At 51.6% G+C, this 69,862-nt stretch overlaps 3 protein-coding genes, 2 long non-coding RNA genes and 1 other non-coding gene across 6 annotated transcripts; 2 read left to right on the top strand and 4 right to left on the bottom strand.

Moving 5' to 3' along the window:
• Nucleotides 1-4,896: 4,896 nt before the first annotated feature.
• Nucleotides 4,897-5,702, bottom strand: LOC134562143 (uncharacterized). Its single transcript, XR_010083096.1, has 2 exons — nt 5,547-5,702; nt 4,897-5,506 (listed from the first exon to the last, which is right to left on the bottom strand). It is a non-coding gene; the product is annotated as an uncharacterized LOC134562143 (long non-coding RNA).
• Nucleotides 5,703-9,849: 4,147 nt separating this feature from the next.
• On the bottom strand, nt 9,850-9,933 carry LOC134562245 (small nucleolar RNA SNORD45). The gene has a single exon (XR_010083115.1). It is a non-coding gene; the product is annotated as a small nucleolar RNA SNORD45 (small nucleolar RNA).
• A 25,875-nt stretch (nt 9,934-35,808) lies between these two features.
• On the bottom strand, nt 35,809-38,241 carry LOC134562219 (serine/threonine-protein kinase pim-1-like). The gene is made up of 7 exons (XM_063419641.1): nt 38,229-38,241; nt 37,722-37,828; nt 37,542-37,592; nt 37,293-37,337; nt 36,971-37,187; nt 36,152-36,331; nt 35,809-35,915 (listed from the first exon to the last, which is right to left on the bottom strand). Exons 1-7 carry the CDS (start codon nt 38,239-38,241, stop codon nt 35,809-35,811), a joined length of 720 nt encoding a protein of 239 aa, XP_063275711.1.
• A 14,014-nt stretch (nt 38,242-52,255) lies between these two features.
• LOC134562131 (uncharacterized) lies at nt 52,256-54,299 on the top strand. Its single transcript, XR_010083084.1, has 2 exons — nt 52,256-52,558; nt 54,063-54,299. It is a non-coding gene; the product is annotated as an uncharacterized LOC134562131 (long non-coding RNA).
• Nucleotides 52,727-53,703, top strand: LOC134562086 (zinc finger protein 239-like). The gene has a single exon (XM_063419545.1). The coding sequence runs from the start codon at nt 52,812-52,814 to the stop codon at nt 53,580-53,582; it is 771 nt and encodes a 256-aa protein (XP_063275615.1). The 5' UTR covers nt 52,727-52,811; the 3' UTR covers nt 53,583-53,703.
• Nucleotides 54,300-54,435: 136 nt separating the features above from the next.
• Nucleotides 54,436-69,064, bottom strand: LOC134562218 (cytochrome P450 4F3-like). The gene is given in 13 exon segments (XM_063419639.1): nt 54,436-54,865; nt 54,965-55,047; nt 55,132-55,196; nt 55,278-55,331; nt 55,334-55,410; nt 55,481-55,610; nt 55,685-55,751; nt 56,154-56,421; nt 56,900-57,030; nt 57,341-57,468; nt 57,784-57,837; nt 58,224-58,368; nt 68,906-69,064. Coding segments are annotated over 13 exon segments (1,542 nt in total). The 3' UTR covers nt 54,436-54,684.
• Nucleotides 69,065-69,862: the final 798 nt, after the last annotated feature.

The following is a 69,862-nucleotide window of genomic DNA, read 5'->3' as shown; positions in this document are numbered from 1 at the left end:
GTGAGCCCTGCTCAGGGCCAGCGCTGGCAGCAGGGCAGGGCAGGGCCATCCCTGGGGCCAGGGGCGCTGCGGGAGCTGTGTGCCAGTGCCAGCATTGCCCAGCGCTCCCCAGTGCCTGCAGAGCCTGCAGATCCCAGTCTCCCAGCTGTTGCCATGGCCCAGGACCCCGCTGTGCTCCCAGCTCCCCGTTCTCCCTGATCCTGGGCTCCTGGGGCCCCGAGAAGAGGGCTCAGGGCAGCTCCCCGTTCAGGCCAGAGGCTGCAGTGGCAACAGGGACAATTCTGCTGTGACACACCAGGGTTGGGGCCGGGCTCAGCTCCGGGCTGTCCTGCAAGGAACGCTCTGGCAGGGCAGGGCCAGCGGGAGATGGGGGATGTGGCACTGGGGGCTGCTGGAGGATGGATGGTGTTGGAGCAGGGCTTGTCCCCACAGGGTCCCCAGCTGCCTTTGGATCCCCTTGGCCCCCCTTGGCCCCCCCGGGTGCCTGGGCCCTTGCAGGGGCAGCTGCCCCGTGCGGGAAGCTGCAGGGATGCGGGCAGGGGGACTGGATCCGTGCCGCAGCTGGGATGGACTCTGGGCAGGGCTGGGCTTGTGGCCAGGGCTGGGGGCTGTGCCAAGCCGGGCTTTGGCCTGGGGGCTGTCGGGGAGGGTGCAGGGAGGAGTCCCGGCAGGGATAAAGGTGCCGGTGCCCTGCTGCAGCCTCAGGCAGCGCTGCCCAGTGCCAGAGGAAGATGAAGGTGGCTGTGCTCGGCGTGGCCCTGCTCTTCTCCATGCTGCTGTGCCTCCCAGCACAGAGCCAGGTGCGGCTGCAGGGCCACGGGCTGGGCTCGGCGCTGGGGGCTCTTCCCAAGGCAGGGACAGCCCTGGGCCGGGGGGCTGAGGACACCTGTGTGCCCCCAGCCCCACCAGGGCCAATCCTCACCAACCTTTTGCTCTCCTTCCCCAGGCCCACATGGATGGCAGTGGTGAAACTGTGTGTGCTGGGGTAAGTCCTGGAGCTGGGGGCACCAGTGTGGGAACTGGGGGGCACTTTGGTCACCCCCAACCTTTCCCAGGACTGGGGACACCCCAGTGACCACTGACACCTCATGCTCTCTCCACAGGAAGCTGGTGGCATTGGGAATGATAAGGTGGGTACCCCGAGTTCTTCTGCTGTGCCCAGACCCTCCCCTCTCGTGGCCATCACCCTCCAGGCCATCCCAGTGCACCCCAGTGCATGCCAGTGCACCCCAGAGCTTCCCAAGGCTGCCCCTTCCCCCAGGCTCCCCATTGCATTCCCACCCAGCCCAGTGCACCCCAGTCACCCCCAAAGAGCATCATGGCCAATCCCTTTCCTCTCCTCTTGCCCTCCAGTCCTTTCCCTTTCTCATTGCCCATGGCAGTGGTGTCCCCCAATCCCCCTCCTTGACTGCCACTCCCAAAGCCCCTCCCAAACCCAGCAATTTTGCTCCTCTGCCCCGGATTTCCCCTGCCCCCACCCACTCCCCACTTCAGCCCCCATGGCCCCCCCACTGGAATTCCTGCCTCCCCACCCACATTCCCCAATTCCCATCCCTTCAACACCCCCAGCCCCATCCCTTGGGACCCCCAGCTCCCCCCAATTCACTGTCTTTGGGGTCCCCACATCCCACTCCTTCCCCTCTGCCCTGGAGGCCCCAAATTCCCCTCGCTCTCCTTGTCTCCATCCCCACCATGGTCCCTGCAGGAACAGGGATCAGGGGAAACTGTCTGGAGTGGGACTGGGGAGAGCAGAAGGGATTTTCCCCCTCAGACCAGGGCCAGCCACGGGGCTTGGGGACACCTGTGATCCCCTGAGCCCCACAAGGGCCATTCCAGACTAATCCTTGCTCTGCTTCCACAGGGAGGTGTAGTAGGAGGCTGGGGTGGATGCATTGAGGTAAGTCCTGGAATTGGGGCACCAGTGTGGGAACTGGAGCCATTGGGTCCCCCTGTGCCTTGCTGGTACTGGGGACACCCCAGTGACCAGGGACATCTGCCCATGTCTCTGAAAAAACCGATTGGCTTCCCATGAGTTAAGAGCTTTGAGATGGGTACCTGGAGTTCTGCTGGGCCCAGAGCTTCCCCTCTCCTGGTCATGACCCTCCAGTGCACCCCAGTACATCCCAGTATACCCCAGCATGCCCCAGTATCTCCCAACGTGCCCCAGTACCCTCCAGTGTGGCTCTAACCCTGCCTTTCTCCCCAGTCCCCTGTGGCTGAGCAGGTGAAGCTTCTGCAGGAGTGATGCCCGGCTGCCCCTCTGGATGCCCTGGTGAGAAATCCTCAGGGCTCTCCAGCCCCACCAAAGATCCTCGGGGGCCAGGGCACATCCCTGAGCCCTCTGGGCTGTGCAGACCTTGGCGATGGCAGAGGGACATGCAGGGGACTGTCCCTGATGCATGTGCTGGGCTGAGGTGGACAGAGCTGTCCCCGAGGCTTTCCTTGCACTGGGGGGCTCTGGGGACACCCAGTGTCCCTGTGGGAGCAGGGAGGGCTGCGGGAGCTTTTGGGATATTCCAGGCTGAGGGGCTCTGGGAGCCACATGGAGCTCAAGAGCCAAGTGCAGTGCCAGGTGTATGCAGGGCTCCAAATCCCTTCTCCTGCTGCAGGGCCCTGCAGAGAGGGCTGGGGACAAGGGCCCTCTCATGTCCCAGTGGACAGCAGGGTCCCAATTTGGGTTCTGCCTTTCAGGTCTGGAATTGGTGGTGACACTCGTGTCCTGTCCCCCTGCAGCAGCATGAAGAGATGATCATCCCTGGAGAAGGCCCTGATCCCCTGGGAGCCCTGGGAATGTCCCTGCAAGAATCAATAAATGGCTTCAGCAAAGCAGCTCTGGCTCTCCGTGTGGCCTTGTTCTCATGTCCCTGTGTGTGTTCCACGTTCCCTGTCCCTGTGTGTTCCTTGTCCCTCTCTCAGCCCTGCCAGGCTCCGCTTCCTCCCCCACCATGAGCAGAGCGACTCTGGGGGCTGCCAGGGCTCTCTGTCCCTTCCCCCCTGCCTGGTGCCCTGGGCAGGGCAGGTTGGGACAGCCTGGAATGTCCCCCCACAGCTGGCAGGGCCCAGGGGCACCCAGAGCAGCCTCTGGAGCGCGCAGGCTTTGGGGCACAGAGGGCAGCAGGTTGTGCCCAGGGCTCGGGGAGCCCCATGCCCAGGGAGCACAGCTTGGGCTGGCGGCAGCAGTGGAGCACGGCCAGGAGCCTGGAGCCCTGGCTCCTCTGCTGCCGCTGGGAGCCACAGCGCTTCCCTGCCCAGGGATCAGTCAGAAGGGCAGCACCACCCATGGATCCAGCAGTGTCCTGGTGTTCCTTCTTCCCCTGGAGCTTCTCAGTGGTGGGGGGTCCTGAGGTCATTCTGAACTTTTCCCTGTTTATCCCTATGAGCAAACCAAGGAATTAGTGCTCATGGGCTACCCAGCTCTCTCATGCCACTGCTTCAACAATTCCCTGGCCTTGGGTGATGATCAGTCCCAGCTCAGGCTGTCTCTTCTCTTCAGCCGGAGCTTTCTGGGGTTGGTGGCCGTGAGTTGGTGGTCGCCATCTGCCCCTCTGCAGTGGCCTTTGACCCACTCGGAGCTGATTCCAGCTCGGGGGCTGGGTTGGATTTCCCTATCCAGCACCAGGGATCCATTCTGCTCCCCCAGCTTTGTTTACCTCCCCCAGGGTCTGGGATAAGCCCCGGACAATTGTCCCACCTTGATCTTATCTTCGGGTGCTCCATTCTGCGCTTGTCTCATGGCAAAGTCCTCCTGTGGTGACAGTGTTTGGGACGGGCAACTGCTGCTCCTCAATCCCAACCCCAGTGGAGCCTCCCCAGCCCCCAGGAGTCCTCCCTGGGTGTCCCCAAGGTGTCCCCTAAGTGTTCCAGCCCGGTGATGCCCTGGTGACCCCCCAGCCCCTCTTCATGCAGGTCCCAGAGCACAACGAGCTCTTTGAGGCTCTGCACTGTGACATCTTTGGGGCCCCAGTGCCGACGGTGCTGTCAGTGCTGGTGCCCATGGAGATGTGAAATGCCCTGAACAAGTAGTGGGGGTGGCCTTCATCGTCACCATCATCTTCATCACCACAACCACCCACACCATCAACCCCACCCCACCATCATCATCGTCATCACCCACACCTCCATCATCATCACCCAATACCACCAACCTCCATCATCATCACCGCCACCAACAGCACCATCATCACTCATCTTCTTCATCACCTTCATCTTCATCACCCACACCATTGACATCATCACCATTACACTACTAACACTATCATCACCATCATCATCATCATCATCATCTTTATCACCACGTACCTCATCTTCCTCACTCCTGCCATCACCCCCACTCTGCTGAACTCCATCACCAATATCCTCATCATCCAACACCGCTGACACCGTCGCCATGGCACCAGTAACACCATCATCACCTTTATCATCTTCATCACCCACACCATCATCTTCATCCGTGACACCTCTGTCTTCATCACCCACACCTTCACTTTCATCCGCAGTACCATCATCGGCATCATCTTTGTCATCACCATCTTCATCACCCACACCATCATCTTCACCACCAACCCCAATCAACACCAAGAAACACCATCACCATTACACACCACCATGGACACCGTTACCACCACACCACCCACACCTTCATCCTCATCACCCACAGCTTCATCTTCATCACTACCAGCATCATCACCAGTCATCTTCAACACAACCAACACGGTCACTGTGACACTGATAGCATCATCATCATCATCATCATCCATGGGTTTGATATCTCCTTTTCCTCAATTGTTAGAGCCGGGATTAATTGCTTGAGGGACGCAGTTCATGTTTGGACTCAGATGTTTATTAATTCTTATCTTTAGTACAGTCTCACAAGTTGTGAGTTCTAGCTAACAAGTGAAAAGTGGCTCTGTCTCTAACTCTTTCCAAGGTCTTTTAAGCACAAATTCTCCAATTATGAAATGACACCTAGACTATTTTTACTTTTCACCCAATAACCAAACACCCGTAGTCCACAATGCGGATTTTCTTACCCAATTACAGTATACCACCCAAAACCATGAAGAAGATGAAAGAACTTAGCCTACGCCCTAAATCCTCCATCTTGCTCTCTCTATATTACTATATACTTTAACCTTATAATCCAAGTTTTCCACCCTGTGACATCACACACTTCTATTCAAACTGCACACCCATAATCCCAGTGCTATCACTCAATTTTGGAAGCCTTTTCCATGGCCTCAGGTCAAATGTAGTGCTTGCCTGAGGGTCAGGGCCTGTTAGCACAGAAAGCCTAAAATTCTCAGTTTCCAGGCTTCCAACAATCATCACCACCATCACTGTCCCCATCATCATCACTCTCATCCACACCTTGGTCTTCATCAGCAACACCACAGTGAACTCCATCACCTCCATTACCATCACCCAACACCATTGACACCATCACCATCTTCAGCAACAGCATCACCAATTCATCACTGAACACCATCATCATCATCACCACCATCATCTTCATCATCCAACTCCATCATCATCATCACCATCATCACCACCCAATGCCATCATCATCATCACACGACCATCACCACCACCATCATCACCATCACCACCATGCCCTCCATGATGTCCCCGTGTCCCTTTTATGCGTCCCCCCATGTCCTCCTCCATGGCAACCCATCCCCTCCCCCACCTTCCATCCCCTGTCCATGTCCTGCTGTGTGCCCCACCCCCATGGTGACCCCCAGATGTTCCTGATGGACCCCTCAGGCTCTTGAAGAACAATCCCTGGCCCAAATATCTCCCACCACCATGTCCCCGTGTCCTTGTGGTGTCCCTCATCCCCCTGTCCCCCCAGGGTGACCCCTTCATGCCCCCAGTGTCCCTCCCAGCCTGTTGGAGAACCGGATGCTGCCCTGGGTAAACATCTGCCTGATGGGCTCCATCCATCCTCTGTTCCCACCATGTCCCCCCCATGTCCCTCCCCATGATGACCTCCCAATCTCTCCCCCCATGGTGATCCCCCAATGTCCCCATGTCCCCCACAGCCTGCCAGAGAACCAGCTGCTGGCCTGGATGCCACCCTGGGTGAACATCTGCCTGATGGGAAGGACCCAAACCCCTGGATTGTGGGGTGCTAGGTGAGGATCCCCAAGATGGGATTGGCAGGAACCCCAGTTTGGCAGGAGATGGGTGCAGGGACCCTTGAACTGGTGGGTTCAGGGTCGTGGGTGTGACAACCCCAATTCTGGGGGTGTTGCATGGGGGGAACATGAGGTTTGGAGGAAATGGTGGGGGGGAGGGGGTATTGGTGCAAGGGGGCTCCATTGTGAGGAGAGGAATGGTTTGGGGTACCCCGAATTTCAAGGGTGGTGAAGAACCAATATTTGAGGGGAGTACAAATTTTGGGACAGACTCCTGGATTGGGGCATTCTGGGTGTGGACTGATGTGGGAGGACCCCTGGACTGGGGAGACAGTGAGGTCCCAGTTTGGGGGATAACTCCTGAATTGTTGGGGATCATAGGAGGGGGAACCCCAACATTGAGGTCAGTGGGCACCCTTGAATTGGGGGAATCTGGGGAGAGGACCCCAATTTGTGGGGATCAGTGCTGGGTGTGATGTGAAACCCTAATTTTAAGTCAATGACTGGGGGAACCTCCCCATTTTCCCCACCCCATCTTGGGCCTGAGGGATTGGGCATCGCTCTGGGGTTCCCCCGACCCCCCTCTCTTCCCCAGATGATTTTGGGGCTGCGCCAGGCCGGGGGCTTCACCCGCTGGTTGGGGTTGCAGTGCTCGAGTGCAGATGAGGCTCTGGCAGCTGCAGGGGCAGGGGCTGACATCATCCTGCTGGACAACCTGGCCCCCCAGGTGAGCCCCAAAATCCGAGGGGGGCCAACAATGGTGGGGCCCCAACTGTGGGCTGGACCCCAAAAACGAAGGCTGAATTGTGAAAACGGGAGATAGACCTGGAGAATAGAGGGAAAAGCTCCAGAAAGTGGGGGGTCACATAGATCCAGGATCTGCCCAGTCCCCCAGGTGTGACCCAAAAATCAAGAGTGTGGCAAAAATGGGGCTCTCAGGTGTGAGACTGCACCACTAAACTGGAGGGAATCTGCTGTAAATGTGGAGCAGCCTTAAAGGTAAGGCACAGAACCCAATCTTTGGGGGGTCGAAGTGTTGGAAAACCCCAATTTTGGGGGTATTTTTGGTGGGGGGACAGCAATTTTGGGCAACGGTGTGTGGGAAATGCCTGGATTGGAGCGATTGCGTGGGGGAACTGAAGCTTTGAGGAGTTTGGGTTGAAAGGATTCTGATTTGGGGCATTTATGGAGGATTTGCACCCTGGATTAGAGGGTGCAAGGTGGAAAGAACCCGATTTTGATTGTCAGTGGGTTGGAGAACTGAAATTTGGAGCTGTTCCTGGTGCTCAGGCCTTTTTGTAGGTCCTTTGGTGGTGAGGAGTCCCCATTGGGCAGATTTTCGGAGGTTTCTGGTTTAGGGGACTCCCAATTTTGCAGAGACAACTGTTACCAGGTGGTGCCAATGCCTAAAAGGACAAAACACCCCAAACACCCCAAAACTGCACCTGGGCTCCCTCCAACCCCCTCCCCACCTAAGGGAGAGCCCAAAACCCACCCTGGGGTCCCTCTGCACCCCTTTTCTCTCTGTATCCCCAAATAAACCCCTCCTCTACACATTCCCCCAGTTGGACTGGGTGTCACCCCCAAAATCCACCAGCCAGTGCAAAACCAGCCACTTCAGAACCAACTAAACGGGGGGTCATGGTCACTGACCCACTGACCCCCGACTCCAAACCAGCGTCAGTCCTGCTGCTCAGCACTGGGATCGGCCTTTTGCAGACACCCCCAGCTCTTCCCTGAGAAACTGCAATGAAAAATAGGAAATGCCTCGGGTTGGGGTGGAAAGTGGCAGCCAGGGAATGAACCCTCAGGTGCAACAAGAGTTCAAAGGTGCCAACCCTGGTCTGAGGCTCCCAAAGTCCAGTCTGAGAGGCCCAAACCCCAGCTAGGGGGGCCAAGATCTGAGCTGGAGCACTTCAAACCCTGGGATGGCATCAGTGTCCAGGACAGGCCAGGGCACATTTTGGGTTTGCCAGCCCATCCCTGGGAAAGGCAGAGCTGAAATTGCAGGGCCACGGGCTGAAAGCAAAGAGGAGCAGCTGGCAAGGGCCAGGGAGGAGGCGTGGCAGGAGCTGGGGCTGCAGGAGAAGGAGCCACGCAGCTCATGGGGCAGCAGGAGGAGGAGATGCCAAGGGTGCCCAAGGGCACTGGAGCAGCTGCACTGCAATTCCCAGCTGCAGCAGGCAGGCAGCACAGCTGGGGCTCCTCATCCCTTCCAAATCCCAATCCTGGCCCAAGAGGGGGACAAGGGGAGCCCAAAGGAGCAGCGCTGGCCCTGACCCCCATTCCCAATGGCTCTTGCACTGATCTCATGGCATGGCCATTGGCAGATCCCACGGAGCAGGATCCAGGAAAGAGCAGCTCCACCTGCTTCCCTCAGCCCCTGCACCTGATGCTCTGGTGCCAGGGCCCAGCTTCCCCATGGAATGGCCAAGCTGTTTCCCCCCTGGAAGGTTCCTACTGCTCTCCTGCACCATCAGCCCTTTGCCAAGAGCCCTCCCAGCTTTCTGGCACAGCCACACAAGCTCCTGCTCCCCATTTCTCACTGGGGGCTCCTTCCCCAAGCCCCCTCTGCTTTCCTGCTGTCCCCAGCACAAGCCAGGGCATCCCAGAGCCCCTGAGGGTGCAGGTGGATCCCAAAGCACCACAAGGTGCAGGTGGAGCACACATGAAGCACAAATCCCCAAAATTAGGGGGGGCTGACTGCAAGGGAAAGCTTCCCAGGGGTGCAGGGTAGATCCAAGAGCTGCCAGGATCAGAGGGATATGAGCCATGGCACAGCTTGTCCCTGGAGCAAGAGCAATGCCCTGTTCTGCCCTGGGGACTCATCTGGCAGCTCCCCAGCAGTGGGTGACACCCTGTGCTGTGCATTCCCAGCTCCCCAGCAGTGGGTGACACCCTGTGCTGTGCATTCCCAGCTCCCCAGCAGTGGGTGACACCCTGTGCTGTGCATTCCCAGCTCCCCAGCGGTGGGTGACACCCTGTGCTGTGCATTCCCAGCTCCCCAGCAGCGGGTGACACCCCGTGCTGTGCATTCCCAGCTCCCCAGCAGTGGGTGACACCCTGTGCTGTGCATTCCCAGCTCCCCAGCAGTGGGTGACACCCTGTGCTGTGCATTCCCAGCTCCCCAGGAAGCTGCAGATAAGGTTTATGGGGAAGCCACTTCTGTTGGGTCATGGGGTGCAGGAGGGATGCCCCGGCTTTCCAAATGCCTGAGAGGAGCCTGGCAGCAGCTGGATCCAAGGGCAGCCCCAGGCAGGATCAGGCGCTGTGTCTGGATCCCAGCTCTGGGCTGCTGGAATGTCCTGGGTTGAGGCGCAGACCTGCGAGAAGCACAAAACATTGCAGGCTCAGGGCCAGGCTGAGCAGAGGTGCAGTTCCCTCCTGCACACTCACTGCCACCTGCAGCTGCAGCAGCCCCGCTGCACACGGGGAACCTGCCCAGCTCTGCAGCACACGGGGCTCAGGGACAGCCCCGAGCCAACATTCCCACATGCACCTGGCCACCAACTCCCAAAGCAGGCAACTGGGGCCACCTGAGAGCCCCTCGTGGCCACAAACCCCACGCCTCGGCCACAGCTGCACCTGCCCCGCCTGGCAATGGGGCACAGCCCAACCGGGGCCCCCTCTCCTCCAGCCGCCTCAAACTCGGCCATGGGGACTCGATGCCAGCCTGGGAAAAGCTCCACTGCCGCAGGGATCGGCGGCTTGCCGGGCCTCAGAGTAATTCTAGAGCTAAAGCGGTGAGAGACATCAGCTGGGCTCAGATAATACATGCCAGCGCTCATCCCGGGCCCGGCAAGCGCCTCCTCCTCCTCCTCGTGCCCGTCCCCGTCCGGCGCGGCGCTCCCAGCCCCGAGCCGCTGTTCCCAGCGCGGTTCGCTCCCTCCGGCTGCAGCTGGGCCCCGGGGCGCAGCCCTTGGCACGGCGCTGGAGCCAGCGGGACAAAACCCCCCCGGGGCCGCCCCGGCACGGCCCTTCCCGCGGCCCCGGCTCGGCGGCACCGCCATCGGCCTGAGCGGCCTCCCTGGGCCGCCCGGCCCGGCCCGGCCGCTCCGCCCTGGGCCGCGCCGTTCCGGCCTGGCCGCGCTCGGGGCAGCGCCTGCGGCACCGCGCCCTTGGAGCGGCCCCTGCCACAGCCCCGGCACCGCCACCCTCGGGGGCTCTGCCCGGGGGCTCCGTGCCCGGGGGGCTCCGTGCCCGGGGGGCTCCGTGCCCGCGGCTCCCGCCGCTCCCCGCCCGGGGCCCCTGCCGGCAACGAGACGCCTCGCGACCCTCCCGGGATCCCCTCCCGTCCCCGGGATCCCCTCCCTTCCCCGGGATCCCGTCCCGTCCCCGGGATCCCCTCCCGTCCCCGGGATCCCCTCCCTTCCCCGGGATCCCGTCCCGTCCCCGGGATCCCCTCCCGTCCCCGGGATCCCCACCTGGCCCCGGGCCCGTCCCGCACCACGCGGCCGCTCCCGCCGCCGGTTCCGCTCCCAGGGCCATCCTCCCGCAGGAGGAGCTGCCGCCGGGATCCGCCCGCCTCCGCCTCCGCCTCCCTCCTCCCCAGCCCGTCCCATCGCTCCTCCCTCGCCCTCCATCCCTGCAGGGTGGCTCCTTCCACAGCCCCGCCATCGGCACCTGCGGGGGCCGTGCCCGCTGGGGCCGTGCCCGAGCGCTCCGGGAAATGTTTCCTTCTCAGCTTTTTCTCAGCCCTGCAGCTCTCTGGGCCCGGGGGAAGGATCCCCTTGGGGCAGCACCAAGGCTTTTTCACCTGCCTCCCTGTCATGGGTTAGCACTGGCCAGATGTTAATGCACCCATGAATATATGTTTTTTTCCCTAACAACTACTGTGGGATGTGATCAGGAACAGAGAAGAGCAGGCTTAAATCTTGAAAACAAAAAAAACCCCAAAACTTTATTACATTACATAAGAACAGAGACAGAAAACTCTTAAACATACACAGAGACAGAAATAAAAACTTCTCAGAACATTTCTTCTCCCAGTTTCCACCCCACACACATTATTCTCCATAGACCACACCTTTGGGTTTTAAGTCAAACAATCACCATTCAAAAAAACCAATCTTCAATTAAGCAAGGGAGAGAGGAGTCTCTCTCGCACCACAGACTGTTCCTCAGAAAACACGGGTCCACCCCTTATGTGTTTCCATGTCACCCGTGGCACTGCCTGGAGAAGTCTGCCAGGGTGACACTCTCTTTTTCCTATGTCCAGCGCTCTCACCGCTGTCCATAGGCTGAAACTGCATACAGGGCTCTTTTAAGGATACTTGCGTGCCGAGCTCTCCCCTTTTTCCCCAGGGGCCGAGGTTCCGAGAGCAGGTCTCCCCTGAGGGCAGAGGGCACCACCACACCCTCCCCCTCTCTTCTCTCCTCGCTCCACTCTTCAAGTGCCAGTCACTGTAGCAAAAGCAGGGGCAGCTGTATCCACCCAAAATGCAGTTTAAGTTCAAAAGAGACTTAAGTTCAGTCCATGGCTAACATTATGCAAGAAAAGTCCAGCTCAAAAGCCACTCCTCTTCAATCTCTGCCTATCTGGGTTTTTTTCATCTCCTTTTATCATCTCGGTCCCAGGCCGCTTCCCTCTCTCCTCCGAAACCACCAGTCATGAGAATCAATGTCTAAGAAAAGTTTCTTTCTGCCAAGCAAGGGTTAACAGTTTCTAGCTCTCGGCAGGGCTGCAGGCTCAGGCACTCCCAGGCTCCGCAACTCCCACGTGGCTGGGCATCTTCTCCCGGAGAGGGGGGGCGGGGAGTAAGCCCACACGGAAGGCACTTCCACAGTTTTCCACCCCTCCATCCTAGATAGGGCAGCTCAGTTCCAGAGTCCTGTCCACTCTCTTCTCCCCCCAGGGCCCCAGCTTACTTCAGTTCCGCGTGGTTTTCCTGAGCCCGGCCACATGGTGTCCCCTTCCCCCACTCAGCCCAGAGCTGAGCAGGGGAGAGGAGATGTTTCCACTGCTGAAACCAGAACCTTAAAGAGGCCGAACCCCCCTGGAGTCCTGCTTTTAACTCTTTGTGTCCTCAGAGGCGTGTCCAAACCTCCGGTGACCAATCCAGGTGCCAGCAGAAACCTGATCACTGATTGGCCTGCCCACATCCCCCTGGAAAAATTCACCTCCCCCCGCAACCACGACACTCCCTCACCTTGCCCTGGTCTCCCTGCTGTCCCCAAACCATTGGGAAAAGCTTTCCAACCCTCTCATTCCGATATTAAAGGCAGGCCTAGCTTTATTTTGGCACTGGGATCACACAGCCCCAGCTATTTCACACACCAGCTCCTCTCTGTGTCACTAATACAAATCCATCCCTTTTCCCAAACTCACACGGATTTGCTGAACGTTCCCACAACTTCATGTACATATTTAATGACTTCTGAGTACTCATTTACATCAGAGGAAGGGATCTCCCAAGGGTCTCTGGGGGTTGTTTGGGGAACATCCCATTCGTCAAATGATCCTGTTATGGTCATGAGCCTCCTAAACCCAGTTTGTCCCCTTTGAAGGCGTCCCAGCTCCGGGATGTGGCCAAGACACACCTTTGCCCCAGCACTGCTCAGAGCCCAGGCTGTATTTTCATGGCTCAGACACCACTTGCACAAGGAGATGGCTGAAGGCAGGAGTGAGCACTGGCTGGGAAAGTTCAGGGAATTCACAGCTCTAAACACTGTTTGTCAGATGTTCCCAGTGTTTGTTGAAGATTGCCCCAGCTCTGTGCTGGTTTTCTCCCTGGAGCCCCAGCGTCGGTGGCCAACATGCCTGGATGTGGGTCAGCTCCGTGCCTGGCGGTGCCTCCAGCACTGAGCGCCCTCAGGGGCAGCCTGAGGAGCTGGGAATGCCAGGCCAGGTGGGAGAGGCTGATGCTGCCCGGTGTGTGCACAGGAATGAGGCTGTGTCTCCTTTCAGGGCATTTGCAGGGCAAGGCCCAGCTCAGCCCACACTGCCATGCCCAAACCCAGCCCATTTCCTGCACACTTTTCCACAGGATCAGTTCATTCCCGTTCCCACTGCCCCATCCCTCTTCTTTCCTCCCAGCACATACGTAGCCTCCCTCACACACCGTCATTACCACGGACCCGTAACAAGGAATTCTGGCTCGAGGCATGGGAAATAAGGATTCACTTTAGTCTTTCTTGAGATCTGGCTGTTGGAAGGCTCCAAACCTACAGTGTTTCCTGTGGATCTTGGGAACTGGGGCCCTGGAGCCTAAGTGCCACAGCCAGCTGGGCCCTTCCACAGGAGGAAAAGTCAGGGGTTTTTTAAGTTCCCTGAGGCTGATTCAGTTGCCATCACCCAAGCCCCAGGAATAAACAAAGCGAGTGGATCAGTGCCATTAAAAACATGGAAACAGCCCAAATCCGACCATCAGGTTTGCTCATCCAGGTTTGCTGGGGAAGGGTTTTGTCTCCTTTGCTGCTGAAAGCCAAAGGGAGATTTGGAAGGAGCGCTAAGATCACTGTGGGGTTTAGGGATGTTTGGGATGATCAGTCAGTGGGATGAGCTCAGGGCATGGATGGGGTCCCAGAGCCTGTGCTGGGTCAGGCACAAGAACAGGAGTTGGATGGAAAAGGGGTTTTCCCATGTTCTTCTGATGGAGAAATGCAGCACAATCCCTTTCCCTGGAATAGCAGGCCTGGAGCTGGTGCATCCCTCAGGCCTTGTACCTGCCCAGGTGCTCACGGGCAATGATCACTCACTGGATCTGTGCTGTGCCCTCCTAGATCTGCAGGGAAAACCAGAGACAGGTGAGCCAGCAGCTGGGAAAGGTGTTTGACCAGAGTCTGCACACCTGTGACCCCTCCCTGCACCAAGCCAGGGGGCAGGAAGAGGCAAAACTTGGAAAAATTAGTGTGACAATGACCCATAAGAGGCAATAAGCACATCCAGGTGTGTGTTCAGTGCAGGAGGGATCCAGGGATCCCCCAGGCAGAGCCCAGGGTGACTCCAGGACAGCAGAATTTGGGGATTTTAGTATTTCAGCTCCCACTCCTGCCTGAAGCTGCTTTGGCAAATCACTCCCATACCTGCAAATCCACTTTCTCTGAAGTCATAAAATCAGGATAATATTCCCTGTGGTCAAAATTGTGAAAAATGTGAGATGATTAATTCATGTTCTTATGATAAACTAGAAATTATAAAGCTGTATAAATTTATATCAGGTAAAAGTCTATGCTTCAGGAGGTTTCTGCAGCAGATGGTGAAACTGACCACCCTGAAAATCAGGCGTCTCCATTCAGAAGGGAACAAAAGACTTTGCAGCCTTCTCAAGTATTGGGAGGGGACCTGTTGAGATGAGCCCGATCAGCAACTCACACCTCGGGAGCCACTTTCACAGACCATCAAGCAATATCACCCATATCTCGAACATTCATCAACTATAAGGATCCATAAAAACTGAATATTAACACATGGACTTGGGAGGGGAGCTCTTTTTCAATCCGACCGGAGACGAATTTGAGTTTGAATAGCTAACCAAGAAACAAAGGGAAGTATGGGGAAATATTGCCAGAGGCAGAATAAAGAGTATAAAAACCAAGCCTCGAACATGGCAAATTTGTGAACCCAGCTAGAGACACCGGCTGCCAGGTCCTGTGTCTCTGGGGTCACCCTTGGCTCTACTTTTCCCGAGAGAACTTCTGTCAAGTAAGTTTTGCTGTTTGTAGGGTTCGTATTGTTTTGTTTTATTGTTTGAAATTGTTATAATTTGATTCTAAATTTTGTAATTTGGATGTTAATGAACCAAACTATTGAATTTGGCAATAAATTTGTCCTGGCGTTTATAACAATTTTGGTGCCCAACGTGGGGCCAGTTTTGAATATTCTACGGATCCCTGCTTCTGACCGGGGGGCGCCCCGCCGTAAAAAGCAGCCTGGCAGAGCAGGTAAGTCCGGAAGAACGAACTGGCTTTACGAACCCAGAACCCACAACAGCGAAGTAATTAGGCATTAGGACAAGCTAGCTTGGGGGGGGGCTCGGGAACTCAGCAGGGGTTTTCCCCTGGAACCGCGGTATTGTTTCACTCGTAAAAATCTAAGTGCACGAAGAATCCACGCAGGAAAAGGACCGTAAGTATAGCGTGGTTGAGTGGGGGTGACCAAGTGCTTGAGAACGTGTATGTGCGTGTGTGTGTGAATGAGACGTGATTTATCACGAAGCGAGAGCGGACCTTAAGGTCGCGTTTCCGCTGCTCCCGCGAGGGACACGGCCGACCGACGGGGAAGCGATTGGAACGTGTGATATTTCGCTTCGTGTGTGAGTGTTACCCGACGGGGTGGGGGAGGTCACCAGGGGGTCCTGAAGGAAAGAGGACGTCCCTTTTTGAGTTCGGGAACGAGTAAGCCTTCTTGACCGCGACCAGGGGGGTCGCTTAATTTTTTCGGTGGCGGTTACAGAGCCCCGCCGTTAACCGAACATCCACGGAACGGTCATCCGCTGGATCATTAAGTTAACGGCATCGAGTTTGGAAACTCGGGATTTAATTTTTGGTATCCCATAACTTCTGTGCCACGGGGAGTATGGGATCAGATCTCAGTAGAGATCGGGAGGATTCCTCAAGGGAAACCTCAGCGAGGGCTGCTCTTGAAATTCCTCGGAAAAGTCCATTAGGAAAGTTGTTGCAAGGTTGGCAAGAATGCCCAATTAGGAGAGGAGCATCTAAAGATCGGATGATTTATTTGTGTATGAATGTTTGGGGAGGAAAGGAGATAGGACCTAATATTATATGGCCTGTGTTTGGTACTTTTGACGAATGGGCGTGGGAAGCTCTGTGGGAACATGTAGCGAAGAAGAAAAGGAGAGAATTTGAGGAATTGGCATATGTTCTGTTATGGTATGAGGTACGAGTAAAGCTGTGTTCTGAGGAAAGGGAAACACGGAATGAACTGGACTACGGGATAAACTTCTCTTACGGCTCGGTGGCCCCCGTCCTGCCAGCCCCTACCCCTACCCCTTCCTCCTCCCCGGCCTTCTCAGGGGCAGAGTTAGCACTGCCATCCGAGACCCATGCGGAGCCCCGAGCTCAGCGGCCACTCCAGAAACCTCCCTCCCGTTCAAGGAGATTCCCGAGAGGGAATCCTGCCCCCGTTTCTGGTCCTGACCCCGCACCTCGGCCACCGACGCTAAAATATGGAGAAAAAGAGAAGAAGGGTAAGGAAAACGAAGGGTGGAAGAATAAACCAGACAGGTATACACCAGTTAGAGCCCTGGCTAAAACCAGGACCCCCGAAGGAGATCTTGAAGAGCCCGGGAGGGATTCGGGGTGGGACAGTTGGTGTGAGAGCAAGAATGGCCCGGGAGGAAAAATGGGGGAAAAGAAGCATTCCCGTAAGAAATTTGACAGTAGAGCAAAACAGAAATTACCAAAGGTGAATTGGAATGCATTAGAAAATAACTAGTGGTGTTGGGAAGCGTGCAAATTAGAAATGCGAGAATTCACGTGAGTCTGCAAAAGGAGAAAAAGATAGAAAAGGGATTAAAAGGAATCTTGCCTACTCTTTTCCTTGGTGGTGGTAGATCTTTTACTTCAGGCTGAATACATTTTGGAGACTCCCTAGAGTTGTGTATTTTGCTTTAAGAGTTTTTTTTCTCCTGGACGAGATCGGCGGAGTTGTTTTTTTTTTCTTTTTTTCTTCTTTTCACTAACGTGGGAAAGGAACGAAACCCGCCCCTTCCCGCAAGCGGCAGGGCGAGTCAGTCCATGGTTGCCGGGAGACGAAGGAAAGCGGCAGTTTTAAAGTGATTAGACAAGGCTGCCCGGGGCAGAAAACCGCCCTGTAAGGCGAAATAAGAAGCAAAAATAGATAAAAGTATTGAGAGAAGAGACCAAGAATGGGAGCTATACTTATGCGTAGGAAATACCTACGTGTTTGTTCTTGAAAAGCTGAAAATATATCTTCCTTTTAGTTGTCTGTCTGCTGCATGTGAGGATTTGTGCAAATCAAAAGGTTGATAGTATGGTGGATGTAGCTTGTCTATGTTTAAAACAATTGCTACATTTTGAATTCGGATTGTTAGCTTGAGCAGGAATATGGCATTTGTGTTGGCAGACAGTGTACTGCAAGGGTTTTGTGTGTTTCAGTTTTTCTTTCAAAAGGTTGAAGCATGTGGCCGGTGAAGCCAAAATTAAAGTGGCTGTTGAGAGGCAGGAAACTAAATCTTTCTGTCGAGATAATGTTGGAATGGTAATTGGAGTCAGGATTCTAGTATTAAGTTGGGAAAGTGGTATAATTCTCTGTGTTGGTAGTTACAGGATGTATTTTATCTAGTTGGGAACCGGGATTCTTAATTTTAATTATTGACTCCTTAGAAGGAGATGGTTTGTGTTGTCCCTTTGATATTATGTCTTCTTACTTGCTCCTCAATTTGGAGGATGTGAACCTTGAGGTTGCCCTGGTGCCTGTGTTTTCAGGGGTGGAGAGTAAGTGATGTAAGAGAGGCAGCATTTTGTCACCGGTGTTAAGTTTGGTCGGTGTTTGCTTGTGTATTTAAGCTTAATAATACGCAAGAATGGATAGCAAATACAGGAGCTTTACTTTGGGAATTAGGCACAAGTTATCTCGAGTTTGCTTGTTAAGAAAGGCTAAGTTTGTGAAGTTTTTTTTTTGGACTGAAGTAAAAAGCAGTAGTGTTAATGTTCTGATAATTGTACTAGATAAAGCTGTCTGATTACCGGGGCCTGATGTTTACAGTGACTCCTTGCTTTGGAAAACTTTTCTGGGTTTTAAGTTCCGAATTTAAGTAATGTATGGTTTATTACAGAGTAAGTTCTGCTCTTTGTAATAGTTTCTTCTATTTGGTGTGCTTTGTTTTTTTTCTGTCTTGTTAAAATACTCCCCCAGGATTATGGGTGAGGTCTTAAGTTTTTCTCTTAATTTGTACAAATTTTGCTTAAAGTTATCCTTTATTAAGTTGTACTACTCACTGATAGTTTGAATTGGCTCTCTGATGAAGTGAAGAAGTCACTTCAGCTACTGCTGCAGGATTGTATCTTGCCACGCTGAAATAGGGGTCTGCAGCTGATCCTGTCTGTGAGAAATGGTTTGTAGACGGATCTGCACGAGTAGTTGATGGGAACTGCCCCGGTATATTAACCGGGAGCTCCAGCTTTTCGTGGATGTTAGCAATCACACGGCGTATGGAGTTCTTACACAGGAGTGGGCGGGAGCCAGGAAACCGGTGGGGTATGTTTTAAATGGCTTACTGAATCCCGGCTATTGAAATATGAGGCAATTCTGGTAAATTCCCCGGAGTTAGAACTCCGTACTGCTGCTGCTCGAAACCCCGCCCAGTTTCGGTCCTGGGGAGGATCTGAGGAGTGTAGTCACAATTGCTACGAGGCAGTGGAATTACAAACCAAAATAAGAAGTGTCGCCATCAAGCTAACAGCAGAGCTGAAAGGTCCGATAGTGCTTCTGGAATTGTGTTAATTTTGCTGATCATTAGGGGTGGCTGAAGCAAGGGTGAGAAGCAGTTGTGAAGGCAGATGCTTCTTGGAGGCTGAGTGAGAATGGCCATGGCAGGGTGCACATCGAAAATAGGGACAAGGTGGTCCCATTGTCTCACTCAAGTTGCGTCCTTCTTTTGGCTGTGTGTATCTGAGAATGTGCTGAGTAGGGGTCTGGAATATAAATTTGTAGTTCAGTTAATTAGCAGTAGTGCAGACTCATTACACTGAGACTGTAGAAACTGAGTGAGGATGTGTGTAACCTTAACAGCTGATTGTCCTAGAAACTGCTGTTGTCACCGAGCATTGTAGGATACTGGGTTTTATGAATGTTTGTCTGTATGCCAAATCACTCTGAATGTGCTGAGTTTGATTCTTGAAATAAGCCCAAATTGTTTGTGCTCATCTATGATTTTTTAACTGAATTAATACTATGGGATTTGGAGTAGTCTTAGTGTTTATTGTTTGCTCGCTATATATCCAGTGGACATTGTCAGAAGTATTGGTAGGATGTAAAAAGAATTGTTTGTATGTTTCAGTATAAACCTCGTTTAATAAGAAGTAAAATTCTCTTTCTGTTAATTTTAATTTTTCCTGTAACAGTACAAAAAAGGGAAAATTCTGGATTGTATGGTACATTGGGTGAATAGTGAGGTGAGAATCATAGTGATCCAGGGACAAAATTGTTTTTATGGTAAAGGTGTGAATGTACTATTAGATAACTTGTTCTAATATTCAGATTTTCTGGACATGACAGGGATTCTCTCTATACAATATTCTTGTAGTATTGGGCTGGTTTGGAATTTTGTATTAGGTAAATTCAATCTGAGGAAGTTGCAGGATTTCGATGTATATTCATGAGATACAACCAGGAGATAAAGTACTGATCAGAGCTTGGAAAGCGGTGTCATTAACCCCTCATTGGGAGGGACCCTTTCTTGTCCTTTTAACTACAGATACAGCCATCCGAACAGCTGAAAGAGGCTGGACACACGCTTCCAGGGTTAAGAAACTAACAGCCCCGAGGGAAAACCCCGAATGGAAGGTCATCTCCTGCCGCGGAGATCTGAGGGTCCGGCTGCACCGAGGATGCCAACACCCTGGAAACATTAAGCTGCAGCCTAGAGGAGCCTCAAAGGAAACTTAATAACCACCCGACAAGGAGGACTGAGAGAGGGAAGGGTAACCAGAAGGAAGGTGTTAGAACATCAGGAAGGGTGAATCCGGAGCTCCAGAAATTTAAGGAGAAAGAACTCCAACCCCAGGATATCAGAAGCAAATGGCAGAAGAAATATCCATGCGCTGCTCTGAACCTGGATGCCCCTGCAATCCATATATCCATTTCAAATACAATTATTGTCTTGAAATTTGGGTGGTGCACTGCAAGTGGGGGTGGGGGGGCCGCTGGGGTTATGCCCCAGGTGTTCTGAGGAAAAACAGACTCTGACTATGCGATTCTTAAACTGTGCCACACGTTTGGGATTGATAGAACCAAAGTATCCCGGGTGGTATTCAATATACGAGAAGGGGTTAAAGGGAAAATTGGATCTAAAGGCCCAAGTGTTAGCCACGGAGTGCCGTCGAACTAATGTAGTGCCGTGGGTGGCAGAGCAACTAAAGTAATCTCGGTGGGGAATTTTTAAAAAAGGAGGTGTGCCGTCCGAACCACCCCGAGGGTCCGAGCAGAGAGCCCCTGCTGTCGCGAAGAAACTTCCCCGTTGTTCGGTTGCAACCCGACAGACGCTGGGCCAGACAGAGGGAAGCTTCTGCGGATCACTCTAGGGAGTGTGAACCAGGCTGTGCGCTCGGTGAAGGGCTAGCCCTGTGACATAAGGCTCCTCCAAAAAGTTACCCCTGTTAAGACACAAGTAACTAGCTGGCACTCAAAGGCAGTCAGGGACATGGGAATTGGAAAGATAGAAGAAAAGCAGAAAAGGCAAACATGGTTCAGGAATCGCTGGTCAGGTGTTTCTCCAAGGAACGGGAAACTCGAGAGAGGAAAACAATTAAGTTAAATACAAAACATGAATTAAAATTATTGACAAAAGAAAAGAAATGGGGGAGTTGTGGGAAATATGGTTATTTAATTCATGTTTTATAAATAATTATAGATTGGGAACTGTGATATATATTGTATGAATTTCTGTAAAGCACCTCCCTGATCTTCCGGGTTCCAAAAATGGAAGGTGAGAACGACTTGCCCCTGCCTACGTGCAGCTCAACTCTTCGGGACTCGCAACAGGTCAAACGCTACGTGCCAGCAAAGACGTGCCAGCGAGGACTTACACCGGTCATCACACACCTCTACGACAGTTACTCAAAGCAAGGACTAACTCTGGACATTAGCATTTGAATGTGCCCGGGGACCCTTTCGGGATTTAATGTAAATAAAGTTAATGGTCGATGATTAGAGAAACAATGGGAGGAAAGTTGCCGAGGGGGAAACTAAGTGTATTTAAGTTGGGTCTTTAGGTGGGCAAGTTTGTGAACCCAGCTAGAGACAAGGCTGCCAGGTCCTGTGTCTCTGGGGTCACCCTTGGCTCTACTTTTCCCGGGAGAACTTCGGTCAAGTAAGTTTGCTGTTCGTGGGGTTCGTATTGTTTTGTTTTTATTGTTTGAAATTGTTATAATTTGATTCTAAATTTTGTGATTTGGATGTTAATAAACCAAACTATTGAATTTGGCAATAAATTTGTCCTGGCGTTTATAACAACAGGTATAAATCCATTGAATTTTTTGTTATAACTGACCACCAAAAAGGTAGGCCTTGAACGAGGACCAAAAAGAGATAAGCTAAAAGATAGTGTATTTAAATTAAAAGTAGAATCTAGATCTTGGCTAGATAACTTGTTTAGTGGCTGGGGTTTGACACCCTGGCTAAAAGATTTTCTTAGGATAGGAATGCATGTAATGATTTTAATAATAATTGTATTAGTTATGATACCTTGCTTGCTTCAATGTGTGCAGAGATTAGTTAATAAAGCCATCAAGGGGGTATTCTTGGTTAATACAGAAGGGGGAGATCTGGGAATACACAAGACAGAGAGTCAAACAGACTTGATTAGCATATCTGGTTTGATAACCAAGATGCCATGGCAGGAATAAACAGAACTGTGAAAATTACAGGAGATGGGATTACACCTGCTTACGGGAAGAGAGAAGATTCAATCAACTTCTGCAAGCAAAGAGTTGTTGTAAAATGCATGAGTTTTCTGTGTGATTTTTAACCTGATTATTGTAGTAGAAATGATTAACCTGTCTGAAATAGTATATAAGCTTTTGGAAAACCTGAGTAAAATCGAATTCTGATCACCGAATCAGTCTTCCCGTCTCTCATCAATCGCCAATAGGGAGATATTGTTCTTTATCTCTTGTAACTCTAGGGGTAGAAAGAGGGCAGATGCCTTCTGTTAATGGGACACCTGATAACACCAGATGAGGCAGTGCCTTCTTATCTCTTCTTCCTTTCCTCCTCTTCTGAGGGACATCACCTGTGAATGGGCCATTTAAGGCCTCTCACATGACTGATGACATCACCTCATCCCACTGTGAGATGCTCCACCCAGTGGGAGGAGCCAAAGCCTTTCCACCAGCATAAAACCTGCAGTCTAATCATTTATCTAAACTCTAATTTAGCTGGTTTTTTCCTGTATCCTCGGAGGAAGATGGGACCCATCTCGCCAGCACTGGACCCATTTTCCTACAGGATCATCTCTACTCCACAGAACAACATCTCTTACTCCAGAAGGATTTATTTGGTCTGTCTCCAACAGCCTGACAACAGGGTGTCAGGTTGTGTCTCTGACTCTGTCAGAGTTTTCTGGGACTTTTGTTTGTTTGATTGGTTTCTTTGTATTACTGCATTTGTATTTTTTAATGTTCCTAGTAAACAACTGTTATCCCTATTCCCATCTTTTTGCCTGAAAGCTCCAAATGGCAAAATTGTATTAATTTGGAGGGAGGGGGTTTTTACGTTCTCCATTCCAAGGGAAACTCCAGTTTTCCCTGGCAGATCCCTGTCTCTCCAAACTAAGACACCAGGACATTTCCTGGGGCCCTCTGCTGGGACAGAGCCCTGGGACAGTTCTGCTCTGAGGCGTCCCCGGGGCATTGCCAGGGCTGGCAACTCCCTCGATGCAGAAACTGGAGGCAGAGTGTTAGAAGAGCACATCATCTTATTAGCTTTTTGCAAATATTAAAATGAAAGCTGTATGTAGAATGTTGAAAAATTCTGCTGCATTAATATAGTTTCTCTTATTTCTGCTATTAATGAAACTTAGAAATAAAGTAGTGTTATAAGTTTGTGATAAATGTTTCTGGGGTGTTATAAGTAACAGCTCTTAAGTTTGTATGTTTGGGGAAATTGTTATAAGTTTGTGATAAATGCTTCTGGGGTGTTATAAGTAACAGTTCATAGGTTTGCATGTTTGGGGTACATGTTAGTAGTGTCTCTGCAAACGCTGGAACTGTGACAACAAGAACAGCTCCACAGATGCCATCATGCAGGCAGCATCAAAACCACGAGCCTGGATTGGTAGGGGCAACGGACCAATCACTCGATGCCCTGGCAGAATGATTGGTCCAGGATGACTCTCATTATAAACCAATCAAACCCTAGACAACTGGCCAGTCAGAGAGAGGATCCTGAGCGCCCCAATCAGAGGAGGACAGGAGCGGATAAAAGGGAGTGTTGGAGCTCTGCCAGCGTTCTCTGGCGGACACAACGTATACCAAGGAGCATCCGGTGTACTGAATTGTTATACTGTTGTTTGGATGTGTTCTCTGGCTTGTGGTGAGGAGCGTGGGCTTATCCTGGGCTCCCGTCTTTGGTAGTTAATAGAAGAAACGAGGAATATTTTTTTTATTTTTCCTTCTGAGTCCTGGCCTCATTTGTAACAATTTTGGGGACTCGTCCAGGATAAGCCACACCCAGAGGCGGTCCCAAGGAAGGACGGATTCAAGGAAGACGCGTCTGAGAAGAATCTTTTTTTCTTCCACCTTGGATTGCGGATTTTCTCGGGACCGTGAGAAGGAGCGCTGGTTTTCCCGAAGAACTACCAAGGACACAGCAACTCAGACTGAGAGGACCCTCCGAGAGGGAGCGGGGCTCGCGGTGCACAGGTCGGTACCGTGAGTGGGGACTGGCATAAGGGGGTGCGAGACTGTATGAGTGAGTGAGTGAAGCAGGGGCTGGTAATCCAGACCCCCGAAGTGGGTGCAGACCTCCAACAGAGGGGAGTGAGTGAGGAAGGAGTGTGTGCGGTACCTCTGGGGACCCTTAAAGGCGGGAGACAAGCGAGTACTCTCCTTTTCGCCGCCCTTACCTGTGCGGGCTCCCGTTTCCCTTGTGGTTCCAACGGGAGGGACGCAGCGTGTGAGGTTGCTGGACTGACCCCTGGGTGGGACAGGAGAACTCCGAGGGGTGGGCTTTGGAACTAGGGTGCCTTTGGGCTCCTACCTAATAGGAATCCAAGGGATATTCATAGGTAGGGGAGTGGCAGAGGTAGAGTTCCAGAAGTCCACCTGGAGGGTTATTCCTCAAAGCAGATCTACTACCGGTGAGGGTCTGTCTGTGGGGAGTTAGGACCCTTAAGACTGGGAAAATGCTCCTACCCGGTGACCAACAGGTTGGGGTGGCCGCCGGATAGGGGATTGCCCCCTTTTTGGCAGGGGAGGGGGAGAGGGCCCAGTTTAAGGGGAATTAGGACCCTGATTATTAGAGATCCAAGGGGGATTTATAGTCAGGGGAGAGAAGACTCACCTCACAAAGGGAGGGTGAGAGCGGGTTCCTCACGGTGTGGGGACCAAGTGACAGGGCCGCCGGCTGTGGGAGGACCTTCGCACTCACTAGGAGTGTGAGGGACGGTAGAACCTGTCAGAATAGGGAAATTAACCTTTTCTTTCCTCCAAGAGTCTGAGTTAATTGAGTTTTAATTTTGAGTCTAAGACTACTTAGGCACATTTTGTTGGCAATAGCTGCTTTAAGTAAGAAGTTTTTATGTGGATAGTATATTGTGTGTTGACTTTGTAAGATTTTATTTGAATTGCAATTGCGGGAAATCTAGTGAACGAGGTTCTGAAGTAAGGGGAGACCAAGAGTCCTCAGACTGCTCATTAGAAAAAGGAGAACTAGTTCAGTGATTGTGAAGAGTCCAGTGAAGTGAATTTCTGAGTGTGTCAGGGCAGTGTCGCCATTTTGTGAATCCTGGTTGTGAGGCAAAGTCGCCATTTTGAGTTTCTGAAGTGCGGCAAGGTGACGTCGCCATCTTGTGACTCTTGTGATTCTTGGTTGCCAGGGCAACGCCACCATTTTGTGGTTGCTCCAGTCAGTGTTAAGGCCCCCCTCCTCCTTTTAGTAAGCAGCCATCTTTGAAAAGTTCTGTAATAATTTCATTTATTTTATACCTTTTAAAATTAATTACTATTATTTTTATTAGCTACTATCTTTATTAGTACATTAATTGGCCACCTCTATAGACATTTTTAAAGAATAATTTTTAAAGTCAAATAATTTGAAAATTATATTATTATATCATTTATTTTAAACTAGTAATTATTATTTTTCCCACAAGCCTCCATATTTAGTTTTCCCACGAGTAGCCATATTTAGTTTTCCCATGGGTAGCCATATTTTTTTTTCCCCCACGAAAAACCATATTTGTTTTTCTCACAGTATATTTGCTTAAGCAAAGATTGCAATTAACATTATCACATTTGTACAGTAACTCTAACAGTATTTAAAGGTTTAGTTGAGATTACCACTTGAGTATTTAAGATGGGGAAATGTGTAAGTAAGAATTCAAAAAGAACAAAGGAAGAAAGAGAAGTAAGAGGTATTCCTCCAAATAGTCCTCTAGGAGAAATGCTAGAAAATTGGGAGGAAGATAGTAATCTAAAGGATTTGAACAAAATAACAATGATAAAATACAGCATGGAAATTTGGCCAAAAGAAAGTATCCATGAAGGACTTGTTTATTGGCCCTGGGATGAATCTAAAGAAAAGTGGCTATGTGCTGCTCTAAATAAACATGTAAGATTAAAGAAGTCTCAAAACGAAGAGGAAATACAATATGCAGCATGTTGGTTAGAGAATGAAATTTGGGACAAGAAGGTAAGAGTATATAAAGTCTCAAAGGAACCAGAAAATGACAAAGATAAGAGAACAGAAAAGAAATGGGATCCCTTAGATTGCCTTCCCCCCCTCCACCATTAACTCCACCTGTAGTTCCTTCCCCTAGCCCTTATACATCCCCTCAGATTCAATCTCCACCTCCCTTAGCCCAACCTCTACAACCCTCATTATCCCTAGCCCCTCCTCCAATCTCTCCCACAACACCCCCAGCTGTGCCTCCAGTCCTTTCCCCAGCATCTCCAGCCCCACCTTCAGCTCTTCTCCCAACTCCTTCTGTGGCATCCCCAGCTCTTGCCTCAGTTCCCCCAGTCACACTTTCAGCTATTTCCCCTGTATCCTCAGTAGCACCCCAAGTTCCTTCCTCAGCCTCACAGGTAGGGACCCTGGTCCCTCCCACAGTTCCACCCGTTGAGTGCCCAGTTCCTCACCCTTCAAACTCTAACCCAAGTCCCCTGTTCGCCTCAACAGTTACTCCATCACCATCCTTAAACCCCACTATGTCCACAACCTTTTCTTCAGCCCCTCCAGCCACTCTTCCAAATTCCTCCCTGATACACCCTACCAATTCAGTTCCTTCCCCTACACCCACTGCAATTCCCTTACCTCCTCCCAACTGGGAATCGAGCCAACCGAATACTGTATCCCCTAGTACATTCCGAGGAAATAGTCAAGCAGAAGGGCCTTATTGTAACACAAGGTCAAAAGTAACAAAAGTAGAGAGGCTCTTCCCTCTTAGGGAAGTCCCAATGCGTGGAGTAGTAGGAGGCATTGGATTCGTGAATGCACCCTTGACAGCCTCAGAAGTGAGAAACTTTAGAAAGGAAATAAAGACTTTGTTAGAAGATCCTATTGGGATTTCAAATCAGTTAGATCAGTTCTTGGGTCCCAGTGTTTATACCTGGGAAGAGTTGAATTCAATATTAAATATCCTCTTTTCCCTAGAAGAAATTCAGTTAATTCGAGCAGCAGGGATGAGGATATGGGAGAGAGAAAACCCTGTTGGTCCACGAGGAGAAACTAAGCTGCTGCATAATCCACCAGACTGGGACCCCAATGATGAACTTGGAAGAAGGAACATGAGGGATTACAGGTCTTTGATAATAAGAGGGATAAGGGAGGCTGTCCCGAGAACAAATAATGCCAAACTGGCATTTGACAGCCAGCAAGAAAAAGATGAATCACCTAGTGTGTGGCTCGAGAGACTGAAGAGAAACTTCCAATTGTATTCCAGTGTTGACCCAGAAAGCTCGGAGGGGCAAGTGTTAGTAAAAGTGCGATTTGTAACTCGAGCATGGGCAGATATCAGAAGGAAATTAGAGAAATTAGATGATTGGCATGAGAAAGGACTGAATGAGTTGTTAAGAGAAGCACAGAAAGTCTATCTAAGGAGAGAAGAGGAAAAAGCAAGGACAAAAGCAAAGGTGATGATAGCGGTAGCTAGGGAAAGTGTAAGAGACAAAAGAGATGAGCCAAAAAGAGATGAACCAAGGAACAGTAAGCCAAGAGGACATGGACCGAGAGGAGAAGTAGAGAAGAGAAGGGAGTCAGACAGAGAGAAGAAGTTACCCTGGGCAGACAGTGACTCTGGTATCACCTGTTATTATTGCCAAGAGAAAGGGCACATACAGAGATTTTGTAGGAAGAAAAAGATGGATGAAGCCATTGCAAGGGAACAAGACACCTTAGAATGGATCCTCAGAGGAGATGGAGGAGATGACGACTAGGGGTGTCGGGGGCTCTATGCTCTGGGGGAAGAGAAAGAAGATCGAGATGAGCCCTGGGTAAAATTAGAAATTGGCCCCCAGAGCGAAGAATATGAATTTTTAGTTGATACTGGAGCCGACAGATCGAGTGTTTGCATGATACCAAAAGAATGCGTAGTGAGTGACAGGAAGTGTAAAGTTAAAGGTGCAGAGAGCAAACCATTTGAAGTATTGATTATAGAACAGGTTCCTGTGAAAGGGAGCTTTAGAGAAAGGTGTGTAGATATGTTGTACATGCCAAAAATAGGCGGTAATCTTCAGGGCAAGATTTGCAAATACAACTAAATATTGGTGTAGTGCCAGAAGAAGGTCGGATGGTGGCAAAAATGATGGTTTTAAAACAAGAAGATGAGGGAGAAATAGATCCAAGGGCATGGGCAGAAGAAGGGGGTCGAGGATTACTGGAAATTCCCCCAATAGAGGTCAAGATGAAACCTAATATACTCCCAATTAGGAAGAAGCAATATCCCATCTCAGCAGAAGGAAAACAAGGGTTGAACCCAGTAATAAAAGAATTAATAAAAGATGGAATCTTAGAACCATGCATGTCCCCTCATAAGACACCAATTTTACCAGTTAAGAAACCAGATGGTACCTATCGCTTAGTGCAAGATCCGAGGGAAGTAAACAAGCAAACCATTGCTCGTTATCCAGTAGTAACCAATCCCTATACGTTATTGAGCAGAGACCCATCAGATCATGCATGGTTCAGTGTTATAGATTTAAAGGATGCCTTTTGGGCCTGCCCCCTCAAAAAACAAAGCCGAAGTTGGTTTGCCTTTGAATGGCATGACGAGAGCACGGGAAGAAAACAACAACTACAGTGGACCCGACTCCCTCAGGGGTTTACTGAATCCCCTAATTTATTTGGTCAGGCATTAGAAGAGATACTGCAACCATTCATTCCAATTGGGGAAGTCCAAATTCTACAGTATGTAGATAATCTTTTAGTCTCAGGAAAATTAGAAGAAGAAGTTAAACAGACAACCGTTAAACTGCTAAATTTCCTAGGTGAAAAAGGGTTGAAAGTCTCTAAAAAGAAGTTGCAATTTGTAGAGCCCGAGGTTCGGTATTTAGGACACTTAATTGGGAGAGGTTATAAAAAGTTAGATGTAAACTGAGTACAGGGCATTCTATCATTACCAACACCAAAACCCAAAACAGATATAAGAAAATTATTAGGTCTAATTTGGTACTGTAAAATGTGGATCGATAGGCACACCCAATTAGTAAAATTTTTATATGAAAAGCTAGTAGGGAGTGAACCTGTGACATGGAGTGAAGAAGATGAAGAGAAACTGAAGGAACTGAAAGAGAAGTTAGTTACAGCTCCAGTGTTAAGTTTGCCAGATTTAAATAAGTTGTTTGAGTTATATGTAAATGTAGAAGAATGATGCAGGCAGCATCAAAACCACGAGCCTGGATTGGTAATGGCAACGGACCAATCACTCAACGCCCTGGCAGAATGATTGGTCCAGGATGACTCTCATTATAAACCAATCAAACCCTAGACAACTGGCCAGTCAGAGAGAGGATCCTGAGCGCCCCAATCAGAGGAGGACAGGAGCGGATAAAAGGGAGTGTTGGAGCTCTGCCAGCGTTCTCTGGCGGACACAACCTATGCCAAGGAGCATCCGGTGTACTGAATTGTTACACTGTTGTTTTGGATGTGTTCTCTGGCTTGTGGTGAGGAGCCTGGGCTTATCCTGGGCTCCCGTCTTTGGTAGTTAATAGAAGAAACGAGGAATTTTTTTATTTTTTTCCATCTGAGTCCTGGCCTTGTTTGTAACAGTATCACTCTGGTCCCCTTGGTTCCATGTGGCCCCATAGTGTCACTCTGGTCCCCTTGGTTCCATGTGTCCCCACAGTGTCACTCTGATCCCCTTGGTCCCATGTGTCCCCACAGTGTCACTCTGATCCCCTTGGTTCCATGTGTCCCCACAGTGTCACTCTGGTCCCCTTGGTTCCATGTGGCCCCATAGTGTCACTCTGGTCCCCTTGGTTCCATGTGTCCCCACAGTGTCACTCTGGTCCCCTTGGTTCCATGTGGCCCCACAGTGTCACTCTGGTCCCCTTGCTCACACCAGGCCCCGCAGTGTCACAGGGCACCTTTGGTTCTCTGAGGCTGCAGTGTCTGTTCTGCCCATGAGCAGGGTCAGCACCAAAGACACAGACACAAAGTTCAGCAATGGTGTGATTGATTCTAATGCAAAACTGCAAAGAATCACAAAAGGAGAAGCTCAGCAATGCACCCAATCATCACTACCAAGGATTGCCTGCAGTGATTAAGAAAGAGACAGCAGCAGTCACCCTCAGACTTTGCCATCACCCAGACCCACACATCAGCTGGGGGAGCTGTCACAGCCAAGGACTGCAGAGCCACTCCCGGACACTGGGAATTCCTGCAGGGGCCTCCAGCCACAGGTGAGGCTCCAACCTGGCTGGGAGAGGGCCCAGCTCTGACAGTGCTGAATAAACAAACTGACAGCACTTCTAGTGCAGGAACATCTGGTTTCATTCTCCTCTTGGGTTCCTCCCAAAGCCTGGCCGGGGCTCAAGGAGGAACCAAGGGAGCTGACTCTGACCATACAGCCCCAAACAAGGCCAGATGTCGGATTTCATGGCCTTGTCTGGTTTCTAACTACAGAAAGGTCAATCCATGTTTAAGTGATGAGTGGATCAATTTATCATAGCACTAATGACCATGCATATTTCATTATGGAGCAGATACAAAGATAACCTTTGGTTGGAAGGTTCATCCAGAGGTCACCTTTGGCTCAGGGCCTGTTGTTCAGGCCTCACTCGGGCCTGTTGTCCAGGCCTTGGCACTTTCAGGGACATGGTTTAGTGCTGGGCTTGATACTGCTGGTGAACAGCGGAACTGGATGTGCTCAGAGGTCTTTCCCAACAGAAAGGATTCCATAATTCCAGGATTCCATCTGCTGGATTCATCCAAGACCATGTTAGCAGCATTACTTTGGTCAAAAAGTTTCCTCTTGCTCAGCTCTTGTGGCCTAAGGCTTCAGCTCCTTCAGCTCCTGGTGCTAAGCTGCTCATGCTGAACGAGATGACTCGGAGAGAAGAACAGAGTTCATGCAATTCCTTCATGGACACTGAGAGGGGAGGGTGTGGAAACAGGAGCATTGTTTGGTGTGGCCTCCCCTCTGCCCTTCACACCTTTCAGCGCTTTGAACCAGCCCAGAGCTTTCTCCAAGAGTGCAATGGAGCAGCTGTTCCTGCTCCCAGCTCTGGCTCTTCCCAGGCTCTGACCTTGCCTGCTTTTGTCCCTCTTGCTGTGCCCTCTGTTCCCCTGTGCTCGGTGGCTGCTGCCCAGGACTGTGGGACTGGCACAGATCCAGTGGTCGAGCTCCTCCTTTCTCTGCCCTTAGAGCTGCCTGGGCACAGCAGCCTTTTCCATCTGGAAGCTGCACATGGAGAGGGAGTCCCCACCTCTGTTCCTTGCACAGCCCCCAGGAACCCAGGGCTGCCATCTCAAGGCCCTGCTGGCCCTGAGGGCTCCCAGGTGCCTCAGGCTGCTGTGACACCCCTGCACACGGGAGGGAAGAGTGGCAGGGCTGTGCTCAAAGTCAGCTCCATGTGCTGCTGCTGCTGCTGCTGTGGGGGTCATTTGTGCAGCCCTGCCCAGAGGGAGGGATCAGCTCCAGGCCCTGCTGCTGCTCCCTGGGCTCAGCCCCAGGTTGGTTGTTGCTGGCAGTGCCAGCAGAGGCGGTGGCTGCAGCAGCGGGTGCTGACAGTGCCCCAAGCCCCGGGGCCGCAGGGGTCCCTGGGCTGGGGCTGGCAGGGAGCTGCCCCTTGTTCTCCTCTGCCCTGCAGAGCTGGGCTGGGCACAAGTGGGGCAGCACAGCAAACAGGGAGCCTGCCAGACTCCTGCAGCTCTGTCTGCTCAGAGTTTGGGCCTTGGAGCTGCAGGTGGGCAAAGGCAGCTGCTTCTGCTCCCTCTGTGTGTGCCCGTGTCCAGCAGTGCTGCTCCATCAGTCTGTGCCCAGCAATGGGGAAAAGCCTCAGCCCTGCAGGGCCAGGAGCTGCCGGGCTGTGCCTGAGCAGCTCAGCCAGCGGGAAGGGAGCTGCTCCACACGGGAACCAGCAGCAAAGCACTGGAGCACCTCGTTCTTGGCCACAGCCCAAATTCTGGGAGGGAATAACAGAGTTATTCACGTGCATTGGTGCGTCAGCACTGCAGGTGCTGTGCCTGCAAACACATGGTTCGAGATGTGCAAAGGAATTCTGCAATTCTTGACTGGATCAGGATGTCACCAGTGCTGAACTCCAGTTTAGTCCAAAGCCATTTTCCACCTCTGCTGGTCTCTGCTAGATCTTTTTCTTCAAGGTATCCAGACAAAAGCAAACAGAGGAGGAGCCTACATTTTCGTTGTTTATCCAAAATGTATCTCATTTTGCTGTACATTCCTCTTTTAGGATGTGTTATCTGCTTAACAAGGAAAAGAAAAAAGGAAAAAACAGGGAAAAAAGAAAGGGAGAACAAAAAACAAACATGCAGTGAAAAATCTTCTGTAACTTTAGATTAAGAGGTAGCTGATCTTCTTAAAAAGACAACTAAATTACTTAATTTGTGAATGTTTTGATGGCATGGATCCATCTCACTGACCTCAGTATCCTTTTTTTAAAAGTATATGGGTTTTCTTTCCAATATTAAGTTATTTGAAATTGTTGTTGAAGCATTAAGAAACTGACAGATGGATTGTGCATGACTGTATCTTGAGGGTAAAAAATATTACAGTTTGACACTTCGACCTAGAGTTGCAACTGAAAGTTGTAAATCCCAGTGGATTGTGTGGCAGCAGCCTTTCCTTGAGAATTTGCAGCATCACAAAGACTTCATCAGTGGGCTTGGGGGTGCTTGGAGCTTTGTCCTGTTCCACTCTGGGATTTCATGAAACAGGACTTCACCTGCCAACATGCCAGGTCACGTTCTGCCACCCCAGCTCCTTGGACCCTGTATCCCCCAAAGCAGACACAAAGTGTTTCTGCTGCTCCTCCCTCGACACAAATCCACAGAGCTGGGATTTTCCCAAGTCTCGTGTCTCCATTGCTCCATATTCCTGAAGAACCAGCAGAGTCCATCCCGATAAATACAGTGAGTTACACGGATGGTGTAACTTCCTGCCAAGAAATCCTGAAACTGCTTCTGAATGATGCTCCCTTCAGCTCTTGAACACCTACTCACACTGAGCTGGGAAAAATTGCCCTGGCCACTGGCTTACAAGTGAGTTATTCCAAACTTAGAACTCTGTGGGAAATCTCTATTCATCCCTATCCTTTTAGTATATCCATACATGGGGGTGTGCATGGATGTGTCTTGTGCAAAGAGGAAGGAGTGTGCAAGCAACGTGACTGACACTTTCATTCTCTGTGTTCATTCCATACCCATGGGTACAAAGACATTATGGAAACCCTGGCACACACAGACCCTTCTGTCCATGCAGACAGACACATCCCAGAGCCCCTGGCACACACAGACCCTTCTGTCCATGGGTACAGACACATCCCAGAGCCCCTGGCACACACAGACCCTTCTGTCCATGCAGAGACATCCCAGAGCCCCTGGCACACACAGACCCTTCTCTCCATGCAGACAGAGACATCCCAGAGCCCCTGGCACACACACACCCTTCTGTCCCTGCAGACAGAGACATCCCAGAGCCCCTGGCACACACACACCCTTCTGTCCCTGGAGGACGCAGTGTGGCGGGTGGGGCCGGTTGGTGGCAGCGAGTCCCTCACAGCAGGCCAGACCCGGCTTCAGCCCTGCCAGGCCCTGACAAGGCTCAGTGCCAGCTCCTCTGCAATGGGAAAGCCCTTCAGCCTTGTCCCTGCCCACAGGAGCACTGCTGGCCTGGCAGCACAGCTTGTTTTCCCCACAGGCTGCAGGAGATGAGAACACAACACTGGCAAACACTGACTGCAAGCCACAGCTCTGGGTGCGCCCCATTGTCACCATGAGATTCTCCCAGTATTCTGAGCATTCATACTAAAGTAGAAGTGTGCACCTTCTCACGCTCATTCATGTAAACAAGGAGATTGTGTTTTGTAAATATTGCTATTGTTTTGAATTCCTTCTCCAAGAGAAGGGGAGGTTGAATGACAGTCCTTCTGACCAATGCCGTTGAGAGGTGGGAATGCCACTCTCCAATCCATGGGCACCTTGCTAAAAGTATATAATAGGAAGTAATAAACAAAGCAGGAGATTCTCCCTGCTGCTCTGATCTCCCCAGATTCGTGGCTCCGTGTGTCTTTTAGGGCGAGGCTCCCAGTGACAGCCCATGAACCTCAGCCCTGGCACCACTGCCTGCCCCAGGCTTCAGGGGATGCAGTGGGAGCCCGGCTGGGCTCTGCCCTGGGGCCATCCTGCAGGGAGAGCTGCAAACAGGGAGCATTTCCTTGCCACAAACAGCCAAGCCAGGGGTGCAGGGCAGCTGCTCCAGCCCGCACTGCACTGCTGTGTGCTGTGCCCTGGGGCTGGGGCTCCCTGCAGAGGGGACTGCACTGGTGTGCCAGAGGAGACAAAGAAGCTTCAGCTTAACCTTAGTGAGGTGGGTGGGTGGGCTGGGAGAGTGGGGAGGCTCAAGGGGATTCACAGAGCTCATCCTGCTGGAAGGACAAGGAAAAGGGAGTGGGAACTCAGCACTGAGGAGAGATGAGGGCTGGACAGCAGCTCTCACTGACACTAAAATGCCACAGGACCTCAGAGATATTGCTGCTCTTCAGCCAGTGACAGGATGAGGCCCTAAACCTGGGGTTTGGTCTTCCTTGTGGTGAAGGCCATCAAGGAAGGCAACAGTGTGACGGAGACTGTGATGGGCTGGGAACTCACTGGGGGAAAGGAGGGAGCAGTTGTGAAATTTAAAAGTAGGTGGAGGAGAGAAATCTTCAGGGAAGGGCTGAGCTACACCTTGGGCAAGTTGATAAATGTCATTTGGGGTCATCCCAGATTGATTGCATTTCAGAAGTTCTTGATCAAGTTTAATTTTGGAGGGTGTGATGTTTTCCCTCGGAGATGTACACTCTGCAAACTTGAGCTGCATTGCCCAAGTACTCAAGCAAGTCTCTGCTGCAGGTCACACCATTTCTTCTTTGGCTGATTCTGGCCTGGGGCTGAGCTCCAGCAGAGCCCTGGCAGAGCCCAGAGCAGCCTCAGCATCCGCAGAGCCCGGCTGCAAGGAGAGAAACCAGAACCCGCCCGTCAGCTGAAGGCTCCTGTCCCCCTTGTCCCAGTGCCCGCCGTGCCCAGGCCATGCTGGCCGTGCCCAGAGCGGTGCCCAGAGCTGCCCATCATTGCTGCCCTTGGCAGCAGAGCAGGAGGGCAGGACATGTGCCCAGCCTGCAGCCAGCCGTGGCACATCCACCTCCTCAGCAGCTGCCCACAGCAGGATGCTCCTGTGCTGGCTGCCATCTCCCAAAAGCTCTGATCCCACCCAGGACAAGAAGACGGGACCCACCTGACGCCATCCGCCGCTGGAAGAAAAGCTGCTCCCAAACGATGTCCTCAGCCTTCTCCAAGGGCACGGCCCATCCACGGCACGGCTGGTCCCAAGCACTTCCCCATCCAGACTGGACACCACCTAGAACGCTTCCTTTAGAGAAACAAACAGCAAATTAACGAAAATAGACTACAGACAAAAAGGGAAAATGGCACAGTGGATACTGAGGGCTGTTTGCAGGGCCAGGACCCCACACCCATTTCACACCCACCCCAGCCCATGCCCCCCAGCCCTGCCAAAATGCAGCTTGGCAGCCCACTGAAAAATCAGTTGCTTCCACCCCAGCAAAAGGGGGAACCTTTGTTTCCCGGCCAGCCTGTGCAATGCCCAAATCTGGGAGCATCCCCCTGTGTGTGCACTCATCTGCAAATTCGCTGTGGAGCCTGGCTTTGAAGAAGGTGCCAGAATCGAAGTCCATCATCTTCAGCTTTGTGGTGGCCTGGTCGAGGAAGAGGTTTTCATCCTTGATGTTGTCCTGGCTGTCTCCAGCAGCAGCAGCCCCACCTGGCACGGCTTCTCCAGGGGCTGCTTCTCTTTCCCTGGGGGTGAGACCAGGCTGTCAGTGTTCTGCCCAGGGCCCCAGCTGGCAGTGAACCAGGACAAGCCAAAGCAGCTGGGATGGCAGCCAGCAGTGCTGGGCAGAGCAGCTCAGCTCCAGCACAGGGGCTGTGTGTTCCCATCTGATGACCCCTGTGCAGTGACACTGGCAGGACAAAAAAGTCTGGGTCCTTTGCTTCTGATTGCCAAGGCATGTGTGGAGCTGGAACTTACCAGGGCCCTGCATCGCTGTTTCTGTGGCTCTCTCCCTTCTTCTATGGCAGATGACTATCCTGCATCCAGGGATGACTGAACAGGTCTTCTACTGAAGGCCGCTCCACATCCAGCATGGATAAACACCGCCGGATGACATCTTGGCACTCTGGCGAGAGAAACCAGAAACCGCCGGTCAGTTGGAGAAGGCTCCTGTCTGTCCCACTGTTCCCATTCTCAGGCCATGCTGCATTTGCTCAGAGCTGGGCCTAAACTTTCCCAGGAATTCCCTGTTTTGGAGGAAAGCAGGACAGCAGGACACGTGCCACCTCCTCAGCAGCTGCCACAGCCCACTGCTGTCTCCCAGCACTGGCATTTCCCCCGTGCCCAGAGATGAGGATTCACCTTGAGAGAGCCGTGGTGGCAGCGAGAGCTGATGGTCCCAGCTGATCTTGTGGCCCCTCCTGAAAGGGTGCTCCCCACACACCATCTGGTGCAGCAGGATGCCCAGGGACCAGACGGTAGCTGGCTGTCCATAGTACCAGCCAAACTGGTTCCATTCCGGGGGACTGTATGACGGTGTTCCTATGGAATACAGATGGAGTTCATCAGGGGGATGCTGCTGCTCCCAGAGCCTGGCCCCAGCATCCCTGGGCGTGCAGGGGCTGCCCCAGTGGCACGTGGTGTGACCTGCTGCCCTCTGGCCAGCACCTGGGACTTCTGTACGAACTTAGGGTTGGAAAAGAAGCCACTGGTGTCGGAAGGTGGCAGTGGAAGCCCTGGCAAGGCCCAACCATGACAAGCAAAACCCACTCAGTGCTGGGGAAAAACCATGCCTTACTCGTCCCTGCCTGCATTGCCCCAAAAACCATTATGAACCCAAAGCAAACCAGGCAATCACAGCAGTCCAAGCCCTTTCTCACCTGCACACCAAACTGGCTGGTGCACATGTTCTGGCTCCCCTCTCAGACACCCCCACCCACGGGTGCTTCTGTTGGGCTGGCTGCCCCAGCCCCAGTCCCAGGCAGAGTGGCTGGCAAAGGCTGCCAGCAGGGCTGGAAGCTGGTCCCCCCACCCACTTGTCTTCAAAAGCAACTGGGCTGAAGACTCAGTGCCATGAGTGGCAGGGAAAGGGAGAATCCCCAGAGCCACACCCAGGCTGGGCTGTGAGATGTTGGGCCAGGAGATGTCTGGAATGGGGAGCACACCCCTGCGATGGCTCACCTGCAAAGTGAGTATAGGCTGTGTCTTGTAGGTAGGTGCCACAGCCAAAATCAATCAATTTGGCCTGCCCGGTGGCCAGGTCAAGCAGGATGTTCTCTGGCTTGAGGTCGCGGTGCAGGACCCCGCAGCTGGTGCAGTGCCGCACGGCCTCCAGCACCTGGCGGAACAGCTCCCGCGCCACCTCCTCGCACAGGAACCGCCGTGCCCGAATGAAATGCTGGAGGTCCTGAGAACGCTCTGGGCGCTCCATGATGATAATGATGTCTTTGGGGAGCTCCAGCCACTCCAGCAGCTGGACGACACCAGGGAAGCCAGTGGAGACCTTGTGCAGCAGCACGATCTCCAGTGGTGCGCTGGTGCCGTTGGGCTGTGGGAGGAGCACAATGTTGTCAGTGGGGCTGAGGCTGTGCCAGGGGTCAGGGACCCCTCAGCCAGCCCGGGATGCTCTGCACCCTTTGCTGGCCCCACGCCCGCTCTCCCTCCAGGCGTCCTGGCGGCTTCCACCCTGCCAGGCCTCAGCTCATCCCCGCCCGGCATGGCCCAGCTTCTCCTGCTGGCCCCGCTCACTCACCAGCTCACCCCAATGCCGGACACGGTTCCGTGGCACCCTTTTGATGGCCACCTGCAAGCCAAGGGGAGCAGCAGGCTGAGCTCACTGCCTGCCCTGCCCAGCCCCAGCCTCCTTCTCCTTCGCCCTCCTCCTCCTCCTGCGCCCCTTCCTCGTGCACCCACCACTGGCCCTGCCGCTCACCGGGGCACGGTCTGAGAGCCGTGTGGCCGCCCAGACGCTGCCGAAGCCACCGTGGCCCAGCAGCGAACCCAGGCGGTACTGCTCCTGGAGGGCCTGCTGCGCCTTCCCTGCCGGCGAGACGCGGCTGTCAGCGCTCGGCCCGGGGCCAGGAACGGCCCCCGAGCGCCCCTCGAGCGGCCCGGGCTGGGCATCCCCAGGCATTTGCTCCTGGCAACGGGACAGCAGCGGCTCAGGGCCAGCGGCCGCGCTGCCAAGCGGAGGAGCTTGGGCCGGGGAAGCCGCAGTGGAGGCGGCGGGAGCAGCCGCACCGCCTGTGTCGTCTGCGGGCCCAGGGACGAGCTGGGGCCGGGGCCGGGGCCGGGGCCGGGGCCGGGGCTGGGGCTGCGGCCGGGGCCGGGGCCGGGGCCGGGGCCGGGGCCGGGGCCGGGGCCGGGGCCTGGGCTGGGCTCGGCACAGGCGCAGCCAAAGGCCAGCAATGCTGCCCCAGCCCCAGGCACTGATGCCCGCCCAGCAGCGCCATCGCCAGCACTGCCAGAGCCGGGCGAAGGCGAGACCGCGGCGGGACGCCCGGGGGCAGGGACGGGGCAGCCCCGCCCGGGGCCGGGGGTGGGCCCGAGGCATGGCCCGGCCCAGCAGGGGAGAGGGAGACTGGGTTGGGAGGGGGACACTGGGAAAGGGAGAGGCTGCGGGACTGTGGAGAGGGAGAGGGGAAGCACGGGTTGGTCAACAAAGCCGCTTTTTCCTTCTCTGCTGCTGCCGCTGGTGCTGCCGCTGCTGCCGCTGCTGCCGCTGCTGCTGCTGCAACTGAAGCTCCAGGGCCGTTTGTCCCCTTGTCAGTTTTTTCCGTTGCCCCCTCTGCCTCGCACCGAGCCCTGCTCTCCCCGGGGCAGCCCCTGAGCCTGTCCAAACACGGGAACTTCGCCGTTTTCAGTCAGGGCCCAGTCTTGACTCCTGCACAGTGACAGAGGAATCCCCTTGGCTGTTGCTGTGCATTGTCCCTGCTGAGGGTCAGACACTGTCACAGCACATTCCCTGAATGCAGAATTTGAACCTGACCCAAGCACTGCACTTGTGTCTCCGGCATTGCTTTCCAAGAAAAACGGGAAGGCAAACTGGATGTAGCTGATGGTATTTTACAGTGTCTAAATCTTACCAAGTCTTGGATGTCAGAGGTGAGACCCACTTAGAATTAATGAGATGGAGAAGTAGTTTAAGATGGAAAGTGGGACAGAGAAATAAACAGAGGAAAATATCTTGGGTTGTTTCTTTCCACTTTCATTTCATTTCCGAAAAGCTGTTTCAGCTTTCCCAGAATCTTCTCCACAGTCCTGTCTGCTCTTTCCAAGAACCTTTCCTGGAGAACGAGTTGCACCATCTGTCACAAGATATTCCACCCATGCAGTTTCTCTTGACTTTCCCCAACATGTGTGAAGCAGGAGTCTTGCAGCAAAGCAGGAGAAAGGTTTTGAGAACTTGACAACTTTTTCTTTCCTTTCCCCATGTGGGCTGGGGAGTTGTGCCATTGGGAAGGTTTTCATTGTTCCTGTTCTACCCGAAGCAAACAGGACGGGCTACCAGGGGTACCTGCTGGGAGTCTGTTATCATCCACCCAAGCAGGAAGAGGAGGTGGACAACTTCTTCTCTAAGAAGCTGGAGAATGTTTCAGGATCACCAGCCCTTGTTCTTGTAGGTGACTTTAACCTACCAGACATCTGCTGGGAACTCAATACAGCGGCAAAGAGGCAGTGCAGGAAGGTTTTGGAGTGGATGGAGGAGAACTTTTTGTGACAGCGGGTGAGTGAGGCCAGCAGGGGAGGGACTATGTTCGACCTGTTGTTTGCAAATAGAGAAAGGCTGGTGGGAGATGTGGTGCTTGGAGGCTGCTTGGGGCACAGGGATGATGAAATTACAGAGTTCTCAATATGTGGTGAAATCAGGAGGGACATCAAAAAGATTTTTGCATTGGACTTCTGGAGGGCAGACTTTGGCCGTTTTAGGAGACTTATTCAGAGAGTTCCTTGGGAAGGAGCCCTTAAAAACAGAGGAGTCCAGGAAAGGTGGGTGTGCTTCAGTGCAGAGATCTTGAGGGCACAGGAACAGACTGTCCCTGTGTGCTGAAAGATGAGCTGACAAGGCAAACGTCCAGCCTGGATGGGCAAGGAGATTTCAAAGGAACTTAGGAATAAAAAGAGGATGTATCATTTTTGGAAGGAGGGTCAGGCCTTTCAGGAAGTATTTAAGGGAACATGTAGGAAAAAAATATTAGGGAGGCCAAAGCTCAGTTTGAAGTCATTTTGGCAACTTTTGTAAAGGATAATAAAATATGTTTTTACAAATAAATTAATGGCAAAAAGAAGGGTAGGACCAACCTTTGTTCTCTATTGGATGTGGGAGGGAACTTAGGAACTGCAGATGAGGAGAAGACAGAAGCGCTTAACGCCTTCTTTGGCTCAGTCTTTACTGGGAAGAAGGCTTGTCCTCAGGACAGCTGCCCTCCTGGGCTGGTAGATGGTGTCAGGGAGCAGAATGGTGCCCCTGTTATCCAGGAGGAGGCAGCCAGAGAACTGCTGAGCCACTTGGATGTTCAAAATCCATGGGCCCAGATGGGATCCAGCCCAGGGTGTTGAGGGAGCTGGCAGATGAGCTTGTGAAGCCACTCTCCATCATTTCCCAACAGTCCTGGCTCACTGGTGAGGTTCCAGAGGACTGGAGGTTGACCAATGTGTTGTGTGACCCCTACACCCTAAGGGTAGAAAGGAGGATCCTGGTAATTATAGGCCAGTTTGATATGGGAAACATATCTAAAATTCAGATATTTAGAAGCATTTAATGTGCTTAAGCAGATGGAGGGGAAGCAGAAATATACAGCTTATTTAGCAATCCTGTAAAAGCAGAAAAACAACTTGTAACAGAACACATGAGGATTCAGTTGCTAGCTAAAGGCCATAGAGATAAGATGTATATTGTGTATATTGTGAAAACTCAGTAAAGCAAGACTTAGGTATAGTGAAAACCCCATAAAGCAGAACCTGCGGCTTAAGAAATCAGAAAGAACCAGGCTCGTGGTTTTGGCCAGGACAAAGTGACCTGGGAGTTAGCCAAACCTTCACTGCACCTGCCCAGAGGCAGAGGTCAAACAGTGAACAACTGAGGAAGACCTCTTACTTCATCAGAAGACCCCAGCCTGCAACCACCAGGAGATGTGGCACCAGAGAAGGCTAATTATAATAGGAAGTGCAAGGAGGCGGAGAGTGGGCAGAGAATGGGCGGGGAGGGAGGGGTTGTTTTGTGGGATCTGAGTGTATTTAAACCTTAAACCTGTCTCAACCAGGTACGCAGGTATGGTGGAAAATCCCCCTTGTGTCCCAGATGGAAATAAAACATACCTGCTTTACAGTTTGAATTGTTAAATCCTTATCCCACAACTCAAGTCAGCCTGAACTCAGTACCCAGTAGGGTACTGCAGCAGCTTATACTGAGTGTCATCACACAGCACCTACAGGATGGCCAAGCTATCAGACCCGGCCAGCACGGGTTTAAGAACAGAAGGTTGTGTTTGACCAACCTGGTCTCCGTTTATGACCAGGTGACCCGCCGGGTGGGTGCGGGAAAGGCAGTGGATGTTGTGTACCTGGATTTCAGCAAGGCCTTGGACACTGTCTCCCACAGCACACTCCTGGAAAAGCTGGCAGCCCACAGCTTGGACAGGAGCACTCTGTGCTGGGTTAAGAACTGCCTGCATGGCTGGGCCCAGAGAGTGCTGGTGAAGGTTCTGCATCCAGCTGGTGGCACCAGTGGTGTTCCCCTGGGGTCTGTGCTGGGGCCAGTTCTGTTCAATATTTTTTATTGACGACATGGATGAGGGGATTGAGTCTTTCATTAGTAAATTTGCAGCTGACACTAAGCTTGGACCGTGTGTCCATCTGTTGGAGGGTAGGAGGGCTCTGCAGAGACCTGGAATGACTGGATGGATGGGCAGAGTCCAATAGGATGAAGTTTAATAAGTGCAAGTGCTGAGTCCTGCATTTTGGCCACAAAAACTTCCTGCAGCACTCCAGGCTGGGGACAGAGTGGCTGGACAGCAGCCAGGGAAGGGGACCTGGGGCACTGCTGGACAGCAGGCTGGACATGAGGCAGCAGTGTGGGCAGGTGGGCAAGAAGGCCAATGGCTCCTGGCCTGGATCAGGAATGGTGTGGCCAGCAGGAGCAGGGCAGTGTTTCTTCTCCTGTACTCGGCACTGGTGAGGCCGCACCTCGAGTGCCGTGCCCAGTTCTGGGCCCCCAATTTAGGAAGGACATTGAGACGCTTGAGCACATCCAGGAGAGGGCAACAAGGCTGGTGAGGGGCTTGGAACAAAAACCCTGTTAAGAACGGCTGAGGGAGCTGTGGTTGTTTCGCCTGGAGAAAAGGAGACTCAGAGGTGACCTAATCGCTCTCTACAATTCCCTGAAGGGTAGCTGTAGTCAGGTGGGGTTTGGTCTCTTTCTCCAGACAGCAGCTGACACAACAAAAGGACACAGTCTTCAGCTGCCCCAAGGGAAATACAGGATGGATATTAGGAAGAAGTTTTTCACAGAGAGAGTGATAAAGTACTGGAATGGTCTGCCTGGGGAGGTGGTGGAATCACCATCCCTGGATGTGTTTAAAAAAAGATTGGATGAGGCACTCAGTGCCATGGTTTAGTTGAGGTGTTAGGGCATGGGTTGGATTTGATGCTCTTGAAGGTCTCTTCCTACCCAGTCATTCTGTGAATTCGGTAAGAAATTTAGGGTCAGCTCTGGTGGTTCATTGCCTCCTGGCCCAGGGCACAGCATCAGGAAGGTCTTTGCGTTCCAAGGCTTTGCTGCAGCCAAAGAAATCTCCTGGCTCAGGGTCACCTTTCCTGCTCAGCCAGACCCAAGAGCGCCCCAGCAACAGCAGAGAATGGCAGCATTGCCATGGGCTGGCACAGCAGGGGGAGATTTCCCCCTTGAGAGTGGCTCATATTGCAGTTTTTGCATTCAGGCAGCTCCAGATCCCTCAGCTTTGGTTGCACAGCAGCTGGAAATGCAAGTGCAGGAGCTCTGTTCATGCCCAGCCACAGCAGGTGACAGCAAGGACAGGCTCCTGGCAGCGTCACATTGGTAGGCAGCTCCTTCAACAAAAGCTGGGGGCTGGAACTCTGTGCAGAAAATGCCCTGATGGTCTCTGCACCCAGGCAAAAGGAACAAAGTTTCAGTTTTGGCCTCTCTAGAGAGCACCAAAATGATTCCTTTACAGAGCAAGGTTGCATTGCCGGCTGTTCCCCAACCCCCAGAGGAGAGCCCAGGGGCCCAAGGAACTGCGAGCGGGGACTCTGCAGGAGCCGGGACAGCGAGAGAGCCCGGGCTGAAGGTCAGCCCCGGGGCGGGCAGGGCCTGGGAGGGGGCACAGCCCGGGGGTCCCGCAGAGCCTCCCTGCTGCAAAGGCCCGGCTGGGACAGCGGGGCAGCTGCCGGGAGCCGTGTGCCAGGGCCGGGCCGCGGGTGGGTGTTCAAAGCGCCTCCAGGGGAGCAGCTTTTTGTCCTGGCCCGGGGGCATTCCCGCGGGGTCGGGGTCCCTGCGAAGGCGCAGGAGGGCAGGGTGGAAAGGGTTAGTTTATGGGTTTGTTTTTGGATTATTTTTTGTGGGGGTTGATGGCTGGTTGGGATTTTATTGTTTTGGGAGGGGATACGGGCAATGGTTTTTGTGAGATGCCCCCGGCAGTTTGAACCCCCTTGGGTGCGGGGAGCGCTGGCGCAGCCCCGGCACGGGCGGGGCGGCCCCGGGCGGGCTGTGGGAGCCGGGAGCGGCCGCCCGGGCCCGGAGCCGCCGCCTTGGGCCGGGAGCCCCCCGGGCAGAGCTCTGTGCTCGGGGCCCAGGCCCGGGCGGCCCGGGGAGCTCTCGGTGGCCCGTGGGCCCCGGCGCAGGTGGGTCCGTGTGGCCGGGCTCGCAGGGGAGCGGGGCGGCCCGGCCGTGGCCGTGCGGGGCCTGTTGGGGCTCGGGGGGCCGGGCTGGGCCGGGCAAAGGCTGAGGGAGAGCGGGGGAAGCGTTGGCACAGAGGCCCCGGGCTCCCCGTGCCCCCCTGGCCACGCAGCCGGGCTCGGGGGCCGCCTCGCTCAGACCCGGCCCCGGCTGCGGGGGTCCCCGCGGGCCCTGGGGAGGGGGCGGCGGGGGCTGGCGGAGCTCTGTGCCCGGGGCTGGGCGCGGCTGCCCAGGGAGCGGGGCATGCAGGGTCCCCCCGTGGTGGGGCTTGCTCTGCCCGGCTCAGCGGCTGCATTGTCAGCCCAGAGACACGTGGGGATCGCCCGGTACCAGCAGGGCTGGCAGGGAAACACAGGAATGGGGGGAGCAGAAACGGGCAGTGCGAGAGCTGGGGCTGTTCCAGAAGCCTGGACAGGTTGGGAGCAAGGACAAGGGGGACCCATGGATACCCCAGGACTCTTTCAGAGGGACCCTGGATAGTGCTGAGCCCAGGGACACCTGTGATCCCCAAGTGGTGAGCCCAGAGAAGGGGAACCTCGTGGATTCTCAGGAGCCACAGCAGCCCAGAGAGGGCCAACACCAATACAAACTTGACCCGGGGCAACACAGACAGGGGGGCCTCCAGGACCCCAAAGTGGAGAGATTGTGAAATACAAAGTTATGTTTCGTGTCAGGGAAATGAAGAAAATCTGTGTAATTGTAGTTGTAGAACACAGTAATGAGACAGTTATAAAGATGAGTTCTAATAAACAGCTGAGGAAAGCATAGAAGGAAGTTTTTGAATAAATCTTTTGCTTGCAATTATCTATTATAAGTCTCAAGCTATTCTGCAATAAGTGTCCTTTAATTATAACTTTAGAAGCTTGCTTTGTATTAAAGAATTTTAAACTGTAGTTTTAGAGTGCAAAAAGGTTTTTTTTAGACAAAAGAAGGAAATAAGGAGGGGGCTCAGGCCTCACACAAGCTGGGAAAACATCCTGGACATGAAGATATGACTTCAGCTCACTGATTTATGGCTCCTGGAGAGAGAAACTGGACATCACTATTGGAGATTGAAGGACTTGAAAATAGAGATGGGACCCCCACATCTGGAAGCCAGATCCCACCACCTGGATAAACATATCCTGGGAGTATTGAAATATCGGAATAGATCACAATGGTCTATAGAATTATACAGGACAATCTATAGATTTATGGCTGTTAGGTATTGAATTGTGACGTTAAAACTAGAAATGGAAACTGCTGAGAAAGTTTATGAATATGTATGAATATAGCAAATAAAATACCAGCAAGCCCAGCAATGGGTGTGCAGTCGGAAGGGAAAACCCCTACCACTGTACCCAGCGCTGCCTTTTGCTCACACTTTATCATGGTAATTAATTAATTATTAAATTGCTGCTTGATATATTGGCCGTGTCAAGCGTCTTATTTTTAACAATTTGGTGGAGAATGCGGGCACCTCCAATCCATTGAGGGAGGCCCCTGATCTCGGGGAGGCGCCCCACCTTGCAGGCTTTTGCCTCAGGTGGCCCTGAGTGACTGGGGAATCTTTCAGGGAGAAGGAGATCCTCGAGGTAAATTGTGAGCAAAGGAACTGTGAGCTCCCGGATAAAGCTGCAGTGAAATTCACCTGTAATAACTCGTGCACAGAGACCAAGGCGAGAAAAGGAGGCTGTAAGTATCGCTTGGTTAGGTGGGCTAAGAACGGGTACACACGTGTGAGAGTGTGAGTGGTGTGTGTGTGAGACGTGGCCTGGCCACAAAGTGATTGTGGAGTTCTTCTAACCTCGGTTCCGTGTCTCCGCGAGGGGAGCGGCAGGGGAAGGAACGAAGCGAGTGTTGGTAAAGGGAATTCTTTCATATAAAAAGGTCGGGGGCGGGATGCGGCAATAGTTGGGGAGGATTTCTTCACAGTAAATCAGAGGCGGGAAGCGGTATTGGTTGAAGGGACTTTTTATTAAAGAAATCCTAGACAAGTGAGAAAACAGGAAGGCCTTTCATTACTGAAGTCAGAAAGAGCGTGGTCGAGGCAAGTGAGGGAATACCCGTTCCTTAGGGTGGGTCAATGCCAAGGCAAGGACCCAGGGGTTGGTATAAACCAACAGGCAAATAGAAGTACTAAAGGTACTGGGAAAGGAGGGAGCTTTTTACCACAGGACAGTCCCCTGGGGTTAATGTTAAAATTTTAGGATGAATGTAAATCCAGGAAAGGAAAAAGTAAAGAGAAAATGATACAATACTGTATGATGGAATGCACTAAAGAAATGACACGACCTGATAATTTGTACTGGCCAATGTACGGGTCATCTGAGGGGTGGATCTGTCAGGCCCTAAATGCCTGTGTAAATAAAAAGGATCCAATTAACCAAGAAGAGAGCGATTATACTACTTTATGGCATGGGTCCTGGCCTTCTCCCCTGTATGCTTTAAAAACCAAAAAGGAGAAGAATCCATGAGGCCACTTACACAACCTCCCCCCTTATCTACCACAACCAGCTGCCCCGCCAGAGGTGCCTAACCCAGCACCCCAAGCCCCTATGGCACCGTTTGCACCTCAAGCCCCTGTGGCTCTGCCTCGTCCTCGAGATTCAGCACCTGCACGTAGAAGCAGGGAGACAGTTCGGGCAGAAAGGCACAAGGACAGTGATGATGAGAGCAAAAGGGACCAGTTGTATCCATTAAGGAAGGTACTGATAGTAAGATACCACGGGGGGAGTGGAGGGGACAGCTATTAGATATGTATCAGTACCACTGACCACTGGGGATGTGAGAGCCCTTAAAAAGGAAATGGGGATGTCTGATAAACTAGATCAGTTCCTGGGGCCCAAGAAGCCACAATTAAGCTATTAAACTTCTTAGAGAAAAAGGGTTTGAAAGCTTCAATGTCCAAGTTGCAATTTGTAGAAGCACAAATGAAGTATTTGGGTCATTAGTTAAGTAAAAGAACAAAGAAACTGGACCCCGAATGAGTATCGGGCATACTTGCCTTACCTTCTCCCAGAACAAAGGGAGAGATAAGACAGCTGGTAAAGCTATTAAAGTATTGTAGGCAGTAGATAAAAAAAGTACAGTCAAAAAGCAAAATTTTTATATCAGAAGTTAACTGGAGAACAGATTCATGATTTTGTAGAGTTAATTGAATTACAAACTAAAGTAAGACCAGATTTAACTGAAATAAAAAAAAATTAAAATTATCTGAAGGGGAGAAATATTTCATCAATAGCTCCTCCAAAGTATTAGAAAGGAAGCAGAGGTCAGGATATGCAATTGTAAAGGGAGGAAACATGTTGATAGTAGAAAGGAAAAGGTTAAGTTCCAGCTGGCCCGCACAAGCCCGGGAGTTATATGCGTTATACCAGGCTTTAGAACTGTTAAAAGACAAAGTGGAGACTATTTATACAAAGTATACTTTTAGAATTGTACATACTTTTAGGAAGATTTGGAAAGAGAGAAGTTTGATCAATACCCAAAGAAAATGGTTGATCTATCAAGAATTAATACTTAAAGTGCTTGTATCATGAAAAAGACCAGAAAAAAAATAGCTGTTACACATGTAAAAGGTCACCAAAGAAGCACAAGCTATTTAGCAAGAGGAAATGACATAGCTGACCAAGCTGCAAAAAGAGGCAGCTTTTGAATTGAAAGAAACAATTCAGTTGAATATTATAACAAAAGTTCAAAGAGAAGTCCAAAAAAATTTTATAGCTCCCAAGAAGCTATAAAGAAATTAGATACTAAGAAAGAACAAAGAAAAGGAGTACTCTTAGATAGGTGGGAAATTTTGTCCAAAGCCTATGCACAAAAGATTTTGAGCCAATTACATCAGCATAGTCATTGAAGAACCAGAGCCTTGTGTGATCATTTTTTTTAAATATAATGGGTGTATTGGGATTTTTTTGAAATAGCAAAGCAAGTAACGCAGAGGCGTGTTACTTGTCAGAGAGTCAACAAAAAGGTAATGAGGCAAACTTCAACGGGGGGGGGCGGTAAGAAAATAGCCTATGAACCTTTTGAAAGAGTTCAGGTGGATTATGCTGAGCTTCCAAATGTCAGTAAGTGGAAGTATCTGTTAGTAGTAGTAGATCAACTAATTCACTGGGTAGAAGCTTACCCAGCTTTAAGGGCCACAGCCAAATTTGTAATTAAAATACTATTAGAACAAATTATTCCCCGATTTGGGGTTATTCGAGCCAGTGATTCTGATTAAGGCTCCCATTTTACCTCTAGTGTCATCAAAGGGGTAACACAAGCCATGGGTATTTCCTGAGAACACCATACCCCCTTAGCACCCTCAGAGCTCTGTGAAGGTAGAAAAGAAGGACCAAACTATAAAACAGCATTTAACCAAATTAATGACTGAAACCAGAATGTCCTGGAAAAAATGTTTACCTTTAGCATTGCTTAATATAAGAACACTTCCTAATGCAGATACTGGGCTATCAGCATACGAAATGCTTTATGGAATGTCATATTCCCAGGAGATACCCCAAACATCAGTAATAGTTGAAGATATGACTATTCAGAAATATATCCAAACAATTAGACAACATGTATTAGAGTTGAGAGAAAAGGAATATTGGCTCAATCTACCCCTCTAGGATTTAGCATACATAAAATAAAACCAAGTGATTGAGTGCTGGTTAAAAGCTGCAAAGAGGAGACCTTATCTTCTAAATGGGAAGGCCCATATTTAACCCCTTAACCACTGATACAGCCATCTGGACTGCAGAGAAAGGCTGGACCCACACATCACGATTAAAGGACCAGTGGGACCACCAACAGAGGCACCGGCCGAGCTTCAGTGGAAAATCTCATCTGCTCCTAGAGAACTGAAAATAAGACTTAAAAAGGATTGATGCATGTTTCAGAAACTCTTGTACCTGAAGTTTCAGTATCAAAACCTTCCAAGGAAAGTGAAATGTCCTACCCAAAACTGTAAATGTTTTCCCTGGGGTTGTTTCAGGTGCATTGAGTGTCAGAAATTGTGGTATACAAACTTGGTGGGGGCAAGGATCCCTAGTACCCTTTGCTGGAGTTGTAGGGATGAGAGAGAAAGAGACAGGTAGAACACTAAGGGCTGCAGTAGAGAAAGGATACATCAAAGTAGGTGATAAGGATTGGTGGGAGACCTGGTTGCACGGGACACGGGCTGAGATCGATCTGCAGGAAGAAGCAAAAGCAAAATTGGAAAGAATTGAGTGTGATTACAACAATTGGATACCAGATGGATACCAAATTGAAATAAGGGAGTGGCACAGAGCTAAGCTTCAGTGGGCCTGGCAACAATTCACAGGTAAGAATAAATAGAGGGCAAGACCAGATTGACCTCTGCCTTTGCCACCAAGAAGATGAAATTCCCAACTGTTGGCAGGAACCCGATAGGTTGGAGGGGTGGAAAGGCATGTCATACTGGACCTCTCATTATATACCTGATCATGTGTGTAAGCATTGCCATGGCAATTGACAATTGTCACCCGTGTCACCAGGCGGTGAAATGGAGAGGAGTCACAACGGTATCCTTTGTTGGTCACACCCATATAAACAAAGGTGGTTATGATGAAAGTCAGTTAAGGGTTTGTGAAGAGCAAAGAAGAGAATTTTGGATGGCAAGGAATTTAGGAGCAAGAGGAGGAGCTGGCTGTAATTACCAGACACGTCCAAGAAGAGAAGAATATATATGTTTTACCAAAGCAAGTATGTGGGGATACACTGATGGGGGAGGAGTTTAATATGGGGAGAATTTAGTGCAGAAAGCAGTAGAAGGGTTGAAAACCCACTCTGAATCTAAAGTTGCTTCCCCAAATTTGTATGAGAAATTAAAGAAACAGCTGCCAGAGTTAGACCTTTCCACTTTTGGAGAAATTTTTTATGGATTTAATGCAATGAATTGTAATAGAATTAAATATTTCCAAGTGCTGGATTTGTGGTGGGACCCAAATGACAGGGCAATAGCCTTAGAGAGGAGAAGGGTTAGAAGTAGCACAAATTTTAAAGTAGAAGCGAACAGGAATTACAAAACCTGAAGAGCGGACAGAAGGATGGGTATTGACAAATGTAGTGATAGGCCAAGAATGCATAGCCAAGAAAGGGAAAGCTTTTGGGACAAAGGTAGGGGAAACCCCTTGCAGGAAAATGTATACCACAAATTTCTCTAAAATCGGTGGTAGCCACAAAACCCTGAAGGATATTTAAGTAACCAACAAATGCCTGTTTAACAATAGAATTCTATCCTTCAAGCTCCATGGTGAGACGAGTTGTTTGGAAGAGGGGCTTGGTGGAAGAAAATAGTATTTATAATATTGTGTTCATTGACTGGACTGTTGTTTTTACCTTGCTTAATTCCATGCTTTGTTCAGCTTATCCACTCTGTAATACAAGGTATGCAGGTCGCTGTGATGCCTGTAGACCCTGAACTAGCTACAGGGGAATTTAGCCATTTTGAGAAAACATCTAAAATATCCAAAATAATGAAACTGAAGAAAAAGGACAAAGAAGGAAAAGTTTCTGAAGTTTTGGCCAGATTCGAAACCCAGACACGAATAAGTAAGATAAATAAAAATTTATACAAGCAGAGTGGGGACTGTGAAATACAAAGTTATGTTTCGTGTCAGGGAAATGAAGAAAATCTGTGTAATTGTAGTTGTAGAACACAGCAATGGGACAGTTATAAAAGATGAGTTCTAATAAACAGCTGAGGAAAGCATAGAAGGAAGTTTTTGAATAAATCTTTTGCTTGCAATTATCTATTATAAGTCTCAAGCTATTCTGCAATAAGTGTCCTTTAATTATAACTTTAGAAGCTTGCTTTGTATTAAAGAATTTTAAACTGTAGTTTTAGAGTGCAAAAAGGTTTTTTTTAGACAAAAGAAGGAAATAAGGAGGGGGCTCAGGCTTCACACAAGCTGGGAAAACATCCTGGACATGAAGATATGACTTCAGCTCACTGATTTATGGCTCCTGGAGAGAGAAACTGGACATCACTATTGGAGATTGAAGGACTTGAAAATAGAGATGGGACCCCCACATCTGGAAGCCAGATCCCACCACCTGGAAAAACATATCCTGAAAGTACATCCTGGAGTATTGAAATATCGGAATAGATCACAATGGTCTATAGAATTATACAGGACAATCTATAGATTTATGGCTGTTAGGTATTGAATTGTGACGTTAAAACTAGAAATGGAAACTGCTGAGAAAGTTTATGAATATGTATGAATATAGCAAATAAAATACCAGCAAGCCCAGCAATGGGTGTGCAGTTGGAAGGGAAAACCCCTACCACTGTACCCAGCGCTGCCTTTTGCTCACACTTTATCATGATAATTAATTAATTATTAAATTGCTGCTTGATAAATTGGCCGTGTCAAGCGTCTTATTTTTAACAGGGGGAGCCCCCGGGAGCCCCCGGGGATGGGCGGGCGGCTCGGGGCTCCCCCCAGGGCAGACCCGGCCGTGCCGTCCCCCTGCCCCCCGAGCCCAAACTCCGCTCCCGGGGGTGCCTGGCTGCCAGGGGTGGCACAGGGGGGTGGGAGTGGGGAGCGCTGGGCGCTGCGGGGGCAGCTGCAAGCCAGAGGTGTTTCCCATTGCTTTTTCTCTCTGACACCGCTTTCCTATTTCTCTACCACACACTTCTTGTTCAATGAGAGAAACGAAGCACACTCCTCTTAAACTGTTAAGCGTTTTAATAAATGATAATAAGGATGCACACTGTCCCCAAGCCCCCTACCCATCCCTGGCGGGGTCTCCCCACCCAAACGCCGGTGCTGCAGCGGCCGCGGTCCGGGGAAATCGGGGGAAGGGGGGTCGTGCTGCTGGTGGAGGAGGAGGAGGAGGAGGAGGAGGGAGAAAGGAGGAGGAGGAGCCGGAATAGGAAAAGAGCGACGGAGTTCGACCAGCGGCTCGCAGAGCGCACCGCACCTCCGGCCCCCGCAGCACTGCCGGTGACCAGGGAGAGGGAGCTCACCCCAAATCTGTCCGGGGGTCCCCGAGAGGTTGGGGGTTTGGTTTTGTTTTTTTTTTTTGGGGGGGTGGGTTTTTGCAATGGCGTTGGGAGCTAAGAGATTCCAGAATCGCGCCGCAAATATCTTTGCATGTTCCTGGGAGGTTTGGGGGAGGAGATGGGGATATTTTCAGATCTTGCAGGAGTGCAAAGCTGAGCCGTAGTTGCCCCTGGGGGGATTTTGGGGTCCCACGCAGCGATCGCGCGGTGCCGGCGGGGCGGGACGTTGGTTTTGGGGATCCCGGGAGAGGCGGGGGATGAAGGGCGGGAGGCCCGGAGGGGGGAGCGGGGCGATGGCAGAGCTGGGGCAGCTCCGGCAGCCTGGAGGGGTGGTGGAGGCTGGAGATGAGGGGGGTCCGGGTCCCCCGAGCGTGAAAGTGTTGTCGGGGAGTGGGGGAGTGGGGGAAGAAGCGCTGAGTGGCTGGAGTGGGGGAATGCTGAGGAAAGGGACCCTGGGACAGCTGGGAGCCGAGTCAGAATCAGGGCAGGATGAGCCCTGGCAGCCCCAAAACCCCCTGAGTGAGCCGAAGCAGGAAGCGGGAGAGGGGGGATCCCCAGGACCCACGGGCCCCCCAGCAGCTCTGAGAAGAGGGACCCCCATAACCCCAAAGGAAGGACACTGGAAACAGGGAAGCCCTGAGAGAGTGTTTTTGAACTCCTTCTCGATTTTTGGAGGATTTTATGGACACCAGACAGGCGGTGACTTCTGGAGATGGACTTGAACAGCAGGAACTTCAAAGCCAATGCACTCACAGAATGTCTTTCCCACACCAGGAATTCCCAGTGCCAGACTTTGGCTGGGTAGAGGAGAAGGCTGTGAGGAAGAGGAGGATGCCCCAGGACCCCCAGGCAGGTGAGGAGGAAGTCAGTGCCCCTTTGCCCCTCTCTCCTGCTCCATCTCCCAGCCCAGCCTGGCCCCGGCTGCAGGACAACCCCGCTGCCGACGCCGTCCTGCCGGGGATGCACTGGGGGGATCTCCTTGGCCTTCCCTCTGGCACGGAGTCAAATCCCATGCTGTCCTTGTCCTTCCTCCCCCAGACAAGGAGGCCAGGGAGGACAAATCCCCTCAGCAGAACCTCGTGGAAGAGGCTGTTTTGAGCGGCCCCATGGCACAGGAATGCAACGGGGAGGAAAAGGCACAGAGATCCCGCCCGAGGAGGGGCTCCAAACCCATGCCAGGGTGCTCCGAGGAGGAAGGACCCACCCTGTGCCAGGAAGGCAGCCAGAGATGTGGCCAGAGCTCTGAGCTGGTGGTGCATGAACAGCTTCACAATGGCAAGAAGCTGCACCAGTGCTCGGAATGTTGGAAGAGTTTCTACACAAACTCTGGCCTGCTCCGGCACCAGAAGATCCACACTGGGGAACGGCGCTGTGAGTGTGGGAAATGTGGGAAGCGCTTCAGAGACACCTCTGACCTGATGCTCCACCAGAGAGTCCACACTGGGGAACGGCCCTATGAGTGTGGGGAGTGTGGGAAGAGCTTCACTCAAAGCTCCCACCTGATGATCCACCAGAGGAACCACACTGGGGAACGGCCCTATGAGTGTGGGGAATGTGGGAAGAGCTTCACTACCAGCACTAGCCTGATCATCCACCACAGGAGCCACACTGGGGAACGGCCCTATGAGTGTGGGGAGTGTGGGAAGAGCTTTGCATGCTGCACCAGCCTGATCCGCCACAAGAGGATCCACACTGGGGAACGGCCCTATCAGTGTGTGGAGTGTGGGAAGGGCTTCACTAGGAGCTCCTCCCTGATCGTCCACCAGAGGGTTCACACTGGGGAACGGCCCTATGAGTGTGGGGAGTGTGGGAAGAGCTTCGCTGTCCGGTCCAGCCTGCTTGTCCACCGGCAGATGCACAGCGGAGAGAGGCCTTAACAGCGTTTTGAGTGTGGGAAGAGCTTCTCCCAGAGCTGTGCCGTGGCCCAAGAGCAATGGAGGCAGCAGGAAGGGAAGCCCTACAAGTGCCCCGCGTGCGGGAAGAGCTTTGTGCGCTGCTCCAACTCCATACCCCGTTGGAGGAGCCCATTGGATGATCCCCAGTGAGCCCCGTTGGGCAGAGCCTTGGGGATCCACGGTCCTGGTGATCCATGGTGGGAAGACAGCTGGCTGGTGGTCTCCACATCTTCCTGGGCCCCTGGGGGCACCTGGGCGCAGCAGGACAAAAATCTATTGGGATGCAGACCAGCATCAGGAATTCATTTGGGATAGTGAATTTTTTTACTTTTGACCTCAAGAAATCCCACCTTTTGCATCCTATTGTTTCTTCTCTAAGCATCAAGGAATACTGGGATGTCTTAAGAGTCTTTTCCAACCTAAATCATTCCATGATTCTAATTCTTTCTGACCCTTCCACAGGCATCTTCCAGAACCAAATGGTGACTGAGTGGGACAAAAAATGAAGATTTTGGAGACAATGGAGTGGAAACTCCTCTAAAAAGGTTTCTTTCCAGCCACCCAAGCACATGGATACTCAGCCAGCATGGACACGTAAATCCTTTTATTTTGACCTTGATTTTCTTTCGTTGTTCATTGTTCATTGTTCTTCATCCTTTCACCCAACACTGGGGTAAAAATAAAAACCTTGATCTAAGACACAGATGGAAATATTGTGGGTCATTGCTGGGGACACTGTAGGACATGGATGGGGACATGGTGGTCATGGGGCCTGGGACATGGACATGGGTGGGGACATGGCTGTGGATAGGGATATTGGGCATGGGGGGGTCACAGACACAGATGGTGACATGGGCATGTATGGCCATGCATGAGGACATGAGGGACGTGGCCATGGATGGTGTCAAGTGGCCTAGGGGACAAGTCCGTGGGTGTCCATGTCCATGCCATGAGGTTTGCCATGACCAAGGACAACACATCCCCACCACCACCACGATACTGTCCCCTTCATGCTACCGTTAATTCCCTGCTCTTCCTCCAGACACCTTGCAGAGTGTCCCCATGTCGTGGTGACCCGTGTCCCTCAGGCCAGTCCCACCAGTGGCTCCAGCAGCAGCCAGATCCCGTCCTCGGCACGCAGGATCAGCTCGGGCTTGCGGCGCGGGGGTGGCCTCGCTGCGTCCCTCGGCAGCACAAACCGGGCCAGGGTCAGTGCCACTACCACCTTCATCTCAGCCATGGCAAAGCTCTGCCCGATGCAGTTCCTGCCACCACGGCCCCACTGTCACTGTCACCCCCCTGTGAACCCAGCCAGGGACAGGGGTGGCACTTGGGGACACTCCTGTCCCCTCTGCAGCGCGTACCTGGGCTCAGCAGAGAAGGGGATGAAGGATGATGGGGACCGTCCCTTGCTGTTCTCTGGGCTGAACCTCAGGGGGTTGAACACCTGGGGGGACACCGACACCGTCATGCCGAGGGGACACAGCTGTCACCACTATGGTGACAGGGACACCTCGTAGCGTGGCCCCACCTTGGGCTTGGGCCAGAGGTCTGGGTTGTGGTGAGTCCCATAGATGCTCATCAGGCAGATGACCCCTGGTGGGATGGGAATGGCCACTTTAGGGACAGCAGATGAGGGTGGGTGGTGACACAGGGGACACCCTGACCATGCCATACCCTTGGGGATGACACGGCCATCACACAGGGGGATGTCCTCGGTGCAGTGCCGGACACAGCAGTGACAGGAGGGTGCAGCCGAAGGCTCTCCTTGATGCACATGGTGGTGAAGGGCAGCTGGGACAGGTCCTCCCTGGGGACAAGCAGGGGTGGCACCATGTCCCAGAGCCATATGGCCAGGGGTGGCCCTGGGGACATCTCACCATTCAATGTCTGCAGTGTCCTGGCCAGCCAGGAGCTGCTGGACCTCCTGGCAGCACCTCTCCTGGTGCTCAGGGTGGCTGGCCAGGTTGTAGAAGAGCCATGCCAGGCCACTGGCCGTGGTGTCGTGGCCTGTGGGGACATTGGGAGAGTGAGGGGACACTGGAGTGGCTCCCCTGCAGTGGCACCTGGGAGCTCGTGCTCACCCTCAAACATGAAGGTGTCAGCCTCAGCTGCTGTGTCCTCATCTGACAGGGTGTGGCCGTTCTCGTCCTGTGGGGATGAGATGAGCCCCGGGCCACCTGGGGCCACCAGTCTATGGCCAAATCCCACTCATGGCCACCACTCTACCCCCATGGCCACCACCCTACAGGCACCACCATCCTACTAGCCATTAGCTCTATGGTCAATGCTGCCCATGGCCACCACTGTTCTCCTGTGGCCACCAGTCTATGCCCAACCTCCCTGTGGCCACCAGCACCCCACTGGCCACTGGTCTATGACCAAGCCTTCCACGGCCACCACCATCCTCTTGACCACCATCTCCCCATGGTTACCTCTCCATGGCCACCACCACCCTCTTGACCACCCTCAGGCCTCCATGGCCACCACCCCATGGCCACCACCACCCTCTTGACCACCCTCAGGCCTCCATGGCCACCATCCCAGCCCCACCTTGGTGAGCAGCAGGAGGTCGATGAAGTCCATGCTGTGTCCCAGGTGGCCATCCAGCCAGGCCTGGTGGCCCAGGGAGGCGAGTGCACGGTGCCGGCGCTGCACCACGTTGGCGGTGAAGGCGTGGACGGTGGCACAGGCGCGGGCGAAGCGCCGGCTGTCAGAGGAGAGGCTGTAGAGCCACCACGGGTGGAGGAGTGGCCAGAGCTGGTGCTGGACCACCAACGAGCTCAGCTCCAGGATGGCCTGGATGTACTCGCTGGGCCGTCTGCAGGAAATGGGGACAGCGGGGGACACCGTGGCCACCAGCATAGCCAACATTGGGGCCATTTGGGCCACTAGAATGACCAATGGGGACAATTGCGGTGTGGCCAAGGGGCAACGGTGAGACCAGGATGGCCAACAGGGATGACGGCGGGGACATTAGGGCCACCAGAATGACCAGTGGGGACAATTGCAGGGCCAGGATGTCCAAATCGGGACAATGGTGGGACCAGGATGGCCAACAGGGACGATGGTGGGGACATTGGGGCCACCAGAATGACCAATGAAGACAAGTGCAGGATGGCCAGGGGGCAATGGTAGGACCAGGATGGCCAACAGGGATGACGGCGGGGCCACCATGGCCCCCAGGATGGCCAGTGGGGGCCATGGTGGGGCCTATACGGTCACCGTGATGGTCAGAAGGGACCATGGTGAGGCCACCACAGCCACCAGGATGGTCAGTGGGGACAGGTGACACTCGCTCCTGGCAGTGGCTCTCGTGGCTCAAGATGCACTTCTGGAGCGTGTCCAGGGTGAGGAGACTCAGGGGCTGCAGCACCTCCAACTCCACCGGCCCCCCGCCAGCTGCTGCTGCTGCTGCCTCGCACTTGGCCTGTGGGGACGGACTGGGTCAGGGAGGGAACAGGGAGGGGGTCAGGGACAGGGGATAGGGGCAGGGGGTGAATTTGGGGGTGGGACAGGGGTGGGAGAGGGGGCAGAGTTGGGTTCGGGGTGTGGGACAGTACAGGATTTGGGATACAGGACGGGACTCGGGGTGCAGCAGTGGGTGCAGGACAGAATTTTGGGTGCGGGACTCAGGATTTGGGGTGCAGGTCAGGATTTGGGGTGCAGGTCAGGGTTGGGGGTGCAGGTCAGAATTTGGGGTGGAGGTGGGGGACTCGTGCCCATCTCGGATCTCTCACGAGCAGCACGCGGGTGCTCTGGTTGAAGATTCCCAGGTAATTCCGGAGCACATCCCCGTGGAAGGCGGGCGTCAGGAGCCGCTGGTGCCGCGCCCAGCGCTGCCCGCCGCTCAGCAGCAGCCCCTCCCCTGGCGAGGGGACACCGGGGTCCGCCGAGGGCACCCAGGGGAGCTGACCCTGTCCCCCACCTCCCCTGTCCCCTGTGACACACCCGAATCCATCCTGGGGGCACCCAGGGGGGCTGACCCTGTCCCCCACCTCCCATGTCCCCTGTGACACACCCAAATCCATCCTGGGGGAACCCAGGGGTGATGTTTCCATCCTCCACTGCCCCTGTGACACAGCCAGATCCATCTGTGGGGCCACCCAGGGGTGCTGTGACACCCAGCTCCATTTGCAGGGCACCCAGGGGTGCTGTCCCCACCGTAGCCCCCTGCACTCACCCAGCCAGGGCTTGAGGAAGCCGTAGAAAATTTTGTCCTTGGGGGCCACAAAAGCTGCAGGGTACAAGGACGGGGTGGGTAGGGATTCACTGGGGTGGCATCGGGTCCCCTGGGTGGGGACACTGGGGATGAGGCCACCCTGTCTGCACCCATTGACCCTCAGGTGGGGACCCTGGGATGGGGACCCTCTCTCAGCACCCATGGCCACTAAGGATGGGGGTTGGGGGAAAACCAGAGCTGGACATGGTGACACCTTTGGGTGGCCTTGGGGAACCCCATGGACAGGTTGGTGGCCACTATAGGGTGGCATTTGGCCTGGCCATGGTGACACCGCTGGGATTGGGTTGGTGGCCACTGCCTGGGCCCTGCCAGGTCTCTGTGCCAGCTGTGGTGATACTCATGGGTGGCCCTGGGGACCCATCTGGTGTCCCATGTCCTACCTGAGGCTCTGAGGAGTGGCCGGAGGGTGCTGGGGTGGAAGAGGCGCAGGACGGGCAGCCAGGGAAGCCCCCACCAGAGGCAGCCATGACGGTACCGGGCCACCAAGGTGTCCACCTGCTGGAGGCCTTGCTCCGTGCTCTGGCCCTGGGGACAACAGGGGACAGCTGTGTCACTGGGGGCACAGGTAGGCTTGGGGAGATGTGTGTGTCCTCAGAACACTGCCAGCCTTGTGGACATGTGTGTTTGTCCCCACTGTCCCCTCGCAGGTGCCACCACCTTCTCCTCGCTGTCCCCCCAATTGCCACCACCCCATTCCTTCTGTCCCCTTGTAGGTGCCACTACCCTGTTCCCACGGTCCTCTTGTAGGTGCTGCCACCCCGTCCTCACTGTCCCCCCCGCAGGGGCCATCCCCTCTGTCCCTTGACAGGTGCCACCACCCTGTCCCCCCGTCCCTCTGCTGGCACCTCCACCTCATCCTCACTGTCCTCCCAAGTGCCACCATCCCATTGCTTCTGTCCCCTCGCAGGTGCCACCACCCTGTCCCTGCTGTCCCTTTGCTGGTGCCATATAGATATATGATCAAGGGCGAGGGCTGTTCTGTTGGAAACTTTTTCAAGTATTGCTTGGAGTCGGATGATCTGATTCAACAAATAAATCGGGGTATGGTGTCCCCAGGACCCATCTTGAGCCCAGGTGACCGGCCCATAAGTTTCAATGATTTCTTCTGGGGTCCATACTTTACTTTTCCACTTTTGGGTCCCCCCTATCCCAACTATGCTTCTCTTTTTCCGGTTAGTCTTTCTCAGGTCGTCATATACTGGAACGCCCCAATTTGATCCTGATTTCTTTATGAGTAAGAAGAAGGCAGGTTTAATAATTCCTATGGTGCAACTCCCAGCCCAGTCCCCTGGCAGTTTGGTGTAAGCTGTATTTCTGCAGATCCAAAAGAATTGTTCAGGAGTCTCCCCAAAGGTACCGCTTGTTTCTGGTGGACATTCCCAATATTTGGACACTTCTCTTTACTCCCCAAAAGGGATTTATCTCTTTATCAGCACGTTCATGCAGTCCATACCCCTCATGACAGATGCACCCTTTCTCTTTCTTCTCAAAGGACCAGTAATGACTGGGTTCTTGGGAAATGTACTTAGGGCCTAAAGTTTTTGTTATTAAATATCTTTTACAAGCTGTTTTTCCTACTGAGGTCTTACACTCTTCCTCTACCCTCATGATGCATTCTTCTCCAATTATTTTTGACTTCAGGTCCCACTGTTCTTTCCTTCTTGTCCGATCCCTGGCCCCCCACCCCTGTGCTCTGGGCAGGTTTACGGCCCCCTCCCAGGACTGCACCAACACAACACTTACGGCACATCTGGTGTGACCCAGGGGACCGGGCTCCTCATGGACCCTGGTGCCAACAGCGCCTGGGGACACCCTGTAAGCTTACACCACCCCCTCTACACCTAGGCTCTTTGCACTCTCCAAGGGCCTGGGTCGCTAAGCCCTGAGAGAGGGGCCTCCCCCTTTTTTCTGTGTGTCACTCACTCTCTAGTTACCTCCACACACCCGGCGGGCGCCCCTCTTTATCCCCCTTGGAGCCACCTCAAGTACTCCTTATTTCCTCTCACTTGCCCCCATTCCCAGCCAGCCCCCTCAGGAGCCCAGAACCGCGGTAGTAAGGGGTCCACAGTCGCTTTGGGGTCTGAGCTGCCGGCCCCCGTCTCACTCACACCTCACTCGCCTCCTACTCCCACCACTGGTCTCACTCACCAGTCCAGTCTCAGGTTTAACCCCCTGAGGTCAGGGTGGTAAAATGTCTCTGCCCTTTCAGGAGTCACCAGCAGGATGCAAAGAAAAACACGGAGTCTTCAGGTTTTTAGTTTTTCAAGGTCTTGCTCTTTGTTTATTAGGTCTTATCTCTCAAGCTCTTCTCGTGCCCTGAGGAGCTCCGTGCAGCAGCAGGATCACACATGGACTCCTCCTGGCTGGGAGGGTCTTGACCTCTTATACTACATATTGCGTTTCCATTATTTACAGTCAATCACCAATACCCAACACCTATGCTTAGACAGGTCATATCTGCTTTGACCCTATCCAAACGTGCCACCTTCACAGCAGAAATGTCGGACAAGAAGAAGAAGCAGGAGGACAGGACCACATCCCAAATCCTCCATTTTTTCTTCTCAAGCCCACACATCCAAAATACATTCACCCCCAGGGATAAACTAACTGCTATCTACTTCACACCCTGGTGACTTTTAATTCCTCCTGCAATGTAGGTAGTCTCTCCCATGGACTGAAGTCAAAGGTCATGTCTCTCTGGGCTCTGTGCCAAGGTCTACAACCCCCCTGTACAGATCCCAGAACCCCTGTACATGTTCCAACCCCCCCTGCCTGGGTCGCAGACCCCTTTGACAGGGTCCCTGACCCTCCAGGGAGACCAGAGGGATGCCCTGGACTCTCAACAGTCTGGTGCTCCTGCGTGTCGCCGTTCTCCAGCCATCCCTTGGTCCAGGTGTATCCAGCTGTGCCTGGAGGCCCGGTAGGGTGGGTGCCTGTCCCATCCTCAGTCCTCTTTGGGTGTGGCTGATCCCGGATGAGGCCCCAGCTGAAATGAACGAGGGCAGGAGAGCAGCTCCTCTGAACCCCTTCATTAAGGGTCAGCTCGAGCGGGGGCCCCAGGGGTCGCGTGCACTGCCGCCGCTCCCGGTGGTGACATGGAGGAGGAGGAGGGGTTCAGCTTTGTCTGCCGGCAGAGCTGGGACTTCTGTCCTCACGGGAGTGCACAGGAAGGCACTTTGCCTGCTCCAGGTCCAGGGTCTTTCCTCTAGTGTTGCTCTTTTGAACACAAGGTGGGGCTATAAAGATTACAAACTGGAACTGAGGGATAGTCCTATTCCTTCCTCAGCAAAAACTGTGATCTAATTTCTCTAAATACATGTTGGCTCATCTTCCTAGGGCTTTCTTCCTTTTAATGGTGCTAAATGTCTCTTAATTTGCATGAAGGCTTGGATGTCACTTCCCTCTTCATGGTCACAGGTGCCATCTTTGGGAACAGCAGAGGCAATACAAGGAGTTGAACAAACAGGAGGGAACACGAGAACAAGATGACCAGCAATTAACTGGTCACCAACCCAATCACCCTGGAAATGTAGGAACTTATACTTGGAACTCGTTTTCTACATCCCACACTGGACAAGTCTGGTCACAGGAAGCAGGTCTGCTCTCTGCTGGGATGGGAGGCCACCTCACCCCACTGGAGCAGGGGACCAGCTGTACCCCGTGTCCCCAGCATGCCAAGGCTGGTCACAGAAGGCCAGGTCTACCCACTGGGGTCTCAGACATGGTCTGGCTGCTGCTGGCATGGGAGGCCTTCCCTCCTCTACCCTGGAGGCCAGGTCTGCTCACCAAAATGATCAGAGTAGTGGTATTTTACCGACGGCTGGGACACCAGGAGGGGGTCATCCCACACTGTTGAGAGTGCACCAGGCTTGACACGGTCTTCTTTCCCTGCTGGTTCTGCCAAGGCCCTTCTCTTGTCTGTGGTTTCACTGGATAGTGGGTAGGGACTGTGGGAATCTCATTCAGTCGTTGATTCATTCATTCACGCCACTAATTAGATGATGAGGCATTTGGCAATTTATTGAACATATATTTTCATCTATGTTCCTTTTCTGGGCTAAGTATAGGTGGCCCATCCACCTTGGTCCAAATCAGTAGAATTTAGTCTCAAATGTGGGTGAAATGCAACACTACATGCTTGGAAGAAATCTGTCATTCCCACTGTCCTTATGTACCCATCCAGCTTTTAACTTTCCTTCTTTGTTTTTAATTTGCATAAACAATAATGACTCTACGCATCTGAGCCAGCCTTGCTTGATATGAACAGTATCAACTGAGGTAAAGAGCGCTCTGGAGGCCAGGGCTGGGGCAGTTTTCCCCTTCCTTGTTTTGGAGAGACCTATGAGCTCATTGCTTCTGTAGAACTACTTTGCCAGCACTTCAATAGGAAAGCCCACAAACTTGATACCTCCTGCATTGGTGAGGTCCTGAATTTGTTTGTGAAAATGTTGATATTATCCTTGCTGTAGTGGGTTGACCTTGTCTGGGTGCTAAGTGCTCACTCAGTCACTCCATCACTCCCTTTCCCAATGGGACAGGGCAGAGAATAAGATGAAGCACAACCAGCAGGATGAGATAAGGCAGTTTTATTGCAGAAGAGAAAGAAAGAAGTGAAGATTTGTGTGCACAACAGCTAAAGAGAAAAAAAAAAGTCAGTCTCTACTTCCCATCAGCAGTGATGTTCAGACACTTCCTGGGAAGCAGGCCTTCAGCACGTTGTAAGAGTTCCTCCAGACGGCAAACACTTAAAACTCACAAATATCTCCTTTCCTCCTCTGTCCCTTAGCTTATATATCTGAGTTGATGTCATGTGGTATGGAATATTCTTTTTGGCTATTTTGGGTCAGCTGGCCTGGTTGTGTCCCCTGCCAGGATCTTGCCCACTCCCATCCCCTTTGATGTGGAAAGGAATGTCAGAGGGACAGTGCTGCTTGGCAGTAGCCAAGCCACTGGTCTGTTATCAACACCCGTCCAGGTACCAATGCAAAGCACAGCACTGTAAAGAGTATGAACTTTACTTTGGTCAGACCCAGTACAATCTCCACCCCTTATTCCATACCATTTGTGTCATGCTGGGATCCCATATAGTCTATATACTCTCATTACTAGAATCCTTAAGCCTTCTCTAGACCAATCATACTTTTTATTAACTACTATCGCCTGTCCTTTCACATCCCTCCGGGTGGTCTCCATTCCAGCAGGAGATGGGGTCAGGACAGGAGAAATAGTACACTTGATGATTGGGCACTGGCATCATCCCTGTTCATCATTGCCTTTTTCTTGCTCCTTGCCAAAATTCATTCTTTGTCAGTTCATGTCCCTCCTGCTACTTTACCTCCTGTAACATACAACTTACACTATAAGTTATTCTTACCTCAAGGTTAAATCTCTTTGAAGTACACACCGGTGTTGCCCGGAACGCAAAATCAACAACACGGAGGCAGAGGTCTTCAGTGAAAAGCTGCTCCCCATCAAAAAGGGGGCCAGCCTGTTCATTTCTTTTCCTTCTACAATTTTGTGGGTCTGGTAGCAGATTGGCTTCTGGGGTTACTACCCCTTCACCCCACTGGCCAGACCAGCGGTCAACCAACATTATTTTCAGGCTGGAAATATGTAAACAAAGGACAGTGAACAAAAACAAGAAAGGTTGTTTATGTTCTTAAGTGTGAGAAAGTGAAAAACTGACCCTTAATATTGCACAGTAACTAAAGAACTGACTCCATCTTATAAGCAAGTAGAAGGCTTTAAAAAAATCTCAAACACCAGGGCAACACATCGGGTCTCCCCATCCTCCGGAATCACGCACTAAGCACCCCCAGGTCCTTTGGGCAAAGACAATCCCATGAATGGGTTTGCCTTTTCCCATGGAGGAAGAAATCCACACTGACTTCCCCACCCTCTTCCCTATGTGCAATGCAGAAACCCTGTTTCCTTCCACAGTGTCTAAGGGCTTAGTTTGAGTGGGACCAGGGCAGTTAGCAGATTCCCTAGTATTGACTAGCCAAGCGGCTTCTGCCAAGTTTGCATCCCAGTGCTTCCATGTCCCATTACCTAATGCCCTGAACATAGCTTTTAGCAGCCCATTATATCTTTTAATCTTCCTGGGGACTTGTGGATGGTAGGGAATGGGATATATCTATAGCCAGGGCTCTATTAATGGGGGCTGGACAGAGCAACGCACAGTACAACCAATATGGCCAGATCATACGTTCTCCTCTTTATTCTCGAAAATGGCTGGTTTTATACAGTGTGAAATAATTTACATTTGCAGGTGCAGTCTACTTGGCATTCAGCGTGAACAAAAATGGAAACAATCTTAGTTTAAAGCAGCTACCGTGATTCTACTCTTTAAGTGTTCCATCTAGTCCATACACACACCTTAACCTAATTTCTAGCTGTGCCACAAGCTTATCTACTTCTACACAGGCCCAAATCTGAGGCGTAGTTTGGGATAGCTCAAATTTCTTCCCACAGCACATCATGCCCGTGATCTCGAAGAAATCCAGTTACAATTCCCTCTTTTTTTTTTTGAGCTATCCAAACTGCCCTTAAGGCACGGCTGACTAATTTTTGCATACATCATAACAAGCAAGGCACGATAATTAAGATGACTATAATAGCAATGAGAATCACTATAGCAAAACTGATCAAATCCTTGATCCACCTGGTAAAACCCCATGATGCGAGCCATTTGTCAAACGGAGTGTCTACCACTACAAGTTTTCTCATATTATCTTTCAGCTGTGACAGCTGATTGTAAATCGATTGAGAATGGTCTGATAAATTCATGCAGCACATGCCCTCAAATTCTTCACTTCCATGCCCTTGTGCTACAAGGAGGAAGTCGATTCCTGCTCTGTTTTGGAGGACTGCATGACAAATGTCATGAACATCTTTGGCAAGCTCACTTAGTAGATTAGATGTTATATTAATTTGTTTTCCTGTCCAGCTGGCTAAGTTTTTCAATTGCGTGAGAGCTTGTGCTGAAGCAACTCCTGGGGCAAAGAATGATGCCGATATTACAGCTGCAGGTTGCCAAAACTCAACTCGATCTTTACATTTGGGGCTTAGTTGAGACATACTGCATTTGACTCGTCGGGTCTTTCTAGACAACCCTAAAACCTGATGAATGCTAGGAACAAACAATGTTAATTTACCAAAATAACATGGACCTCCTATAGCTTCTTGAGGCACTGCAGACCAGGCTCTATCTCCACAAATGAGAAAAATCCCTGGCGGTCATTTTCTTGCAACACCTTTCAGTGGCGTCACAGACTCAGTCCAATTATTGCAGTACTCGGTATAATTATAGTACAATGGGGACTGGGGAGACAACCAAGTGTTGCCATTTTTCAGTTGCCATTTGTCTACAATTAACAAACTTGAATTCATGATAAAATGCCCAAAGATCAAACAGTAATTCCCTGGCACAGAACCCAAAAGATGATTGAGTTCTTGGGGCTCAGTACTAGCAACTTTAAGATTCTGTGCAATGGCAACAGCTTGCATTCCCAAAACACTCTTTGGATTAATTTTGATTTGAGACCAGGTTCTGAACTCTGTCATGGAGTCTACTGGGACTCCAATCAAGCAAGTCTGAAAAGGATTTGATGGTGTAAAATGCAAAATGAATCTTGTTTACTCCGATTGGCCCAAGTGACCCACATATTTTGTCTTGGGTCAATCTCAAGCATTCCTGATCCTCTTTCTATTAAGGCACTAACTAAAACAAACATTTCAATACTTAACATTCTATTCATCGTTTTGGTTGTCTCTCATAGAAAAGCAAAACAAACAGCACCTGCCTATTACTTAATCTTAAATACTAAAAATGACTTATCACTAAACTTAATCTTATAACTGTAACTGTATAACTATCTTTTCTAATTCAAAAGTCAATTTTCAGCAGTCTCAGGGTCTTCACAAGGTTCTCCAGGTAAGTCACTGCTGTCACTGTGGTTATCACTGTTAGCTGATATCTCTGACTGTGGACATGCATGGGTAAATCAGCTCGGCACCCAAACAGGTCCTGCTTCTCCTGTGGAAACACACAGATAACCACGGGCATTAAACAACACAGGACTCCGTCCCTGCCATTCGCCCGTTGGCATATTTTTGTGATATACATAAAGCCCTGGAATCGCTTGTGGTCTTCCTTCTTTCACTGCATGGTCATGTGTGACAACTGCAGGCTCTTCTGCTAGGCACAAATAGTTTAAAGTGAACAGTAGCTTGGATAATCAACTAGTTACATCAGTTTCATCATTCTGTTTTTTCTTTGCTAGATATTCTTTCAGCATCCGATTAGCTCTTTCTACGATGGCTTGACCAATGGGAGAGTGAGGGATTCCGGTGGTACGCTTGACTCCCCACTTTTGCATAAATCTAGCAACTTGCTGACCAACATAGGCTGGCCCATTGTCGGTCTTAATTTCTACAGGCACTCCCATCACTGCAAAACAAACGGTCAGGTGTCTTTCAGCAAAGACACTCAAAGCTCTCTCGCCGGACTGCGCTGTGGCCCTGATAAATTTAGAATAGGTATCAACAGTGACATGGACATATTTCAGTCTTCCAAATTCTGGAACACGAGTTACATCCATCTGCCACAATTCTAAAGCTTTCATTCCCCTTGGGTTGGGGGCCCAGGCCAAGGCCAGGCCCATGATGACTACATTGAGGGCAGGTATGCACAATCCCTTGTGCATCATTCAGGGAAATCTGGAATTGTCAGCGCAGAGCCCTAGCATTTTGATGAAAATTCTCATGGTAGTCACGAGCCCTCACAAATTTGTTTTCTGGAGGGATATGGGCAACACAACTGACTGCAGCATCTGCTCGTGCGTTGCCTTCTCCTAAACCGCTGTCGCACTGATGGCTGCGAATGTGCATGACACAAAAGGCATGCTGATGCTGTTTCAGTACACTTCTTAATTGCAAAAGCAGTTCTCCACGGCGCTGATTCTGGGTGGTCCTGATGAGTGCATCCTCAATTCTTTGCACGACTCCAACCACATATAAAGAGTCCGAAACAACATTGAGAGGTTCGTTGTTCCAGGTTTGCAAAGCTCAACACACTGGCCTCAGTTGAAGGGTTTGCAGACTGTCTCCTGCTTCACTCTTTAGTAAATGTTGCATCCCTTCTCCTTGCTGTTGGCACACACACAGAGCCCTTCTTGTTTTTCAACTGGCATCAGTAACAACTGTTCTTCCTTTAACTGGTGTCAAGGAACACAAAGGTCTCTCTAGCCACTGGTGGCGCATGACTAGAGTCCACATTGGGCCTTTTGGCTGCTGATTGTGAACCACACCTGTAAAACCCAACAATGCTTTTTGCATTGTGACAGAATGTCTCAGCTTCCACTCTAAATCTTCACTTCTCACAGGAACGCTGGTATCTGCTGGTTCCTTTCCATCTATCTCTACAATTCCACCTCTGCCCTTTTTTATCAATGCAGCAAGAGCATCTGTTCTGGCATGACACAGCTCTTTGGTTACACAGGTAAAAACACCTATTCCAACACGCTTGCTGTTGAACCAAACCTAGATTGGTGTTGCCCCTTTTTCTTTTGCCATTGAAAGACAATGGCAAATGGACAGGCATCAGCGTTGGAAAGTGAAAGTGATAGTGGAAGATGCTCTATATGGCGACAACTCCAACCACGTTGTAACTTTTCTGATACCTGAACCAAAGCTCTTTGCTGTTCGGGGGTGCACTTTCGGGGGCTGCTGGCATCACCACCTTGAAGCCACAGTAAAATGGTTGTAAGTCATCATTGGTGATTCCTACAATGGTATGAACCCACTGCAGGTCTCCAAAAAATCTCTGGGCATCATGCAGGGTGGAAATGCTGGTGTGTAAAGTGATGTTCTGTGGGTGAATTTGTGCATTTGTGATCAGCCAGCCTAAATATTTCCAAGGATCTGACCGATGTATTTTTTCTGGGGCTACAGTCAGTCCACAATGTTTCAATTGTGCAATCGACCAGTTTAAATCTGTTTCTGCCAATGGTTCTTTGGTGGCAATAAGAATGTCATCGACATAATGATAAATCATTCACTGGAAAAATGCTGGCGAATTGGTTGCAAGGCCAAATCAACAAACAACTGACACACGGTCGGTGAGTTTCTCCCCGCCTGGGGCAATACGGTCCATTCATATCGTTGTGCTGGGGCTGCTCTGTTGACAGATGGCACGGTGAAGGCAAAACGTTGAGTGTCTTGCGGATGAAGCGGGATGGTGAAGAAGCAGTCTTTTAAATTGATAACAATGTTCCACCCTTGAGGTATCATAGTTGGTGCTGGCAGTCCAGGCTGCAAAGCGCCCATTGCCTGCATTTGTTCATTGACTTTGCGGAGATCATGTAACAATCTCCGTTTTCCTGATTTTTTAGGGATAACAAAAATTGGTGTGTTCCACGGACTCACTGAGGGCCGAATGTGAGCAGCTTCAAGTTGGTCTTGTACTAATTGTTTAGTAATTTGCCGCCTTTCTTCTGTCATTGGCCACTGCTCGACCCATACAGAAGTTTCAGTCAACCAGGTGATTTTCAGAATGAGTGGCTGCTGAGGTCGTGGTCCGGGCAACAGTCTTTACAGGTCTTACAACATGTTAGTATCTAAGTAGAGTAATTTATTTATACAAAAGCACATATCTGAAGGAACAAGAGTTTTAAGACCGGCCTTATAGTGCAACCAATTATAAACCTAAGCAAGCAAGGTCTAAGTAAAACAATAACCAAAACATAGAAATCTTAACAAACTAAACCCTAATAAAACTACAAGCAAAGCATAAAATTTATGCTAGCCTCAGGGTAAATCAACCTCCTATTTTCTGACCCCGATCAGCGTTTCCAGCCGCTGGGGTCACAGTAGCAGAGAGGAATCGATCACAACTTTCAGACAGGGATCTCGGCCGCGGGGATCACAACAACAAAAAGGGGCCCCAAAATTCTGAACCCACACAGAGCCCGTGGGGACGTGAATACAATGTGGAATCCCGAACCGCACAGAGTTCCCGTCCGAGGGATCGCGAGGGCAATTGGGGGGCCCCGAGCCGCACAGGGTTCCCGTCCGCAGGGGTTGCGTTGGCAGTGGGGGCCCCGGGCCGCACAGGGTTCCTGTCCGCGGGGATCGCGTTGGCAGTGGGGGCCCCGGGCCGCACAGGGTTCCCGTCTGTGGGGATCACGTTGGCAGTGGGGGCCCCGGGGTCCCTCCCCATGCAGAGTCCCCGGCTGTGCCGATTAGCTCACTGGCAGCAAGCGCTGCAGGGGGGAAAAGGGGGAACCCCGGGGCCCAGATCCCTTGGAAGGGGGACCGCAATGTATAATACCTTAAAATCCCGTTTTGGCTCCCTGTCAAGGATCGTTCCTCAGGTTGCAGAAAATGGAGGTTGGATCGATGGATCGAATTGATCAATCAATCGATGCCTCCACCTTCAACCCAGAGGCTTTTTATCCCAAATTGAAAAATGCATATTCATATTTTTATCTGTACACTAGCCAATCTAAATACAATTTTAAAGTTCGTAAAAACTACGAAAAACGGTATCAAAACCTATGCACATAGCATATCTATTAATGCAAAACTCTATCTTACTAGCATAAAGTTCTATCTTCTTATGTAGAAAACTTCTATCTTAGCATATATGAAAAACTCTGTCTTCCCTACATAAAGTTCATACAAATTACAAACAGCACTCTACCCTATTTTTGTTATGTCTATACCCTATCGCTAGGCCTGAAGCTTTTTTACCTCTACCCTAGCAATTAGGCACTTTGAGAAGGTTTTAAAGCTTAAATTTCTACTTTGTGTGTGTGTGGCTTTATATATTTTAATTTTTCCAAAGGTTTTAGTTCAATTCCTCTATTTTTCATTTTCTGTGGAGGATCCATGGGAACATGGACTCCAACAAGTGGCTGCTCTGCAGTGGCCATCAAAGAAAATGCTGGTCAGTGGTTAGAACCATGCCTAGTTGAGAAAGCACGTCTCTGCCTAGCAATCCTTGAAGTTTTTCGGG

The sequence above is a fragment of the Prinia subflava genome, chromosome 26, assembly GCF_021018805.1.
Source record: "Prinia subflava isolate CZ2003 ecotype Zambia chromosome 26, Cam_Psub_1.2, whole genome shotgun sequence".
NCBI lineage: Eukaryota > Metazoa > Chordata > Aves > Passeriformes > Cisticolidae > Prinia > Prinia subflava.
This window is presented reverse-complemented; position numbering and strand designations above follow the sequence as displayed.

Coding starts and splice junctions, on each gene's coding strand:
- LOC134562219 (XM_063419641.1), bottom strand. Junction 37,338..37,541: donor TCCGGCATTGGGGTGAGCTG/GTGAGTGAGCGG, acceptor CTCCTCCCACAG/CCCAACGGCACCAGCGCACC. Junction 37,188..37,292: donor AGATCGTGCTGCTGCACAAG/GTCTCCACTGGC, acceptor CAGGACCTCCAG/CATTTCATTCGGGCACGGCG.
- LOC134562086 (XM_063419545.1), top strand. CDS start 52,812: ATGGCACAGGAATGCAACGGGGAGGAAAAGGCACAGAGATCCCGCCCG.